The 56732-nt window shown below is 40.2% G+C and overlaps 1 protein-coding gene across 1 annotated transcript; it reads right to left on the bottom strand.

Moving 5' to 3' along the window:
* Positions 1-234: 234 nt before the first annotated feature.
* On the bottom strand, positions 235-34958 carry LOC311582256 (cytochrome P450 2C70-like). Its single transcript, XM_084755217.1, has 9 exons — positions 34787-34958; positions 31834-31996; positions 28952-29101; positions 15206-15366; positions 13765-13938; positions 12802-12943; positions 8653-8840; positions 4035-4176; positions 235-1784 (listed from the first exon to the last, which is right to left on the bottom strand). The coding sequence occupies exons 1-9, from the start codon at positions 34952-34954 to the stop codon at positions 1603-1605; spliced, it is 1470 nt and encodes a 489-aa protein (XP_084611343.1). The 5' UTR covers positions 34955-34958; the 3' UTR covers positions 235-1602.
* Between the last annotated feature and the right edge of the window lie 21774 nt (positions 34959-56732).

Below are 56732 nucleotides of genomic sequence, written 5' to 3'. Positions count from 1 at the left end.
TGATCCTGGAGATGGGGGTACATTTCAACATATGAAAAATCTCTCAATGTAACCCTTATAAACAAACTGGAAAAAACACATTATCATCTCATTAGATGCTGAAAACACCTTTGACAAAAATCCAACAGCCCTTCATGATAAAAGTCTTGGAGAGATCATGGATAAAAGGCGCATACCTAAACATAATAAAAGGAAAACACAACAAACTGTATCCTACATGAAATTACATTGAAGAAAAGTTAAAGCAATCCCACTAGAATAAGGGAAAAGACAAGTCTGTCCACTCTCCATACCTATTCAATATAGTATTGACCATTTTATACAGAGTAATAAGACAATAAAAAAGATATCAAGTGGATACAAGTTGGAAAGGAAGAAGTCCAAGTGCTGTTACTCATAGACATGATACTATACATAAGCAATCCTCAAAACTCTACCAGAGAACTCCTACAGCTAATAAACAGCTTCAGCAAACTGGCTAGATACAAAATTAACTTCAAAAACACAGTAGCCCACTAATATACTAAAGATAAAAGGGCTGAGAAAAATGAGAGAAACAACACTCTTCCCAATAGCCACAAAGTATATAAAATATCTCGTTGTGACTCTAACCAAGCAAGTGAAAGAAACATATATCAAGAACTTCAATCTCTGAAGAAAGAAATTAAAGAAGATATTTATTAGAAGATGGAAAGATCTCTCATGCTCATAGATCAGTAGGATTAACATACTAAAAATGGCCATTTTACCAAAATCAATCCACAGATTCAAATCAGTTCTCATCAAAAGCCCAATACAGTTCTTTACAGACCTTGAGAGAACAATTCTCAATTTCACATGGAAAAGAAAAAGACAAGAATAGCTAAAACAAGTCTGTACAATAAAGGAACATTTTGGGGTATCTGCCATCCCTGATTTCAAACAGAGCAATTGTAACTAAAAAACAACAACAACAAACCACAAGGTATTGGCATTGAAAAAAAAGACAACTTGATAAATTTAATCTAACTGAAGACCCAGAAGTAAATCCACACACATACGGACATTTGGTTTTTTGTTGTTTATTTTCATTTCATGGATGTTAGTGTTTTGCCTGCATGTATGTCTGTGTGATGGTGTCCACTTGGCAAGCATGATATTCCTTTGTTATCTCCCTATGTATACACACATAAATCTGCTTGTGTGTTTACAAACATAACCATGCACACATGCACACATCATAAAAAGAAGTGTACATAAAATCACACTTGAACAAGTTATGAAGAAAAGAGAAAATGTATGCATGCCACACTGTCAAAAGATTATTGTCCTAGACAGTAAAACAGAAGAGATGATTCAGTTCCATGGTTAATTAGTTCTCTTGAAAATCACAGAATTACACACACACTGTAGCAAAAATGTCATTGGTGCTGAAACCGTGAGGCTTTTCATATATGAAAAGTGGGACTGGTTCATAAAGAACAGAGAAGAAATTAGGACAGTTCAGAGGTAGTGTGCCTGCCATTAAGTATGACTGCAGGATGCAAGTGCATAGGACAGGAAAGGCCTGTTTGTTCCCAAGTGGAAGCAGCGACTGTCATCCATGTGGAAGACTACTCAGCTTCAGACAGGAATGAAACAGAGCTCATAGGATGGAGGAACAGACACTAGACCAGTTTGAACTGGGGTAGTATCAATATCCTCTGGATTTACCAGAGGTTTTAAAGTAAAATTCTGCAAAATGTTGGTCAGGATTAAAAACATCTCCATGCGGGCCAGACCTTCTCCAATACAAGCTCTTCTTCCTAAAATGGACACGGCAAGTGATAAGTCATTTAATTCTGATTGTGAGATAATGCACATAGAATATGTGTTAATAAATGACTAATTAACCTAGGCTAATAACCTTACAACTGACTGTATTTTTGCACTATCCTGATTCCTTTCCTCAGGAAATTTTTCTTTTCTTTTTTAACCACTATTTTTGTTTTTTATTTTACATTTTTAAATTTATAAAATAGTAATATAGTTACATCATTTTAACCTTCCCTTTCCCTACTGCAAGCTTTTCTGTGCCATATTGCACACACTCTCAATTTATGACTATTTTCATTATTCTTTTTTTTTTTCTGAGACATGGTTTCTTTACATAATGGCCTGGCAGTCCTGGAACTCTCTTTGGATACCAGGTTGGCCTTGAACTCACAGAGATCCACATGCCTTTGCAACTCAAACAAGTCACAAATCTACTAAAAGAAAAAAATCTAAAATTGGAAACAGTCAGGCACAAAAACAAATGTTATAATATCGCTGCAAGTGCTTATTAGAATGTTAATTTCATCCTGATCTTTCTGCTTTTTTAATACCTGAGGCATCACTATTTTCCCACCCCAAAACAGATTGGCAACATCAGCCTTAATGTCAAACTCCTTAAGTAGACTGGACTGCCTTTGCTCTCTTCCTTTTGTCTATCTGTATCCCTTAGATCCAGCTCAGATGTCATGTGGTCTACGGGAACTTTTTAAACATGATCAGATACAAAACTGACACAGTTTTTGATTGCCACAATCATCATTAATGGTTCTCATGCTAAACAGTGTCCATGAAATTAAATTGTTAGTCTGAAAAACTCATGAGTTCTGAGAACAAAGTCTTAGTTCTTTTAATAATGTCCACAGAGTTCAGACACAGCAGGACTCCAGCACCTGAGACATCAACAGAAACCTCACCTGAGAGAGAATCCAAACTACAGCAGGGAAGACAGAGAGATCTGACAGCACGTTTCCACCCTTTGAGATCTTCTCTGAGCATTGCGCCCCGTGTGGAGTTACAAGAAGAAACATTGCCAGATGCACATTTCTTACAAAGCTTCTAACAAATCTACTCTTTCTGCCCCAGTTTTTGTTAACATTTCAGAAAAGGACCTTCAGCCTCCACTCTTCCTGTAGTTTCTCCTCCAGACTATGCCAGCATTGGCTTCTTTCTCTTTCTGCCTTTGATTTATATGCATCCTAGAGCCGAACTGCACTACCTCTATGGACTGCATTAACCTAAGAACTCCCCTCAGGCTTCTGAAGAAATCCAGAGAGGTAGATGTTGGAAGTTTGTTTCTCCCTTGGTTCAACACTGCCAGGCACCGGCTATGACTGCTGGCTATCATCCTCTACAGTACATCAATTCCTAGTGGAGAAAACTCTGCCTCCACCAGAGAGGTTCCAGGCCCTGTTCTTGGTCCATTAGAACCTTTTTCTTGTGTCCATCTTGAGGACTTTTCCACACTCTGTCACCATTTCTGTCCCTATGGGAACAGCCTCTTCCTTCAACTTTTAATCATCCCTTGGAGTAGAACTATTTTTTTCTTCTTTTCTGAGACCCTTTCAAGGCTTAAATGACACTTCCTGCCAGCAACTGGATCTTACAGTTTGACCATTAGGCCTGGTGTCCTTCAAAAACACCAGAGTACAATGAAAAAAAGCAGTCACAAATTTGAAAGCAAGCAAAGAGGGGCATATAGAAGGGTTTGTAGGGTGGAAGGGAAAGGAGAAATGTTGTCTTTATGCTATAATCTCAAAAATTAAAAATGTAAAATGAATCAAGTAAAAGCAAAAAAAATGTTTATCAAAGAAAGAAAAAGACAAAGACAAAACACTAAAGTAGCAAACTATTGTCTCTGGGCTCCTTGATCATAGGATTTGATCATAGCACATTTTCACAGAAAATATCTCATCCTATTCATTTATCTTGTTTGTGTCTTTCAAACACTATACCCCTGTATCCGAGGGCAGAGTTGCTACATATAAGATGTCCCTTGGATTTACAGTGAACTGGTTTCTCTGGGTGGAGAGAAAGGCCTCAGTGGAATAGGATGTCTTTCATGGGGAGCTCTTGAGAAGTTCAGCCCTAAGTCAGAAAGCAGAATTGGGGCATGGAACCTCTAACTGAATGAGAAGCAGCCCTCACCTTGGCAGTGCTGCCTCTGGCCACAAGGAGCCTCCATGCATAGCTCCTCTCACCTCACCTGGGCCCTAACACACATGAAAGCAAAGCTTGCTTGCCTGATGAGAAAGCCATGAAGTAGTCGCTCTTCTTGAAGTTGCCTCTCTCATCCAGAAAGTGGCCAGGGTCAAACTTCTCTGGGTGGGGAAACTCTTTGTCATCATGAAGAACGGAAGACAGACATATCATTACACTGGTGCCCTGAAAGAAAGAAAAGAAAAGTAATTTAGGAAGGAGGTCATGGAACCTGAAAATAGTTTAGACATCTCTCACTTGAAAAGAGGAAATAGTACAAAGTGGATTTTCCATTATCTGGTATTATCTAGAGAGCAGATTCCAGGGGGAAGGATTGAGTAACTCTGTCTTGGCTAGACAGCTCTAGTTTCTGTTTAAAGAACCAGGGTCAAGCTTCCCATGTAAGGACCACACAGAAAGCAAAAAGGAAAGTGTTACTCCCAGAAGCAGAGTAGCCAGAACAGAAGAGCCCTAATCTTTCTGGGTAAGATCATTCACATTTCTAGAGACCTTGTGAACTAAACGTGGTTGGGCCAAACATTAAAAGCTGTATCCAGGACAACTTCAAAGAGGCTGGCTCAAACAGGCCAGCCTCACAGACTGTTTCAGACAGGACTTCAATTGAGCCCTACACATTCCTATCACACAGAGAGTGGACAGTAAGTGAAAAAGCTAGCTCTTCCAGGACTTGGACAATATGCCAGTTTTTTCTTAGTGCCCCCAGAAGATTCCTCTGTCCCCCCACACAGCAGGAAAGCAATTTATGTTTGTCATCATTTCAGGGGGTTGGTTACAAGTTGTTAGTGGTCATGGTCAGGGAGGAAACCATGTAAAAGAGGTTAGATTCAGGCATTTCTTTCTCCCCTTTATCCTTCTTTCTCTCCAGTCTGGTGTTAGGGTGTAACAAGAAAGGAAAAGAGGGCATATAGGGATATAAGGATAAGAAGGATAGATTACTGTATCTCCTTGAAAAAGAAAAAAGTGTGGACTATTGTATCTTCTTTTAGACCAAGAAGGTAACTACAACTCTCAAATATTGACATTGGGATGAGTTATTGTATATTGATGGAAATTTAAGGTTATATTTGCTACAACATACTGATTATATGTTTCAACTCTTGCTTAAGGTATTGTACATATACAACTCATTTTAAAATGTAATATAAAATTGCAGTCCTTGAAAACTACTATTGCAAACTGGGATAATTAAAAAATACAAAGTAGTAATTAGTCACCTCTAAATAACCAAACTTGTAGTCTTAACTATATAAATAATCTCTATTTAGCCTCTCTCTATATTTTTGAAGGTAATAAGAAAATATATAGCTAGAAACAAGCAGTGTTTGTCTATTTAGATATACTGAGATAGACAGGTGATCCTCAAACACTTCGGAGATCTGAAGAATATGGCATTTAAGATATTTTAATAATAAAAAGCTTATCTGAAAGAGAGACATATCAGTTCCTGGAAGCACCTGCATTCTCCTCTGAAGATGATGGACACTGAAGAAACTCCACTAGGAGTTTACTTCACTTGTGGCAAAGCAAGCTGCTGGACAAAAACTACCTGTTACCTTGACCCCTAACAGCATGATGTCCAAACTATGCACAAGCAGAACACTGGAAAGTCAATTGGCCCACTTTACAGAGACAAGATGGAACAATCTTTCAAAATTCCTCCTTCACAGATAAGTCTGTCAAATCTCTGGGCCTGACAGTCAAAGATAAAGGTCCCACAAATACAGAGGAACCTAGGTACCTGTCCAGGTATCCAGTAGTCTCTGTCATTTCCACAGTTTTGGAAGCGGCTTGTTCTGCACTTCCTGTTTACTCAGGTGATATTTATCCTCTTGGGTCTCTGATGGAGTTAAAGACTAGACAGCTTTTGGTTGTATTAGCCTAGCCTTTAATGGCTGAGTGAGGGGTTAAGATGTTTTTAAATCAAGATAGATGCTAAGGTAATAGAGATGAGATATGATATTAATCTCCATTCAGAAATTTAGACCCAACAAGATAGGAAAAATGTTTACTTCAAGTTTGTCAAATATAAATAGCCAATCACTATGAGTGTAACATTATTATAATTCCTGATTGTCTTGCTGTATGTAGTTTATTTCCACTCATGTGAAATACTTTAAATGTATATGGTAAAAAAGGAAACATAATAAATTTTTTAAAGTGCTTTAAAGTTGAAAAAAACTAGATAGTTATGGTCTTATAGTTTTCCTTGTTAAAAGTTAAGAGACATAAAAGCTTAAGATGTTTAGGATCAAACAGATGTTTTAGGGTCTAAAAATATTTTTTAGGTTGATAAATGCAAGTTATGATAAGAAAGTGATTTAGGTACATAACTTCTGATTCACCAAAATAAAACAGATGGTGAAGTACTTTTCCAAGGTTGTCAAATACAAATTGATTGGACATTCTAAATGTAATTCTTACCCAATAGATCTCATAATTGTTCTTATTGTATATAGGCTATTGATGTTATAGAAAAAAGCCATTTATTAGACTAAAAGAGGGAAAAGTTCAGGTGCAGTGTGAAGATGTTTCTCTGTATATTCAATGGTTAATCCATACTGGCAAAGAGCTAAATATGAGACATATCTTGGTATTATTATTTCTATGACCAAAATATGGTCTCATTTTTGTAAATATTTGTTCCTTTCTCACCTACCTATGGCAAACTAGAATTGTATCTGACTGGCTTTAATAAATATCTGACAGCCAATGTCAAAGCAGAAAGAGAGACTTTGGGAGAAGAAATTCAGAGGTGGGAGATTCACCAGCTGACACGGGGGTGAACAGTTAGACCAGAGCAGAACAGAGAAGTAAGCTGGGACACTTGGAGGAACCTAGTGCCAGGATAGTCAGGTTAGAGTAGTCAGGAGACTGCCCAGCAAAAGGTCTATGCTTTAAAATACTAATAAGCTTTTATGTCATTTTTATATCATTGATGGATCCAGTGGTCCCAGTAGAATATTTTTAATTTGTGAGCTAATTGGAATAAAGTAATTTTATTTATTGATAAACAAAATACTAAATGTTGGTTAAAAGTAATCAGAAAATGGTGGCACATGGCTATAAACTCCAGTACTAGGGAGGGTGGAGCTGAGATATTATTTTAAGTCCAAAATAAAACCAAGTATCCAAATAAATTGTGTGTGTGTGTGTGTGTGTGTGTGTGTGTGTGTGTGTGTGTGTGTGTAAATACTGTGTCAATGTGTTTGGAATATTATCCTTACCAAGCTGCATAGATGAATTCCGCCAAGGCAAGGAAGATAAAAGATATTGTTAGACTGTACTTCTCCTAAGTAAGTGTGGTTAATTGACAACAGTAGTATTGTTTTTAAATTACATGTATTATCTATAGGCCTGGATAGCAATCAATCAAGACACAGACACTTGTTATATTTTAAAATAGCTTTAGTTAAACCTGGGGCAGGGCAGATACCGATCCTCTAAACTACTTTCTTTTTTATTTTATTTTTATTTAATTTATTTATTCAGATTACAACTCAATTGTTATCCCATCACTTGTATCCACCCATTCCTCCCTCCCTCCTGCTTTCACCCTATTCCCCTCCCCTCGGTTATGACCAAGGGGGACCACTTTCCCTACTTTATGGTCATAGGCTATCAAGTCTCATCTTGGTAGTCTGCTTATTCTTTCTTTGAGTGCCACCAGACCTCCCCACCAAGGGGAGGTCGTCAAATATGGGCACCAGAGTTCATGTCACAGTTAGTCCCTGCTCTCCACATAACTGTGAAGAATGTCCTGTTCATTGGCTAGATCAAAGTAGGGGTTCGATGTTTACTACTTGTATTGTCCTTGGTTAGTGAAATAGTTTGAGCAGACTCCCCTGGGCCCTGATCCAGCCGCGACAATGTTCTTCTTGTAGGTTTCTAAGACCCTCTGGGTCTTTCTATTTCCCCATCTCCTATATTGCTCTTGCCTAGTGTCCCAGTAGGAAGTCCTCACACCTATCCCAATATCCTGGTAAGTGAAGAGTATCATGGGACATGCCCCTTGGGTTAGTGCCCAATTATAAGTGAGTATATACCATGTGAGTCTTTCTGCTTCTGGAGTAGGGCCTCAGGCATGGGACCCCTGTCTCAATCTCATGCCATCTGCATCTAATAACTTCTATCAAGCTACCTCCCATCTACAATCTCATATATTTGCTCATATTCTTCATCTGGGCCAGATTCTCCATCCATGCCGGCCATGTGCTTCTCCTCCATCTAATCCATGGTGGCCTTTCTCTCTTCCTTTTAGGTCTCTCTTCTTTCTCCTTGTGGTGGTCTTTCTTCTTCTCAGATTTCCACTCTCTCCTAGCCCCTACCTATCTCCTCTGCCCTGCCCAGGTGAGATGGCTTTTTATTAATCAAAATGTAAGTCACCGAGACAGCAAACAGTAAGTAGCATCAAAATACATCAGACCATCCTCCCAACACAGTAGTAAAACCCACTAGAAAGCAAGGATGTGGACAGTAGATTGCATTAACAGATAAGTTATGGACATATCAATTACATGAAATTTTTCTAAGAACCCAATCATGTTACAAAACCATATCAACAAATGACAGGCAAAGGAATACAGGATGACAGGCTGAGATGATCACATGACTAGTGAGGAGCACAGATGAAACACATCTCACCTTGGGAATGTGGTATCCTCTGAACTGCACATCCTGTGTTGTTGTACGAGGTAAGGGAATGGGAACAAAATCAAAGTATCTCTGGATCTCATGTAGCACAGCGTCTGTGTAGGGCATGTGGTTCCTGTCCTGCATGCAGGGCCTCCGATGGCTGCCAATCACACGTGCAATTTCTTCCTGAATCTTAGCTGTCAGGGCAGAAATCATGGGTTTTATAAAATGGAAAACAATTATCTTTCATATGATTCCTGATCATTTTCAAGTTGTGATAGGAAGTAAAGAGCTGGGAAAACTAAATTCCTCCATTTTCACAAGAGGAGAAAAATTAATACATGGATGGCAAGATTATATACATGAGACATTCATGGATCCACCAGAAAACATCTAGAGGATATAAACACTTTCAGTAAAGCAGCAGGATAGAATATTAACATACACAGTCAATACCTTCCCCCTATAACAAAAACAAACACACTGAGGAAAAAGGGCAAAATAAACGCATTGAGGGTAGTCTTCTCTTCTCTCTCTCTCTCTCTCTCTCTCTCTCTCTCTCTCTCTCTCTCTCTCTCTCTCTCTACACACACACACACACACACACACACACACACACACACACACACACACAAATATACACACACACATGCAAAAAATCAGTTCAAAGTAGATCAAAGACTTTTGTTGAAGCCTGAAATTCTTATGCTTTTAGGAAAACAGCAAGGATGCAAGTCTAGAAGTAGACTTCAAGGCAAGAGCTTGCTAAACAAAATTCTGAAAGTGGGCACTGGCCTCAAGAATCAACAGATGGGAGTAAACACAACCAAAAGTTTCTGCACAAAAACAAACAAACAAACAAACACCTAACTGCAGCATTAACAGAGAACCCCAAACAGGGAAATAATACTCAGAAATTACACAGAGCTGTAAATTTTAAACACAGAAAAAAATTCTTCCATTCTGGACAGATGAAATGAACATAAGAAGAAACAAAACTTGCTAAATAGTATTTGTGGAGGTTTTCAACATCCCTAGTCATCAGGAAAATGCTGTATACATACACAGTGGAATTTTATTCAGCTCTGGATAAAAATGAAATTATACAATTGCAGGTAAGTAGACAGAACCAGACTATATTATATTGAATGACACAATCCAGGCCCAGAAAATACAAATGCCATATATTCTGTCATAAATTTAATTTGATTAGATTTCAATCACTTTTGGTAGGGGAGGATTCATGCCTGGTACTGCAATGCTGGACAAATGATTGAGAATGCTACAGGCCCTCAAGGGGAAACTATTGCTTTTGATTTGCAAAATCCATATTCTGTGTCCAGCTAACTGCCTTCTAAAGATTAATGGTTATGCCCACAGTTTGGTGCTACTCCAATTTTTGGTTAAAGCTTCATGTTGCTTTGGGTGCTGGTTGTTACAGAGACTGGACAGACAGGCTAAAAATAAGTGACTTTTAATTGATTTTAAATGGTCATCCATAAATGGGACATCTACATCAGCCCCTCCAAAATTATTAGTATACGGAAAAAAGTAAGAAAAAAGATGACGTAAAAGTAAAAAAGAGACCAGTTGGGAAGAGGAAGGGGTTACTGGAAAGGAGAGGAAGAGAGAGCAATGGATGTATAATCAAAACAATTATACATGTAAGAAAACATTGTAGATGGGATAACAATTTAGTTGTAATCTGAATAAATTAATAAAATTTAAATTAAACTTAAAAAAGAAAAAGAAAATGTTGTAATGAAACAAATCATTAATCCCCTTGGATTTGCGTTTTGTGCAAGGTGACAAATATGGGTCCAGTTGCATTTCTTTTACACATAGACATCCAGTTAGACCAGCACCATTTGTTGAAGATGCTATCCTTTTTCCATTGAATGGATTTGGCTTCTTTGTCGAAAATCAAGTGACTGTATGTGTGTGGATTCATATCTGGGTCTTCGATTCGATTCCACTGATCAACCAGCCTGTTGCTGTGCCAGTACCATGCTGTTTTAATTACTATTGCTTTATAGTACAGTTTGAGATCAGGTATGGGGACTCCTCCGGAGCACCTTTTATTGTACAAGATTGTTTTAGCTATTCTGGGTTTTTTGTTTTTCCATATGAAGTTCAAAATTGAACTTTCAATGTCTTTAAAAACTTGTGTAGGTATTTTGACAGGGATTGCATTGAATCTGTAAATTGCTTTTGGTAGGATGGCCATTTTTACTATGCTAATTCTCCCGATCCATGAGCAAGGAAAATATAAAACCAGAGACACTAAGACACTTAGAAGAAAAAGTGGGGAAGAGCCTGGAACATATTGGCACAGGAGACAACTTCCTGAACAGAACACCAGCAGCCCAGGCTCTAAGGTCAACAATTAATAAATGGGACCTCATGAGGCTGAGAAGCTTCTGTAAGGCAGGAGACACTCTCAACAGAACAAAGCAACAGCCTACAGACTGGGAAAAGATCTTCACCAACCCTACATCTGACAAAGGTCTAATATCCAAAATATATAAACAACTCAAGAAATTAAACACCACCAAACCAAATAACCCAATTGAGAAATGGGGCTTGGGACTAAACAGAGAATTCTCAACAGAGGAATATCAAATGGCTGAGAAACACTTAAAGAAATGCTCAACCTCCTTAATCATCAGGGAAATGCAAATCAAAACAACTCTGAGATTCCACCCATCAGAATGGCTAAAATCAAAAACTCAAGCAATACCACATGCTGGCAAGGATGTGGGGAGAGAGGAATACTCCTTCATTGCTGGTGGGAATGCAAACTAGTACAGCCACTTTGGAAATCTATCTGGTGCTATCTCAGAAAAATGGGAATAGGGCTTCCTCAAGACCCAGCTACTCCACTCCTTGGAATATACCCAGAAGATGCTCCAGCACACAACAAGAAAATTTGCTCAACCATGTTCATAGCAGCCTTATTCATAATAGCCAGAACATGGAAACAGCCTAAGTGTCCATCAATAGAAGAATGGATAAAGAAACTGTGGTACATATACACTATGGAATACTATTCAGCTATTAAAAAAAGGAATTCTCGAAATTTGTGGATAAATGGATTGAGCAAGAAATGATCATAATGAGTGAGTTCACCCAGAAGCAGAAAGACTCAAATGGTATATACTCACTTATATCTGCATATTAGCCCAAGGGGCATGTCCCACGAAAGCCTTCACTTACCAGGAAACTGAGACAGAGGGGGACTCTAGATGAGAGAAGCATGGGAGAATGGCAAAGTAGAAGGGTCCAGAGGGTCCTAGAGACCTACAAGTAGAAAATTATGATAGGCAGATTTGGGCCCAGGGGTCCCGCTCAAACTAAGGCACCAGCCAAGGGCAATACAGGCGATAAACCTTAAACCCCTACCCAGATCTAGCCAATGGTCAGAACATTCTCCACAGTAGAGTGGAGAGTGGGATACGAGTTTCTCATGTACTCTGGTGCCTCATATTTGACCATATCCCCTGGAGGGGGAGACCTGGTGGCACTCAGAGGAAAGACAGCAGGTTACCAAGAAGAGACTTGATACCCTATGAACATATACAGGGGGAGGTAATCCCCCTCAGGAACAGTCATAGGGGAGGGGAATAAAGGGAAAATGGGAGGGAGGGAAGAATGGAAGGATACAAGGGATGGGATAACCATTGAGATGTAACAAGAATAAATTAATAAAAAAAAGGAAAAAAATTTAAAAAAGAAACAAATCATTGCCTATAATTAATATATGGTAACAAATGCTTTCTGGAAATTTCCAGAATACTAATAAATACTTTCTGGAAAATGAATATATTTATTAAGATGTATTTAAAAATGTGAGAGGATGGCTACTTCTTTTTGGACCCTAAGAAAATTGTTATGTGTTTGTCCCAACATAAATCAAGAATTCCACCTCATAGCAGAGAAAATAATGGCCACTGCCCTTTCATTCTATTCTGTGCATTAAATAGTCCATATTTTTCTTTACTGTGATCTATTTGGATTGAATTCATCCAATGGGGAGAGGTAATGTATTAATCATACGAATGTTTCTAGTTCAGTGTCCATTCTAGGAAAGGTGAGGCAGTTTCTAGTGCAATCTGCCCATTTGTACCTGGACATTCATCTGCCCACCTATGATCATACCTGTGACTTCTGGGTACTTGAGCAGGAGCAAAAGACCATATTTTATTGTAGAGCTCGTTGACTCTGTTCCTGCACCAAAAAGATCAGCTATGGTGGCACTCAGGTTGTCCAAGGTAAATTCAGACTTTTCATTGTGTTTTTCCTAGTAGTTACAGATGACAGGAATTAGTTTTGCTTGTTTGTGTGCTTGTTTGACTTAAAGCTTTGCTTACAGGTAATGATATAATGTGATATGATACGAGAGTGTTGTAGATAAGCTAGACATTAGAGTGGTCCAGCTGGAGATAAAGGCAGATGTTCAGTGGCCCTTCACACAGTTAAAACATATTCTAAGGTACAAAATTCCAATTTTTTTCTTGTTCCTACCTTCTCACTCTGTGATCCTTTTCAAATATAATATATATCAAGGCACTTAGAAATCACATCAGTTCTAGTATCTTTTGAGTCTTTACTATATTTAAAGCCTCCAGGGCTACACGCATCAAAAGTCCATTGCTGTTTTTTAACTCTTCAGTCCTCACATCCACCATTATTCATGTCAATATCATCTTCACAATGTTAGCTTACTTGACGACTACAACTACCATCCTCTAGGTTATCCTCCTGTTAATCTAAACTGGAGCTTCGTCAAAGCCTAGCTAAATTGCATAGATGTCCTAGAGTCTCCTTTTTTAAAAGTCCTGTGTGCCTTAAGTCATACGCCTACCATTCGTGGAGGCTCTTTTACATATAACGACGTGTTCTCATCACTCTTGAATGGTTGTGCATGTGTTTTTATTTGCCTCAAAATACAGAATTAACCCAGGGCATGGTAAACATAGACTTTCTAATTCTAAATGAACAGAATATCTTAAAAATCCCTAAATAGTCCATATGATTTGGTTCCACAAGCAATTAATATGTCCAGAAGAAATGAGTCAGAACACCCACAGATGTGAAGTAGCAAGTCAGGATCACTTGTACCTTCTCCATTTTAATCAGGAAATGGTCAATAAAGTCCTGAGGACTACTGAGGTCCAGAGACTCTTGATGCCTTTTTATTTCTGTCAATACAAAACTTTTATGTTCATTGAAATATTTAAAGAATGTGTTGTGGCTTCCTGGGAGATGGTATAAAACAGGGTAGGCACTGCACAGCTAGAAAAGAAACAAACTTTCATTTAGTGCAATGAGAAAACCTTCCAGGCCATAGTTAACTATCCAGCACTTCATAAAGGTAAGTTGCACATGGCTCCTATGTTCCTATATGCCTGGCATTTGGAGAAGCAGGTACAGTGTGGGTCAAATGATCATATCAGCCATGTGCACAGTCTGTACAGCAGCTCCACATGACATTTAGTTTCTGACAACAAATCTCCAAAGGGATGTGTGGGCTAATCCCACTGTCCTACATGTGGTTCATGACCCAGTATTACTAAGCAGTCCAGGCTGGCCCCAACCTTACTATGTAGCTCAGGGTACATCACTATGCCAAGCAATTTAGTGGCCTCTAAAAAACAGTAAACTACTGTTGGACCTAGAGAGATTGTTCAGAAGTTAAGAACATGCCCTGCTGATAAGAGGCCTCGAGCTCAGTTCACAGCACTCATGGGATGCAGCTCATTACCACCTCCAACTCCAGTTCCAGGAGATCCAGCACATGTTTCTGGATTTGAAGAGCACATGACACACATGTCCACAGACTCACAGACACACACAGGTAACATAACTTGAAATAAAATAAAGCCCTTTTTAAAAAAGCACTAATATTAAACAGATGCATACCAGTAATTTCAGAAGCTCATAGGCTAAATAAGATCACAACTTCAAGGCTAGCCTGGGCTATACACTGAAACTTACAGAAATAAGAATACAAAGAAATACTGCAGGTTACCAAGTATACTAAAATATTAATCTCACTGGCTGTGTTAAAAAATATGAGCCGAAGAATTGATCATATTGGTCTTTAAATGGAGAACTAACAGGTGGGAATGTGTTTGGCTAACTACTTAGAAAAATCACCTAGCAGATGGAAATAAGTTTCACCCATGTATGTTCTGGTAGGAAAGAAAAGAAAGACAGAGAGATAGAAAGAATGGAGAGAGGGAAAGAGAGTGAAGGAGATAAACAGGGGGAAAGAATCAAAGAGGGAACTGGGGACAGTTACAGGACAGAGTTCACAAGTCAGCACGCAGCCTTCTGATGGCCCGTGCCACCCTGTAAAAGTCCTTTCATGTTCCCGAGTTCACTCAAATGGGCTCACTTTGAAGCTGAAAACTACCCACATCTTCTCAGAAAGGCATTCCTTCAATAAACCTGCTATCAATCCATAAAGATCATAGCCTAAGTAGTTACTTTTGCATGGTGGCTGTACTGACTAGTGTCACAGAACATTTGCACATATATATGTAGAACTGGACCTCACCTGGATCCAAGGAGATGCTAAAAGTTTAAGGCTTATATTAAAACTCTCCATGAAGCTTAGGAATTTTTCATCACTGTAGTCAAAACGATGCTGGAAAATGACAGCAGAGATCACATTGCAGGGAACACAGGCGAGAAGATAGCTAGGGTCACAGGGAGCACCTAGAGCAAAGGAAGTTAAAAGTTGATATGCAAGCCTCATACAGACTTCAGTTTTCAAATTACAACATTTAGGAGTGGGAGCTACCTAGGAAGAATCATCACTGTGACTTCCACGGGACTGAGAGACACTTTATTCTGTGCCCCACAAATAAACTGTCTAATGTGCTCCATCTCATTTGTAGTCCACAAATATTCTCTTATTTTCACAAGGCTCTTAAAGTCCTCATTCAAAAGAGGAAAAAATAAAAAGAGATCCTTTAAATGCTTTCTTAGACCCTCAAAACTTACATTAATTTTGAACTTTTTTTTATCCAGTCATTTACCATGAGACACAGATGGTTAATTACTCAGAGCAGTTATTGTGAAAACCAGCTCTTTTAAATAAAGGAATAGTAAAAAGTTACTTCAAAACTTGTTTTGTGAGTTTATCTCTTTAAAGTCAGGTAGCAAGGTAAAGTGTTTGTCTTTCCCATCTGGTGACTCAGTAGCTCCAAGAAGATGAGACCTGATTTTTACATGTGAAGAGGAAGGAGCTATAGTTAGTCAGTGAATATCATCATAGATCTGAGAAGGATAAACCATAACAAGACAGATAATCCAAATGCCTATGGATCTACTAAAATGATACAGATCTACCCACCACCCAGATATCTGCCCCAGGCCCCTATGGTCCTGATTACCTCATTGGAGACAGAGGTTGTAGCTGCCATACAGAGCAGCATCAGCCCTAGGCTGCCAAACCCACATCAGAGAGATTTTCCTGTGGAGAAGGATCCTGAGGGACTGACCCACCTTGACCAGAAGAGTAGGGCAGTCAACCAAAAAATGTCCACAGCTTTGGCAGAGTCCAGGAAGCAAGCAAGTCATGAGGCAGCTTTGCCCAGTGGCCAGCATCATCACAGTACAAGTTGATTTGTTGTGCCTCATCTATCTTCCCTGGAGACCCCAGGATTCCTGGTAGGAGCCTGTGTGTCCGTCTACCATGGTAAGCTTATTTACTAATTATTTTCAATGCCATATTCAATAGATCTTAGAAGAGCTCAAGGACCATCTTATTCATTATACCTGATTTAGCTACTTGTTTTAAGCTAAAGTTCAAAACACATTAACTTGTGTGTCAATTATTTTTAACAGTTTATAATAAATATATAGTATATATAAGATTAGGATTACAGATTTATCCCTGTTAAGTTTAAGCCTTAAAGTTTAGAGTTTAAGATTTAACTGAAGATGCTTTATCATCAAAATCAAACTTTAAACCATAAATACAGTAAACTTGAAGGCATAAATGCAGTCCATGGAGACTGGGAACTTTCCTGATCGTTTTTATGGTGTACTATTATAGACTATCACAATGTTTGTATGACTTAGTTCATACAAAAAGCTAAACAAGTAAGCAAGACAAAGAAACTATACAAATATTACTGTGAACATGAGTAGCCCTTAGGAATTTATAAATTTTATTTATCAAATGTATCTAGATTCCTGGTATTGAACAGATAGCAAAGATAGGAGTCAAACCTTACTGAATCCTGGAGTTGTACACAGTCCTTGGCCCATAGTGCCCAGCACCTTCTGCCTGCTCCAGCATAGATCCCCAGTTTCAGGGGTACACCACCCCAGTATCCAGACCTCAGTTTCTTCCCGCCTCCCAAAGAGGAACACCTGGACACCAGAAACAGTGCCCCAACTTCTAGTCCACAGTTCTACTGATCTCCCTGTGGATAGTGGCTAAACAATAGGAGCATACAGGAACCCTGTTCCAAGATGGCAGAGCCCAGCCAGCTCTGAGTGCCAAGAACACAGCGTGGGCTCCAGAAGGAAGAAACTGAAAAGCTGACTCCTAAATGCCAGTGCCCTTGTGTTCCATGTTCCTCCAGAGAGAAGACATGCAAGCTACCACCTTGGACTTCCCAACTACCTGCACTATCCTGAAAATGACTGCAGACTCTGCAGATACACAAATGCAGCCTTCGGTTCACAGCTGTATTAGCTGTCTTAAGGAGACTTGCAGGACCTCACTGATTCACAAAGGCCCAAGAAACCCATCCAAGACCACAGACAATCAGATGGCTAAAGGCCAGCATAAGAACACAATCAACAAATACCAGGGCAATATGGTTCCACCAGAACTCCCAATAAACACTGGATATTCTAATACAACTAAAACACAGGAAAATGACCTTGAATCTATGCTTATGAAGTTGTTAGAAGCATTTAAAAAGGAATCAAATGAATCCCTCAAATAAAAACAGGAAAATACAATCAAGCAAATAGTGGCCTTCAAGACATACAGGAAAATACAAACAGGTAAAGAAAATGAATAAAATGGTTCAAGGCCTGAAATGGAAATAGAATCAATAAAGAAAACATAAACTGAGGAAATCCTGAAGATGGAAAACTTAGAGAATAGGAACTGCAGAGGTAAGCATCACTAAGAGAATACAAGAGATGGAGGAGAGAATCTCGAGCATAGAAGATATAATTGAAGAAATCAATACATCTGTCAAAATATTAAATAAAAAAAATTCTGAGGCAAAACATCCAAGAAATTAAGAGCACCATGAAAAGACTAAGAATAATAGGAATAAAAGAAAGAGAAGATTCCAGGCTGCAAGGACCAGAAAATATTTTCAAGAAAATCACAAAAGAAAATTTCCCCAACCTAAAGAAAGAGATGCTTTTAAACATGCTTACAGAACATCAAATAGACAATACCAGAAAAGAAATTCATCCCACCACATAATAAACAAAACACTAAATCTATAGAACCAAGAAAAAATATTAAAAGCAACAAGGAGAAAAGGCCAAGTAACATATAAAGGCAGACCTGTCAGGACCACACCTGGCTTCTCAAGACTATGAAAGCCAAAAGGGTCTAGGCAGACTGGGAGCAGTATGCTAACAAGTACCATGCAGTTTTTATTGCTATTGCTCTGTAGTAGAGCTTGAATTTAGGGATGGAGGTACATCTCCAGAAGGTCTATTTTTGTATAGAACTGTTTTGGCTATTCTGTTTTTGTTTGTTTGTTTGTTTGTTTTACCATGTTAAGTTTAGAATTGTTCTTTTAAAGTCTATAAAAACTTGTGGTGATATTTTGTTGGGTATTGCATTGACTCTGTAGATTGCTTTTTATAAGATGGCCATTTTTACTTTGTTAATCCTACTAATCCATAAGATTTCTGTATCTTCTGATATCTTTTTCAGTTTCTTTCTTCAGAAACTTGAAGTTCTTGTCATACAGATCATTGACTTGCCTAGTTAGAGTTACACTAAGATAGCTTATAATCTCTGTGGCTATTCTGAAGGGTGTGGCTTCAACATAAAACCAGAAACACTAAATCTATTAGAAGAGAAAGGAAACCAACCTTGAACTCATTGACACAGGAGACAACTTCCTGAACAGAACACCAACAGCTCAGGCCTTAAGATCAATAATTGATAAATGAAATCTCTTGAAATTTAAATGCTTCTATAAGGCAAAGGGTACTGTCAACAGCATGAAATGGCAGTCTACAGATTGGGAAAATATCTTCACCAATCCTACATTGCACAAGGGCTAATATCTAAAATATATAAAAACACAAGAAATAAAACACCAATAAACAAAATAACCCAATTTTAAAATGGCGCACAGAGCTAAAAAGGGAATTCTTAACGGAGGAATCTCAAATGGCCAAGCAGCACTTAAATAAATGTTCAACTTTTTTAATCATCAGGGAAATGCAAATCAAAAAACTCCAAGAATCCCTCTTAAACTTGTCTGAATGGCTAAGATCAAACACTGAAGTGACAGCACATGCTAGTGAGGATGTAGAAAAGGGGGAACACTCCTTCATTGCTGGTAGGAGTGCAAACTTGTATAAATACTTTGGAAATAAATCTGGCACTTAATCAGAAAACTAAGACTCTACCTCAAAACCCAGCTATACCACTCCTGAGCATATACCCAAAAGTTGCTCCACCATATAACAAAGACACTTGCTCACCTATGTTCACAGCAGCTTTATTTGTAATAGTCAGAATCTGGAAACAACTTAGGTGTCCCTCAACCAAAAAATGGATGAAGAAACTGTGGTATATTTACACAAAGGAATACTACTCAGCTATTGAAAACAAGGAAATCATGAAATCTGCCAGAAAATGGATGGAACTAGAAAAGATCATCCTGAGTAAGTTAACCCAGACTGAGAAAGATACACCTGGTGTGTATTCACTCAGTTATAAGCAGATTTTAGCCATATAATATAGGATAAACATACAACAAAGCACAGACCCACACAGACCTGAAAAAGACAAGTAACAAGGAGGACCCAAAGGAGGATGCTTGAATCTCACTCAGAAGGGGAAATAAAATAGACAGTTGCAGTGGTCATAGAGAGGAAACAGGTAGGAGAGTGAGCTCAGAAAGAAATAAGGGTGGAGATCCGACCTTGGGAGAGCTGGGGACAGAAGGCCTGCAGAGAAAACTAAGTCAGTATATAACTCTGGAAGAATATGAGGGGGACCATGGCTGAGACTCCTAGTAGCAGAGGCCATGGAGACTGAAGAAGATAAGACTCCTAGTAGAGGGAGGAGAACACCAATCCATCCACAAAAAATTTCAACCCAAAACGTACCCTGCCTATAAGACAGGCAGTGATAAAGATAGAACAGATAGAGCAGAGATTGAGGGAATGTCCAAGCAATGCCTGGCCCAACCCAAGACCCACCCCAGGGAAGAAAGCCAACTATTGACACTGTAAACAAACTCACCAATGCTTGAAGAAAGGAGCCTAGCAGAGTTGTCCTCTGAAAAGCTCCACCCAACAGCAGTTCAGGACAGATACTGAGATTCACAGCCAAACATTGGGCAAAGCATGGGAAGTCTAGTAGAAAAGTTGATGGAATGATAAAAGATCCTACAGGTGACAAGAACTCTATAAGAAGACCAACTTAGCCAACTAAGCAGGGCCCAGAGGGGTTTATGGAGTCTGAAGTACCAACCAAAGACCATGCATAGACTGGACCTACGCTCCCTACACAACGTAGCTGTTGAGCAGCTCAGGCTTCATGTGGGTCCTCTAGAAAGGGGAGCAGAGGCTGTCTCTAGCATGTATTCTGTTGCCTGCTTTTTGATCACTTCTCCCTGGTAGGACTGCCTTGCCAGGCCACAAGGAAAGAGGACCTAGTCCTTACATGACTCGATGAGCTGGGGTGGATAATTCGGGGGATCCATTTTTCTGAGGAATAGGGGAGGGGGGAACAGAGGAGGGAGGGTGGGAAGAGAGGAGAGAGGGGGCCATGACTGGGATGTAAAGTGAATACATAAATTAAATTTTAAAAATACATGAGTGATAAGCCTCTAAGTTGGGTTCTGTTAATAGCATTATAACATTAAGAATTTTTTTGTACAAAAACTTGATGCAAGATATTCTTGGAGACTTGTTCCCTCCTTAGTCTAAAAAGAGCTACAGTGATAAACTAAGTTATAAAACTAAGAGGTTGTATGAGTGTTGCCTTAATTGTTTTATACAATGTTTGGATCTTAACTATGTGACAGCTAGTTAAAATATCCATTTTTCTATTTATTTTTAAACAAGACTTTAATCCAAATTACATGTTCAATATTTTTAAACAAGAATTGAATCATGTATATAGTAAGTTATAATAAATATTACCTATGTACAGGTTTTTAATATTTTTCTTATAAGTTTCAGACAAAATTTTTACCATTTTTATCCATTTTTTAACCATACTCAGTGAACTTACAAGTCCTAGGTTGTGGTGGTACACACCTTTAGTGCAAGCACTGAAGAGATAAAGGAGGGTAAATCTCTGTGTGTTCAAGGCCATTCTGGTCTACAAAGCAAGTTCCAGAACAAACAGGGCTACACAGAAAAATGTTGTCTCAAAACAACAACAAAATTAAATCCTTAGATAGAGATTGTATTATAGTCTTAACAGATTTTTTTGGAGTTCCAAGATGGTGGCGCCTATCACGCACTGTATCTGATCTACTACACAGAGACCAGGGACCTGACTGGAGTCATAGAGTGATAGAACTAGAGTACACTAGGTGAGGGGGCCCCTGCACAGTGCAGACCACAGGCAGGCCTGGCCCCGGGTCAAGCAACAGCCCACGGAGGTCCTGAACCCACTTTCCAGATGCTGGCACGGAGCCCACCTGCAGACTGCAGCCAGCCTATAAAGCCCAAACACAGTGTGTGGGCTAGTGGAACCCGGAGCTCCTGGTCTGGGGAAGTCTCAGGAAAACAAGTGAATCTGCCCTTGGACCCCACCCACCCACCCCAAGCCAGTTTGTGAAGGGCCCTGGGGCCACATGGAAGCCCAGGCAGTTGTATCCACCTAGCCCAGCTAGAGCAGCTCATAGTTAAAATGGGTCCAAATCAGAGCCAGACACAGTGGACTGAGCCTGAAGACTTGAGCAGATAGAACCCAGCTTGGACAGTTCCCATGGTCCGGCAAGATCTTCCACCTTCTCAGGAGAGGCTGGACAGCCCTGAGGTGTCTATACTCTGGTCTGAAAGGCAGCCACAACTCAGTGGGTCATATACAGGCTGGGACATGGTGGCAGAGCTGCAGGGAAGCATGTACAGTTGGGAGCAATTTGCTCAGCCAGAGAATGCACCACCAGCAGTCTTGGCCCCAATACAGCTGGTCTGAATCATAGCAGTAGAGTGAAAGGGACCAGGCAGAAGCTTACCTCTGCTGACCCAGTCTGGAGCCTAAGGTGTAGAGCAGAGTCTCCAGGAGCTAAACCTAGGTCACCTGCCTGTTCCAGGAAAGAACTCCCTGATCCCCACAGGCAAGAGCCCGTGACCTGTAATCACTCACCAACTATCCACTCTCAATGACCAGTGAAGGACACCAGAAGTTACCTCCCAACATCAGAGACAACAAAATGACTAAAGGACAGCATAAGAATGCAAACAACAAAAACCAAAACAATTTCACATCTCCAGATCCCAGATATCCCAAAAAAAGTAACCCTGAGAACTCAAACACAATCAAAATACAAGAAAACAACCTTAAATAATTAGTAATGAAGATGATAATGGAAGAAACAAATAAAATCTGTAAACAAATGAAGGAAGATGCAACCAAACAGGTTGAAGACATAAAAGAGACCTACAGAGAGGCACTGGAAGAATTTCAGGAAAATATAAACAATCAGATGAAGGAAATCAATAAAACAGTTCAAGATCTGAAAAAGAAAATGGAAACTATGATAAAGGCACAGGCAGAAGAAAAACGGGATCGAGAGGCCTTAGAGAAGAAAGCAAGCAACACAGAGGGAACCTTCTCTAACAGAATTCAAGAGATGGAGGAATGAATCTTGGGACTCAAAGATACAATCTTAGAACTCGAAACAACCATCAAAGAAAATGCTAAGCCTGAAAAATTTCCTGACACAAAACACTCAATGAATCAAGGGCATCATGAAAAGATGAAACCTGAGAATAATAGACATTGAGGAAAAAGAAGACTCCTGACTCCAAGGCCCAGAAAATATCTTCAACAAAATCATAGAAGAAAATTTCCACAATTTGAAGATGTAGATGTGTATAAACATACAAGAGGCCTACAGAATACCAAATATAATAGACTAGAAAAGAAAATATTCCTGCCACATACTAAAAAACCAGAAAATATACAGAGAAGAGAAAAATATTAAAAGGAACAAGAGAAAAGGGCCAAGTAGCATACAATGGCGAACCTATCAAATTCAAACAGTACCTATCCACAAATACAGCTTTACAGAAGTTATTGAAGGAAAACTCCACCCCAAAGGGACAAGTTGCAATGAAAACTACACAGGAAATAAATAACTACACCATCGCAAAAAAAAAATCACACAAACTCTCTGCTGTAACCAACATCAAAAATAAAGGGACTTAAGAGTCACTTGTTATTAATATCTCTCAACATCAATGGTCTCAGTTCTCCAATAAAAAGACACAGACTAACAGAGTAGATACATAAACAAGATCCAACATTCTTCCGCATTCAAGAAACACATCTCACCCACAAGAACAGACATTACCTCAGGGTAAAAGGCTGGAAAAAATATTCCAAGCAAACGGTCACAAGAAGAAAGCTGGTGTAGCCATTTTAATATCTGATAAAATAGACTTTTAACCAAAATTAATCAAAAGGGATGAGGAAGGACACTTCATACTCATCAAGTGTAAAATCAAGCAAGATGACATCACAATTCTGAACATCTATGCTCCAAATACAAGGGCACCCACATTTGTAAAAAAAAAAAAAAAAAACTATTAACAAAGCTTAAACCACACATTGATGCCCACACATTAATAGTGGGAGACTTCAACACTCCACTTTCACTGAAGGATAGGTCGTTGAAACAAAAACTAAGCCAAAAAATAACATCATTAACCAATGTTATAAATCAAATGGACCTAATAGATATTTATGGAACTTTTCACCCAAACAAAAAGGATCATACCTTCTTCTCATGACTGCATGGAACCTTCTCCAAAATTGATCACATAATAGATCACAAAGCAAGCCACAAGAGATACAGGAAGATTGAAATAATACCTTGCATCCTATCAGATCACCATGATCTAAGGCTGGACTTCAACAACAACAGAAATAACAAAAGCCTACAAACACATGGAAACTAAACAACTCTCTACTAAATGACACCTGGGTCGGGGAAGAATAAAGAAAGAAATTAAGGACTTCCTGAAATTCAATGAAAATGAAGGTACAATATACCCAAATTTGTGGGACACATTGAAAGCGGTACTAAGAGGAAAATTCATAGTAGTAAGTGCCTTTATAAAAAAATTGGAAATATCTCACATAAGCAACTTAATGACACAACTGGAAGCCCTAGCAAAAAAAGAAGCAGAAGCACCCAAGAGGAGTAGATATCTGGAAATACTCCAACTCAGTGCTGAAATCTATAAATTAGAAACAAAGAGAACAATCCAAAGAATCAACAAAACCAGGACCTGGTTCTTTGAGAAAATCAACAAGATAGACAAACTGTTAGCCAAACTAACTAAAAGGCAGAGAGACACTATCCACATAAAAAAAAATCAGAAATGAAAAGTAAGACATAACAACAGACACTGAAGAAATACAAAGAATCATAAGATCCTACTTCAAAGGCATATATGCCACAAAATTTGAAAATCTAAGGGAAATGGACAATTTTCTTCAACAATTCCACTTGCCAAAATTGAATCAAGATCAGATAAATAAATTAAATAGTCCTATCTCTCCTATAGAAATAGAATCAATCCTTCATAATCTCCCAACCAAAATAAGCCCAGGGCCAGATGGTTTTAGCACAGAATTCTACCAGACCTTCAAAGAAGACCTAATACTGATACTCTCAAGCTACTCCAAAAGATAGAAATGGACGGAACATTACCAAATTCATTCTTTGAGGCCACAGTCACGTTGATACTTAAACCACAAAAGACCCAACAAAAAAAGAGATTTCCAGACCAATTTATCTTATGAATATAGATGCAAAAATACTCAATAAAATACTCGCAAAATGAATACAAGAACATATCAAAGGTATCATTCATCATGACCAGGTACGCTTCACTCCTGGCATGCAGGGATGGCTTAATATATGGAAATGCATCAATGTAATCCACCATATAAACAAACTGAAAGAAAAAACACATAATCATCTCCTTAGATGCAGAAAAAGCATTTGACAAAATCCAACACCCATTCTTGTTAAAGTTCTGAGGAGATCAGAGATACAAAACACATACCTAAACATAATAAAGGCTATATACAGCAAACTCAATAGCCAACATTAAATTAAATGGAGAGATACTCAAGGAAATTCCTCTAAAATCGGGGAACAGACAAGGCTGCTCGCTTTCTCCATATCCCCTCAATATAGTTCTTGAAGTTCTAGCCAGAGCAATAAAACAACAAAAGGAGATCAAAGGAATCCAAATGGGAAAGGAGGAAGTCAAACTGTCCTTATTTGCAGATGATATGATAGTGTATATAAGTGGTCCCCAAAATTCCACCAGAGAACTACTACAGCTAATAAATACCTTCAGCAAATTGGTTGGATACCAAATTAACTCCAAAAAGTAAGTAGCCTTCCTATATACAAATGACAACCATGCAGAGGAAGAAATCAGGAAAAACCACATTCTTCACATTAGCCACACGCAATATAAAATATTTAGGAGTAACTCTAACCAAGCAAGTGAAGGACATATTTGAAAAAAACTTTAAATCTCTGAAGAAAGAGATTGAACATGACATCAGATGATGGAGGGATCTCCCTTATTTGTAGATCAGGCAAATTAACATAGTAAAAATGGCCATCTTACCAAAAACAATTTACAGATTCAATACAATCCCTATAAAAATACCTACACAATTTTTAAAGACATTGAAAGGTCAATTCTCAACTTCATATGGAAAAACAAAACACTCAGAGTAGCTAAAAACAATCCTATACAAGGATCCTAGAAAAGATCCTCCAGAGGAATCTCCATTCCTGATCTCAAGCTGTACTATAGAGCAACAGTAATCAAAATAGCATGGTACTGACACAGCAATAGGCTGGTTGATCAATGGAGTCGAATCAAAGACCCAGAAATGAATCCACACACATATGGTCACTTGATTTTTGACAAAGAAGCCAAATCTATTCAATGGAAAAAGGATAGCATCTTCAACAGATGGTGCTGGCCTAACTGGATGTCTACATGTAGAAAAATGTGATTAGACCATGCACAAAACTCAAGTCCAAGTGGATTAAAGACCTCAATATATGGCGCACACCTTTAATCCCAGCACTAGGGAGGCAGAGGCAGGCACTGTGAGTTTGAGGCCAGCCTGGTCTACAAAGCAAGTCCAGGACAGCCATGGCTAACACAGAGAGACCTTGTCTCAAAAAGACAAAAAAAAGAGACCTCAACATAAAACCAGAGACACTAAATCAGTTAGAAGAAAAAGTGGGGAAGAGCCTGGAACACATTGGCACAGGAGACAACTTCCTGAACAGAACACCAACAGCCCAGACCTTAAGGCCAACAATTAATAAATGGTACTTCATGAGGCTGAGAAGCTTCTGTATGTCAGAAGACACTCTCAACAGAACAAAACAAAAGCCTTTAGACTGGGAAAAGATCTTCACCAATCCTACATCTAACAAAGGGCTAATATCCAAAATATATAAAGAACTCAAGAAATTAAACACTATCAAACCAAATAACCCAATTGAGAAATGAGGCTCAGAACTAAACAGAGAATTCTCAATACAGGAATACTGAATGGCTAAGAAACACTTAAAGAAATGCTCAATGCCCTTAGTCATTAGAGAAATGAAAATCAAAACAACTCTGAGATTCCATCTTACACCCATCAGAATGGCTAAGATCAAAAATTCAAGTGACATCATATGTTAGCAATGATGTGGAGAAAGAGGAACACTCTTTCATTGCTGGTGGGAATGCAAACGTGTACAACCACTTTGGGAATCTATCTGGTGCTTTCTCAGAAAACTTGGAATAGGGCTTCCTCAAGACCCAGCTATTCCACTCCTTGGAATATACCCAGAAAATGTTCCACCACACAACAAGGACATATGTGCATGTTCATTGCAGCCTTATTCATAATAGCCTGAAACTGGAAACAGCCTAAATGCCCCTCAGTTCAAGAATGGATCAAGAAACTGTGGTACATTTACACTATGGAACACGACTCAGCTATTAAAAACAAAGAAATTCCAAAATGTGTGGACAAATGGATAGAACTAGAAATGGTCATACTGAGTGAGTTAACCCAGAAGCAGAAAAGACTCACATGATATATGCTCACTTAAATTGGGACTAGCCCAAAAGGCATGTCCCACAAAAGTCTTCACTTAGCAGGAGATTGGGATAGATGTGAGGACATCCTACTGGGACTACTGGTAAGAGAAATATAGGAGATAAGGAAATAGAAGGATCCAGAGGGTCTTAGAAACCTACAAGAACATCGTGACGACTGGATCAGGGCCCAGGGGCATCTGCTCAAACTATTGCACTAACAAAGGACAATACAAGTAGTAAACATTAACCCCTACTTTGATCTAGCCAATGGACAGGACATTCTCCACAGTTATGTGGAGAGTGAGGACTAACCGACATGAACTCTGGTGCCTCATATTTGACGACCTCCCCTTGTTGGGGAGGCCTGGTGGCACTCAAAGAAAGAATAAGCAGGCTACCAAGATGAGACTTAAAGGTCCCCCTCGGTCATAGACCTAGGGGAGGGGAATAGGGTGAAAGTGGGAGAGAGGGAGGGAAGGAGGGAGGGAGGGAGGGAGAGAGGGAGGAACAGGAGGCTACAGGTGATGGAATAACAATTGAGCTGTAATCTGAATAAATTAATTAAATTTAAAAAAAATTTAAAAGAGATTTTTTGAGAACAAAGTGCAAAGAAATTGTAGAGATAAAAGAATCTTAAGAGTGGGAAGCAGAAATATGTTAGAGATAAGAGACTTGGAAGTATGGCAGTATAAGAGATTTGGGGATCATTTGTATAATGGCAGAAGCTGTTACCATATGGGAGAATTTGAAAACGGAGCCTGTTAATCTTGGGCCATTGGTCTGTGTGGAGGCCAAGCTGTTTGTGGTCCCAAAACGGGAGACAGAAGGTTGAAAAACGAAAATCTGCTGGAGGGAATTTGTAAAGGGCTCTGAGAGAGAGCGAGCAGTTGGTGGCCTGAACAGGCTTGGGCATATAGAAGTTGCAAAAGGAGGCTGCCCCCCTTCTTCCTTGGGGGCGGGAGAGAGACCTAGGAGGGCTTAAGAAAGAGACAGAGCAGGCAGCTCCAAGGGAGGAGAGGAAATTTTGGAGGGACATGAGAAAAGACTCTGAGGACTGCATGTGGGATCTGAGAGATAGCCGGCGGGACTACAGACTCCTGGAGAAGGATGAGAAAGTAGCTGAGGTGGATAAAGTATCCTTGTGATGAGAATTTCCATCCATGGCATCCCCAAGCAGAATGGGAAAGAGAGAGAAAAAATATGTTCTAAATCACAGAGGAGAGCATCCTTGCTCGTGTGACCGAGTTCAAGTAGGGCAAGAGGAGCTTCCTTGCGCAGTGGTGTGGCTTGTGTAGTAATAGTAGACAAAGCCAGCAGCTCAGGGTGACACTTATCCAGAAGAAAGAGATGAGAGGGCAGAGGAAATGAGAGGCAAGCTTTAGTAGAGATGCCCAGAAAAAAAAGGTATTAGGCCAGAGACAAGAGATGTGAAACAAGGGCCCAAGTTTTCTGTGCTACTTCCATTTCTAACTTTTTTTTTTAAATCCTGTTTTCTGTAGCTTTATCGTGTTCCATAATCACATTTTTAAAAATAATCGTGGATAATACTCAAAGTTAGTTAGGCAAAAGCTAGTCAGCTTGTGTCTCAGAAAGGCTGGCGTTAGAGTTACTTCAATGTTTGCTGTTGTCTTGAGGGCAAAGTAAACTTCCATTACATTTCTGGTTTCACGATTGTTTATAAAAAAAAAGCCTATTCGTAATAACAACTTATCTTCCCAATCTGTTAATTATAGAAAAAGATATACACCATTGGTTTTTCTCAATGCTTCAACCAGGCAAAGGGCTTCCTCCTGAATTCGGTCTTCAATAGTTTTCTTTCCCATCCCCATATCCCTTAAGGCCATGAGGGAGAAACGCCGTGTTTGCCTCCATATTTCCCCATTGCTGAAGATAATGCCTGTTGGGACAAAAATAAATCCATTATCATGAATTGTAGTTCAGTAACTCATCTCAAGAAACAATGCTGACTCCTATGCTGGCATCGCCGACATGTCTGTGTCAGCCACACCTTACCTGACACCTCCCTTAAGGCAACCTAGGATTGCACCACCAGGACTCTAGGTTCCCCATACTGAAGAGCTTGTTTCCTCCACCGGCTTCCCAAAACCTCAGTGTAACTCTGTGAATCTTTAGTCTCCTCCATTTTTCTGACAAGGAAGTTGTCAGCAAAATATTTCGTCTCTGATCACACAGATATTAAATTGTGGTGAGGCAAAGTCAGGGCTAGGTTTTTCTACTTGTGAATTTTACAAACATCTTCAGAACAACGGATCCTGGAACATGACTGAGTGGTTAAATGGTTGCTTAGCATGTCCAAGGCCTGGAGAGGAAACTGAGGGTGGGGGCAGAAACTTCAGCTTTGGAAGGGATCTCACAACTCTATGTTCCTCATATAAGGGATATGTATAGCAATTGACAAGTTGCTCTTTGTGGATTAAAATTCACTCTGCTTGCTTAAACTCTTGCATGTGTAATGTGTGATCTTTCCATCTAGAAAGTTCAATATAAATTGTCTAAATTCAAAACATGGTCAAAGTTAAAGATAACCCCATAAAAAAATAAACGTGTCAAGGAAGTCTGAGAGAACAATACAGATGAGCAGAGGCTCCCTCATGATTTGTACCAACACTCAGTTCTCCATCAGAAGACTGGGCAGCCTAATGCCAGCTCCAAAAATCAATAAATGATGTAGAGCTGATTTTCAGCTATTATTGTTTCAGCTTATGGATTTTGCTCTATGAACAAGTAGGAAATAGCTACATGATCAGTATAAATCATAATATGAATATTCACTGGTCCTCTTTCTTAGGTTGTTGACATGTGTTATAATATGCCCTCCGAGTCTTGGGCAGCATGCCAGACCCCCTGATTAGCCATAAAACAATACTCTGCAACATGCCATGTAAGGCCACAGTGCTTGGTAGGTTAACTATCATAACCATGTTTTCAACTTAGACTAGTTTTACCTAAGATATTTGCAAGAATATACTCTCGTTGTGACTTGAAAAACATCTTCACCTAAGTTTTTAAGACATTTCTAATTAGTTGAAATAGTTTCCTGGGGCAAACTACTTCTTGCACTCTCCGTTGGCTGTAGTTCTCTGTGTAGTGTTGAGGCTAAAAGGGCTTTTCTCCATCCACTTTGGCATGTCTGTTGGCGCCAACATTTTTCATCTCATATCTAGGATGTCATGTTGGTGAGACTTATGGATATAGCTTCTGACATTATTGGGAGACACACTCTCACAGCAAAATGCCCAATCCTGTGCCTCTTCCAGTCTTTCCCTCCGTTCTCCACAACATTCCCTCAGCCTTAGGTGCAGGAAAACTTTGTAGATGTTTCCATTAGGGCTGTGCCCCATAACTCTGCATATTGACTGCTTATGCAACACAAATGCTCAGCCCTGAAAAATGCATACAGGTAACAATTACATACATACATACATACATACATACATACATACATACATACTTACTTACTTACTTACATACATCTAACAGCAATCACTGTGAAGGGGAGCCATAAATTTGAAAAGCAACAATCTCAAAAATAATTTAAAGGAAAAAGTATTTCTAATATCAATGCCATACATAAACACTGAGAGCATGGTTGTGCTTTTTCTCCCATTCCACAATATTCACATATTCCTTACAAGTCTAAAGATAAAAGAGTGGATCAAAGTCTACAAATATTCCTATATATGATGGTTCCTACAATACACACATTTTTAAAATCATATAGTTCCATACTCAGACCATGAAGCAGACTATTTAAGAACTAAGGTATCTTGTCACTTTCTTTTCCTGTCTTTTGTCTTAGTATCTTCACCATTATGCTTACTGGCTGTGGTATAAAATGGGCATGCCCTAGTTACAAGTTCAAACTTAATGCTTCATGGAACAGTGTATGTAAAAATTTTTAAATGGGGAAATGATTCCTTATTAACAACACATTTCACTAATGATCACAGAGGTCAGCATGGGGTGGGAAAATGTGAGGAAAGGGAGGCAAATTCATCAGTGGATGCTGTACCTGTGTTTGGAAATATCACACCAAATGCCACTAAAATCTACTAATGCATGTTAATCAAAATTTAGACAAGCATAAAGAAAATGAAATCACATTTATAGGAAAATGAAAGTATAAATTACTATCCCAAAAAAAAGAAACCAGACTCTTCAAAAGAAATACCAGAATTTTTTGTTTATAGAAAACCTAGATGAGTGTGTGCATGTTTGCGTGTTTATGTGTGTGTGTGTGGTGGGGGGGCTGTGTGTGTGTGTGTGTGTGTGTGTGTGTGTGTGTGTGTGTGTGTGTGTGTACATGACTACATATGTGTACAGTGAAAGAAGAAAGCCCATGAGGAAGGAAGAAGGGATGTGTGAGGAGGGGATATGTGAAAGCTGAGATTGGGGCTACTGGGGAGAAGGGAATCAGTATGAGGGACAGAGTCAGGAACGAAGATGGCCACATGACAAAAGCAAAATGTTTTTCATATGCTATCTTGTTTTGCATTTTTACAAAATTATTCATGGGTTTATAAGTGCTTGAAGTTTCTCAGTTTCCTTCCCTATTTAGCTTCATTGCCACCTGTCCAGTCCTGAATGTGTCCCAACACAGCGCCGTACCTAATCCTTGGCGGACTTTACTGAGTAACGACGATTGCATTTTGCCAGAAAACTCATCTCCACGGTCAACCAGAGCTTCCTTCAGTGCTTCGTAGCCATGCAGCACCACAGTGGGCTTCATGCCCAGATACACAGTGAACACAGGGCCATACTCTTTCGCCAGCTAGAAACGAAGCAGGGGTGATCAGTGAGGGAAATAGTCTCCTTCATACCAAAGAGGTATTTTAATAGTGACCCACTCGTTGACTTTAAATCCCATAGTTTAATAAGAAACAGCATTTAAATAGCCATTGTTTTTATGCTCTTGCCTACCTGGTTCTTACTACCTGACAGAGACTGTGATACACATTTGCTCAAATTTTACTTTTACCTTTTCCAGTCAAACCTACATTTGCATCAGATTTCTCTTCCTGCCTACTCTTACAATAAACAATGTAATTATCTTCCTGGGAAAGGGACAGTTCTCTCAGTCAACCTACCTGTACACTAATACTCATCTCCCATCATGCATTCTGTATGTCATCTTTACACTGAGGTCTCTGAGGTTTAAGAGTACTAAGAACACAGCGGGATAGGCATGCCTGCTCTCCAGACTGTACCTTCTATATGGCTTTACAAATTTCAGTCACCCTTAAAACTTGCTGCACACACAGAGTGTGGCATCTGATGCCAAGATGTCATTCATCACTGTTTAAAGCAAACACAGTTAAGTAACCTGTGAGGACTCATTGCTTATTCAAGAAATAGACCGCAAAGCTCAGAGAGACTTTAAAACTTTCCCTAAGCTAATTCAGAGCTCCCAATGCAGGAAGAAGGAGCTGTTGGGGCAGCAGTGCTCTGGTGGCTCACTGTCTCATGAGAAAGCTAGACTTCTGGTCCTTCCTTCAGGTTTCAGGGAGTGACTGTCATGTGAGTCAATGGTAGAGAAATCATTGACTCATTATCCAGAATATTTTATATAAGAACTCTCAGAATTACTTGGTTATGTCCTTGATGTCAAGTAATTATATCCTCTAGAAAAGTTTAGACTTGAGAACTTATGCATTAGTAGTTTTGTAACTGTGCACAGTTCCATCTGCACTTCAGTTCATCAGAGAATAATTGCTGTACTGAGAAGGGACCTGGGACAGGATATGGACACCAACTATTCTCCCCCTGACAGTGTTACAAATCACTTCCTGGATTCAGTTTCCTTCTATCTCTACATAGAGCACAGTTAGGGGCTGGCTTGGGTTTGCATTAAAATTTGCTTTTCATTCTTGTGCTAGGGAGATGGTTCTGTGTATAAAGCATTCGCTGTGCTCATGTAAAACCAGGCACAGTCATGCACACGTGCAATGCTAGTACTCCCACTACAAGAAGGGAGAGACACACAGAAGCTCACAACCAAGGAGCCTGAGATGCAGAGCAGTGACTGACAAATGACACTCACTATCTCAAAAAGGCATGCAGGTAAAATACCCACGACTGTCCTCTGACTGTCCTGTACTTACTGTAGTACATGTGGGCCCACACTCAAACACACAAATGCACACACATGTAAGTGCATGCACATATATGTATATTCTACACACTCACATTCACTCTTGACTTGGGCCTGAAGATTTCTGATAAGTAACTAAAATCAGGGTAAATCTTAATATCTCTGCTTTCAGTTCATAGCCATCTCCTTGACTAAATTGAAAGTGGTTCAATTACTGTTTTACTCTGAGTGTCGGCTAAGTAAGCACTCAAGTGTTTATCCTAAGAGGCTAATACTACTGCATAAAGGTTGAAACCATTGATGTAACTGAGGTCCTCTCAAGCTCACAGATTCTGTTTTAAGCCTCTACAGTGGCACTGGAAGCCTTTAATGATTATCCCAAACCAGGACAAACAGCAGAGCTCTACAGGCATCTCATTCTACAAAGAAGATTCCCCCTAACTGAGGGCAGTCATCTCATCAGAACCAAAGTGACTCATCCAGAATCCTAGGAGATTGTCTTTGAGCAGTTTAACAACTTCCAGAACACAAATTGGATCCATTTCCTCAGCAACAAATGGGCATTGTACTCTGTCCTTAAGAATTTTCTCAACATTGATAAAACTGTGCTGTGCAAATCCAAACAACAAAGCCTTGCCTTTGTTTTTCCACCTATTAAAAAAACATCAAGTTCCTGTCTCACAAATATGTCTGTCAGATGTGTTGGGCCAGAAGGCTGAAGAAGATGCTCCAGCATTATAGAGACTTTTGGGTGACTGCTCACATAGAAAATTGTCTCTGTCATCTTTTCATGTGGAAAGCTACTAACCTGCACTCAAGGCATACTCAGATAATCAAGTTTACTCCTTCTCAAGTCTCTAAGGGAGCTGAAGACCAGGTAGCTTAGTTTTACAATGAAGCTTAATTGTTTAGGGGTTAAGATGTTTTTAGGTCTAGATAGGTGTTTTAAGTTGATAATGACAAGATATGATGTATATTTATTTACATTCAGAAATTTGGATGCACCAAGATAGGAAAGATGTCTTCTTCAAGGCTGTCAAATACAAATAGCCAAAACACTAAGAATGTAACATTTATATAATTCTTGATTGTGTCATGGTTCTTCTTGCCATAGATAATCTATTATATATGTGTGTAATAATATAAATATATATGTACAAAAATAAAATAATTAAACAAAAAAATAATTTGCCAATTAACAGAAAAAAGACATCAAGACTGTCAACACAAAGAAAACCTCTGAATCTCTTTCTATCAAAGTAAGCCACAGTGATATTAAGCATCTTTCCTTGCTGTACTGTTAACCTGCATACCTACACTTATTTTAAGACAAGGAAACAAAATTAGTCAGTTGAGACCCCAAGTATCAGACTGCAACATCTGCTTGCAGTCTAGGACCACATATTATTTGTACTGAGGATGTATAATTCACTCACTGAAAACCACTAAGAAAAAGTTGGTCACACTTACCATACCCAGAGACTTGCTGATATTTTTAACATCCACTTGGAAAACATTTCCAACAAATGGTAGAGGAATGGGTCCAGGTGGGAGCTTCCCTTCACCATGATGCTGATTCCATAGGAAAAGAAAAATCAAACAAGAAAGGCAAATACCCAGGAAGATGAAAAGAGCCATTGCCTCGCTTACAGTAAATGCACTGGAGAGCTTACTCCAAGGGTCTATAAATGCTGCTCCAAAAAGTACACCGTGTTTGGACTTTGAGTGTGACCTTTTTATCTTTAGTATACTTTGGCCTGTTTAAACAAAACTGCCAATTTCCAAACATTACATTTCAATGTGTTTGCTATTTCAACATAACTCTCCCTTCTTTAGAGTGTAATATGGATGGCTATGTTTTTTCCTTTTTCTTTTTATTCACTTGTCTCTCTTGCAATACATCCTGACCACAGCCCCCAGTTGTTTTTCACACCTCCCAGTCCTACCACACTACCTCTCCTCCAGATCTACTGCTCTTCCAATTCCCTTCAGAAAAGAGCAGGCCTCCCAGGGATATCAACCGAATACGGCATAACAATATGTAATAAGACTAGACACAAACCTTCATATCAAGGCTGGATGGGTCAACCCACTAGAAAGGAAAGAGTCCCAAGAACAAGCAAAAGAATCACCATTCAGTCTCTGTGAGCCCCTGTGAGCCCTGCTTAGCTGATTCTGTGGGCTGTGTTCTCCTGGTGCCCTTGACCCCTCTGGCTGCTACAATCTTTCCTCTCTGTCTTCCTCCGAGTGCTTGAGCTCTCCCTAATGTTTGTCTATAGGTTTTTGCATCTACTCATAACAGCAGCCAGAGGAAGCCTCTCTGACACCAGTGATCCATGAGTATAGCAGAATGTCAATAAGAATCATTTCATTGGTTTTTTGTTTTTTGTGTGTTTGTTTGTTTGTTTGTTTGTGTTTGCTAGTTGTGTTTGGTTCTACCCTAGGTCACTGAGCCATCCAGCTTCCAGTTTCCAACCATGCATGCTGTGTCAGGCAAGGATTGCCATTCCTGGTGATGCTGGCAAGGGTTGTCATGGTGTTCATGGACTTTATTTACAGCACCAAATGTCAGGTTGATGTCCGTGGTCTTTACTGCCACAAGAGACCATGCTGAGATCAGTGGCACATGCTGACGCCAGGAACCATGTGGATGTTCATGATTCATGCTGTTGCCAGAAATCATGTGTAAGTCCATGATCCATGCCCCTGCTGACTCTAATGGGAAAGGGGGCTACTTTTGCCATGGTATTAATGACTACAGACAGAAAGGCACTGAGGAGAACTCTTAAAAATGTAGTAAGTAGCCAGACATGATGGCACACACCTTTAATCCCAGCACTTGGGAAGCAAAGGCAAGCAGATTGCTGTGAGTTCAAGACCAGCCTGGTCTATAAAGTGAGTCCAGGACAGCCAAGGCTACACAGAGAAACCCTGTATTGAAACACACACACACACACACACACACACACACACACACACACACACACACACACACAAATGTGGTAAGTATGTTAAAGTGCAGCTTTACAGTATTGATAGCTTTTGGCAGGGGTGCAGGTAAGGAAGGATTTTGTTTTCCTTAAGGGCCTGGCCACTGGAGTTTGACCATGATTCAGTCGTATATAGGCAATACAAATTGAACATAACTTTCTTCTTCTTCTTCTTCTTCTTCTTCTTCTTCTCCTCCTCCTCCTCCTCCTCCTCCTCCTCCTCCTCCTCCTTCTCCTCCTCTTCCTCCTCCTCTTCCTCCTCCTCCTCCTTCTCCTCCTCTTCCTCCTCTTCCTCCTCCTCCTCTTCCTCCTCCTCTTCCTCCTCCTCTTCCTCCTCCTCTTCCTCCTCCTCTTCCTCCTCCTCTTCCTCCTCCTCCTCTTCCTACTCCTCCCTCTTCATCATCATCATCTTCTACTTTTTAGGGGTGGAGGTCCCAAAAGTATGAGGATAGACCTGGGAGGAATGGAAAGTGAGGATGCTCAGGGTTCATGACATTAAATTTCCAATAATCACTAAAATTTTTTAAAAGACCACAATCAATAACAGCCAGGACAACATGTCTGCCCCAGAGCCCAGCTAACCTAACACACCAGGCCCTAACTATTTCAACATAGCTGAAACACAAGGAAAAGACCTTAAAACCAACTAAAGATGAAATTCATAAATCCCTTTTAAAAATCCAGGAAAACACTAATAATTGGAAAAAATGAGTAAATCCCCTTTTAAAAAACCAGTAAAATAAAAACTAGGATTTGGAGGAAATGAGTAAATCCATTAAAGAAATCCAGGAAAGATGTGTGCAGGGCAGAAGACACCCAGAGGCCCAGGCACAACTAAGATGAGCAAGTAAGTGGTGGAGCAATATTAGAGAAGTAGAAGCTGAATGGTGTGTGCACAATAAAAGGAAACAGAACTAGAGATAAAAGAATAGTGAGGAGCAGTCTGATATGAATATCCTGTACTGCCCCCTGAGGCCATGATGAAGTCCAGGCTCCTGCTGCTGCCAAGACCATGTCTGGGTTCTTGGCCCTACAACAGCAGAGGTCTCTGTAGATGTCCATGTTTCAAGTTATTATAAAAGGCCTTATGGATGACCCTGTTCTAGGCTGCCCTCTGGCAGGATATTGATATCCAAGAGCTGCTCAGAGCTGGCCCCACCCCTCCCCAGCTATGGCACTACAAAGGGCTGGCCCTGTCCTTATCAGGGCAACATAGGAGAGCTGTGCCCAGGGCATGAGTGCAGGAGAGCTGGCCTTGCCCATCACTCACTTTAACACTTGGAGAGCAGTCCCACAGCTGGCCTGGGCAGCACAGTAGTGCTGGCCTGGACACAGGAGAGCTGGTGGAATGACCAACTCACCTACCACCTGAGCCTATATCCAGGGCTTTGTGTTGGCCCACCCTAGCATCTAACCCATCTATGAACTGCTGGAGCATGTGAAGGGAACAGTTCTACAGAACCAAAGTTGCAGGATTTCCATGACACAGGGCAACAACAGGATATCCAAGAATAATCCTGGTTAAGGATGTAGTACTGATAGTGTAACAGAATCCAAAGGCCATGAATCAGACCAATGACATTACAATGAACATTTGCAAGTAAAGATGTATGGGCAAAAGGATGTACTGTGTGACACACACCACAGCTTCCACCCCAAGATTTGTTGTTGTTGTTGTTGTTGTTGTTGTTGTTGTTGTTGTTGTTGTTTTCTTCTTTGGTGGAGGAGGTTGCAAGGATAACATGGAGTGATGACGAAATGAGTGAGATTGGAGAGCATGATGTGTAATTCACAAAGATTAAAAAAAACTTTAAAAAAGAAATCCACAAAAACACTAACAACTTAATAGACTAATTAATAAATCCATCAAAGGAAGAAGGCAATATAATCTCCTCAAAATTTGTGTACACTTGATCACTACAAGTAACATTCCCTGTTGACCAAAGCCAGAAATTTCCTTAAATCTTACCTCAACTTCAGAGCTACATAGCACCTCTCCAATGGCCACCCTTTTCACATTGCTGCCCTGTGCTACGTCATCTGCTATGTCTTCCATTCATAGTGGCATTTTATGTACAAGGAGATGTTATCATCAGCCTTTGGTGGGTTTTTATTTGTTTCAATCTGTCTCCAAATTAAGTACTCATTGCTAACATGCATTAGCTTGTTATTTATACAAATCTGTCTAATTCTCAGTCCTCTAAGAATTTAAATATCCCAGGACATCCATTGTGCTTTATCTCTTGATCAATAATCATTAATCAAATAAATGACCTAGAGCTTCATCCATATGACAATCTGATGGAGTCATCTATACAATGGAAACCTCCTCCTTCACTAGAGGCCAAGCCATCAAGCAGAACCCCAGGTAAGACCTCCCCACCCTCAGACCACAGACACACCCTGAGCGCCTGCCAGCCTATCCCCAACCATGCATCCTCCCCTTGTCATCATATCCAGGCCCACAACCCTTGTGGAAGCCGCCCCACCAGAGGTCACATCTGGTACCAAACCCCAGGTAGACTCCATTTCCTGATTTCCAGACCCAGGATGGCTCCACTCAGTCTATCCCAATGTCAATCTCAGTGGGGTACCCCATGGTGTTTCCAAGCACCTTCACCTGGGATAATGCCTACAATTCTTCCCAGATCCCTCTTTTTTTAAAAAAATAATTAAGAGGGCAGGTGGTGATGGGGCAAGCCTTTAATCCCAGCACTTGGGAGACAGAGGCAGGTGGATCTCTGTGAGTTCGAGGCCAGTCTGGTCTACAAAGTGAGTCCAGGACAGTCAAGGATACACAGAGAAACCCTGTCTTGAAAAACCAAAAAAAGAATAATGATAATAAAGAGCTATACACACAAATATACATATATACAGAAGTATCAGGTATCAAATACATAACCCAGTCCTTTTGTATCTGATAACCTTGGAGAAAGTATTCCACTGTCCTATCAAAGAGAGTATTTTCCTATTGTCTAACATTTTCTAAAGTCTCTTCATTAGAAATTACAATTATCAATCTATGAATGTGTTTTTAATTATTTTTAATATATTTTATTAATTTACTCATATTACATCTCAATTGTTATCCTATCCCTTGTATCCTCCCATTCCTCCCTCCCTCCCATTTTCCCCTTACTCCCCTCCCCTATGACTGTTCCTGAGGGGGACCTCCTCCCCCTGTATATGTTCATAGGGTATCAAGTCTCTTCTTGGTAGCCTGCTATCCTTCCTCTGAGTATCACCAGGCCTCCCCATCCAGGAGACGTGGTCAAATATGGGGCACCAGAGTTCATGTGAAAGTCAGTCCCCACTCTCCACTCAACTGTGGAGAATTTCCTGTCCATTGGCTAGATCTGAGTAGGGGTTTGAAGATTACTGTATGTATTATCTTTGGCTGGTGCCATAGTTTGAGTAGGACCTGTGGGCTCAGATCTGTCCATCATAATGTTCTTCTTGTAGGTTTCTAGGACCATCTGGATCCTTCTATTTCCCCATTCTCCCTTGCTTCTCTCACCTAGAGTCCCAATAGGATGTTCTCCCCTCTGTCCCACTTTCCTGGTAAGTGAAGTCTTTTATGGGACATATCCCTTGGGCTAGTGTCCAGATATAAGTGAGTATATACCATTTGAGTCTTTCTGCTTCTGGATTAACTCATTCATTATGATCATTTCTAGTTCAATCCATTTGTCCACAAATTTTGAGAATTCTTTGTTTTTAATAGCTGAGTAGTATTCCATAGTGTATATGTACCACAGTTTCTTTATCCATTCTTCTACTGAGGAACACTTCGGCTGTTTCCATGTTCTGGCTATTATGAATAAAGCTGCTATGAACATGGTTGAGCAAATGTTCTTGTTGTGTGCTGGAATATCTTCTGGGTATGTTCCAAGGAGTGGAATAGCTGGGTCTTGAGGAAGCCCTATTCCCATTTTTCTGATATAGTGCCATAGATTTCCAAAGTGGCTGTACTAGTTTGCATTCCCACCAGCAATGAAGGAGTGTTCCTCTCTCTCTACATCCTCACCAGCATGTGGTGTCACTGGAATATTTGATCTTAGCCATTCTGATGGGTGTAAGATGGAATCTCAGAGTTGTTTTGATTTGTATTTCCCAGATGACTAAGGAGGTTGAGTGTTTCTTTAAGTGTTTCTCAGCCATTCAACATTCCTCTGTTGAGAATTCTCTGTTTAGTTCTGAGCCCCGTTTCTCAATTGGGTTATTTGGCTTGGTGGTGTTTAATTTCTTGAGTTCTTTATATATTTTGGATATTAGACCTTTGTCAGATGTAGGGTTGGTGAAAATCTTTTCCTAGTCTGTAGGCTATCACTTTGTTGTATTGACAATGTCTCTTGCCTTACAGAAACTTCTCCGCCTCATGAGGTCCCATTTATTAATTGTTGACCTTAAGGTCTGGGCTGTTGGTGTACTGTTCAGGAAGTTGTTTCCTGTGCCTATGTGTCCCAGGCTCTTCCCCCACTTTTTCCTCTAACTGAGTTAACATCTCTGGCTTTAAGTTGAGGCCTTTAATCCACTTGGACTTGAGTTTTGTTCATGGTGACAAATAAGGGTCTAATTGCATTTTTCTACATGTAGACATCCAGTTAGACCAGCACCATTTGTTGAAGATTCTATCCTTTTTCCATTGAATAGATTTGGCTTCTTTGTCAAAAATCAAGTGGCCATATGTGTGTGGATTCATATCTGGGTCTTCAATTTGATTCCACTGATCAACCAGCCTATTGCTGTGCCAGTGCCATGCAGTTTTATTTACTGTTGCTTTATAGTATAGCTTGAAATCAGGTATGGAGATTCCTCTGGAGGATCTTTTATTGTACAGGATTGTTTTAGCTATTCTGGGTTTTTTGTTTTTCCATATGAAGTTCAGAATTGAACTTTCAATGTCTTTAAAAATTGTGTAGGTATTTTGATAGTGATTGCATTGAATCTGTAAATTGCTTTTGGTAAGACGGCCATTTTTACTATGTTAATTCTCCCAATCCTCGAACAAGGAAGATCATTCCATCTTCTCATGTCATCTTCAATCGCTTTCTTTAGAGTTTTGAAATTTTTTTCAAACAAGTCCTTCACTTGCTTGGTTAGAGTAACTCCTAAATATTTTATACTGCTTGTGACTAATATGAAGGGTGTAGTTTTCCTTATTTCTTCTTCTGCATGCTTGTTGTTTGTATATAGGAAGGCTACTGACTTTTTTGAGTTAATTTTGTATCCAGCCAATTTGCTGAAGGTGTTTATCAGTTGTAGGAGTTCTCTGGTGGAATTTTAGGGGTCACTTATGTACACTATCATATCGTCTGCAAATAGGGATAATTTTACTTCCTCCTTTCCCATTTGGATCCCTTTGATCTCCTTTTGTTGTCTTATTGCTCTGGCTAGAACTACCAGTACTATATTGAAGAGATATGGAGAGAGTAGGCACCCTTGTTTGTTCCCGATTTTAGAGGCATTTCCTTAAGTATCTCACCATTTACTTTGATTTTGGCTATTGGCTTCCTATATATAGCCTTTATTATGTTTAGGTATGTGCCCTGTATCCCTGTTCTCTCCAGAACTTTAAACATGAATAGGTGTTGGATTTTCTCAAATGCTTTCTATGCATCTAAGGAGATGATCATGTGGTTTTTTATTTTCAGTTTGTTTATATGGTGGATTACATTGATGGATTTCTGTATATTAAACCATCCCTGCATGCCTGGAATGAAGCCTACCTGGTCATGGTGAATGATATCTTTGATGTGTTCTTGTATTCATTTTGCAAGTATTTTATTGAGTATTTTCACATCAATGTTCATAAGAGATATTAGTCTGAAATTCTCTTTCTTTGTTGGGTCTTTGTGAGGTTTAGGTATCAATGTGACTATGGCCTCATTGAATGAATTTGGTAATGTTCCATCCATTTTTATCTTTTGTAGTAGCTTGAAGAATATCGATATTAGCACATCCTTGAAGGTCTGGTAGAATTCTGCACTGAAACCATCTGGCCCTGGGCTTATTTTCTTTGGGACACTGCCAATGATTGCTTGGTGTTCCTGGTTCAGAATTCCGTGCATTTCCCTGAATCATTTACTGGAGCTTCTAAACACGGTCCACTCTGCTCACCGTCATCTTGGATCTCCCGTGTTTTTAATTCTTAAACTAAAGCATCTAGTGACACTGTGGCTATCTAGTCTTCAATCCCATCAGAGACTCAAGAAGGAAATTCTATCTAATGTAAAGGAAGTACCGGTGAGCAACTTCCATGTGTGGATAAAACAGAGAGAGCTGACCACTTGGACAATCACCAGATTCTCTCCATCATTGGGGCAATCAGTATTCAGCCTTATTGGCCCAAAAAATCCAAAAAATTGTTTTGTGAAGCAGGAATTTTGATGGTCTGGTCCACCTAGTCTCTGCAAAGCTGGACAGTCAACTTCTTAGCATCACTGTTGATCATAGCGGGCAATCAGTCTGTCATCAGCAGAAAAGAGAAGAGCAGTTCTTCAGTCCAATGACTATTCTGTCACCCTCATCTGTTGATGCCCTCATCTTCAATGATGTATATGGAGATGCAGCCAGGAACAAATGTCTCTCTCTGTCAGGAAAGCCCTCCATCATTAAATGCCGTATTCTGTGGATCTCTGAAGAGTTTGAAGACCAACTCTTTATCTATTCTTATAGTTATCAATCTATTCCTTATAATAAGATTTTATCAACATATAACATACAATACATAAGGCAAAACTTGAATAACAATATACAATTTAAGTTTTTATCAATGTGAAGCAAAAGTTGAATAAAATAGTCTCAAATTTCCATCAATCAAAATAGTCTTAAATTTTCATCAATCTACAATACCAATGTAAGTTATTTGAAGCTAGTAGATTCAATAATCTACCTTTTATTCTATAAACATATATCCTCCCTCTCCTTTCCCCTTTTCCTTAGTATTAGATGGGATAGAAAGATAAGAGAGAAAGAAAGGGGGGAGCTGGAGAGATGGCTCAGAGGTTAAGAGAGCTAATTGTTCTGCTGTTCTTCCAAAGGTCCTGAGTTCAATTCCCAGCAACCACATGGTGGCTAACAACCATCAATAATGTGATCTAATACCTCTTCCTCCCTTCAAGTACTGTATACATAATAAGTAAATAAATTTTTTAAAAGATAGAAAGATAGAAGAAAGAAATCCCTAAATGAAACTTTTATTAATTTATAGCTAACCCACTTAGGCAAAAATGAGCATTGATAACCCACCAAAAACACCCACCATACCTACCGGGAAGGGAGGTATCATGTTCTCAAAATTGCTTTATGCTGTTTAAGAGAAAAACATCTTTTGAGTACCCTTGAAAAATAATATATTGGCCAAGCACTGGAAAAGCTAGTTGTATCTGTTTTTGTCCAGTCTTTTTGGGATCCGTCCTTTTGGCTAGCCCTTTTATTGTCAATATGCATGCAATTTCCTGAGGAACCAGTAGCACTAGAGGAGGAGGTTTGGTCTTTATCATTGTCCTGTTTTTTGCTCTGAATATAAGCAAACTTTTGAAATCATTAATATAGGTATAATAGTACATATATAATTTTTAAAGGAAACAACAGTGAAGGCATTTTGCTTGTGGTTTCAGAGGCATTCTTTTGGGGTTAAATCACCCAGGCTGCCAGCTTTGTCTTCAGCATTGTCCTGTTTTTTGCAAATAATACAAGGCTCTGCATGTACACTAACAGGCCAGCAGAGGGCATTAGTTCTCCAAGCTGTATGAAACAATGTCAAGTTGTAAGAACCAGGTAGCTCTTAAGATTCATTTGCTAAATGGTCAGATCTAATCTTTATAAGTTAGGGTGGTGACCATATTTTTTCACTCTCTGTGGAAAGATATGCATACCCATAACCCCATCTCAAAACTAGTGCAGGTTTCTGTTTCATACTTGACAAATATTTGTAAAATATTGGTTGTCCCAGCTCCTCAGTGTTTTCTATCACCCAGTGTCTCTCCACAGCTGATGTTCCTTCATCATTAACATTAAGAAAATTTAGAGTCAAAAAAAAGCATTATTTAATCAGTCCCTGGGAGTCTTTACCCTTCCCTTTTGTTTACTAAGCAATTCTTTTAAGGTACAATTAGCTCTTTCCACAACTGCTTGTCCTGTGGGGTTGTGAGGTATACCAGTAACATGTTTTATATTGTAATAAGGGACACATATGCAAGAGCATTGTCAATCTTGATTTGTGCAGGTATTCCCCTAATTGCCATTATTTCCAGCAAATGAGTAATTACACAGTCAGCCATTTCAGAACTTAAGAAAGTTGCCCATCAAAAATCTGAATATGTATCAATGGTATGATGCACATACCTCATCTCTCCAAATTCTGCAAAATGAAACACATCCATCTGCCAATTTCATTCCTTTTGGTACCTCTAGGGTTAATTCCAGCAGGTAATGGGATTTGATTATACAAGGAACATGTAGGACACTTATTAATTATTTCTCTGGCTTGTTGCCAAGTAATAGCGAATCTTTTCTTCAACCCCTTACCATTGACATGATGTTTTTCATGAAATTTTGAGGCTTCAAATATATTACCTATTAATAATTTGTAGATCTCTTCATTTCCTTGAGCCAATGGACCTGCAAACCTGTATGGTATCAAATATGAGTAATATACAAGGGATAGTTTTTGCTTCTGATGACCTGTTGCAATTCTATAAATAATGTAGTTAATTCTGAGTTATCATGAGTAAATTCAGCAGTTTCTATATGCAAAAAAACTCTTTCAGCATATTGAGAGTCAGTAATTATATTAAGAGATTCAGGAAAACCTAACAATATCATAAGGATTGCATACAGTTCTGATTTTTGAACTGATATAATGGGCTCTTAATCACCTTAGTCATTTTATCAGACATAACCAGCCATACATGATTTATTTTCATCAGTGAAGAAGGTGGGTGCCCCTGGGATCTTTACAATACTTGGAAGGACCCAATTAGTTCTTTTTATAAACTGTATACATTTGCTTTTTGGGTAGCTATTGTTAATGTATCCCAAATAGTTACTACAAGCTCTTTGTCAGTCTTCATTAATTACCCATAATGGCATAATCTCAGAATCAGTAAGAGGCACTACAATTTCTGCTGGGTCCATCCCTGACAGTTGGCACAACCTTATTCTTCCCTTTGTAATCAATTCAGAAATTTTCTCTATGTATGTTTTCAATTTTTTGCTTTGTTTATTTGCCAGGAATATCCATTCTATGATTCTGTCTTCCCTTTGCATAAGAAGCCCAGTTGCAGAATGTTTTGAAGGCAAAAAACCAGAATGCAACCAAGTTCAGGATCAATGCTATCCACGTATGCCTTTTGAAGTTTTTGGTCCACCAGAATTAACTCCTTTTCTGCCTCAGCGGTTAAACACCTTGGACTGTTTAAATCTGAATCCCCTTGTAATGTTTGAAACAAGTTACTTAACTCATAGGTAGTTAACCCGATTGTAGCCTTAACCAGTTAATATCTCCCAACAATTTTTGAAAGTCAGTAAGAGTTTGCAATTGATCTCTGCAGATCTGTATCTTTTGTGGTCGAATTTTTTTTGTTCAGTTATTTTATAGCCTAAATAGGTAATTGAATATCCTCTTTGTATTTTTTCCCACAGCAATCTGTAATCCCCAGCATGGCAGAATTCTTTGTGCTTCCTGAAACATTTTTTCTAAAACACTAGGATCAGAATCAGCTAGCAGAATATCATCCATGTAACAGTATATGATAAATTGAGGAAACTGGCTACAAATTATTTCTAAAGGTTGTTGCACAAAATACTGGTATAAAGTTGGGTTATTCAACATTCCCTGTGGAAGTACCTTCCAATGATATCTCTTCATTGGAGAATTGCTGCTCAGAGTAGGTACTGAGAAAGCAAACCTTTCCTTGTCCTTCTCATGCAGAGGTATGGTGAAAAAACAACCTTTTAAATCAATTGTAATTATATGCCAAGACCTAGGTAACAAGGAAGGCAAAAGAATTCCAGGTTGAAGTGAAGCCATGGGTTGAATCACCTTGTTTATGGCCCTCAAATCCGTTATCATTCTCCATCCACTTGATTTCTTTCTTACCACAAACACAGGGGAAATCCAGGGACTGGAAGATTCTTCAATGTGTTGAGCCTCGAGCTGCTCTTTCACTAAACAGTGAAGCACCTGCAACTTTTCTTTTGTTAAGGGCCACTGCTCCTGCCATACAAGTCTGTTTGAAATCCATTTTAGGGGCAGGGCTGTTGGTATCTCAACAGTGGCCCCTCTTGTAAATTTTGACACTCTAAACCTGAAGAGTTCTGAGGTTGGACAGTGGGCATAGCTTGTGGTCACCCCTGATCACTTACATTACTCTCTCCCCCAGAAGCGTGTACTAATTCACCCCTAGTTCCAACATTGTTTATCTCTGTAATTGCAGGAATATTAATCTGAGTGCCCCATTGTTGTAATGATGATCTCTTCTCCATAGATGTATGAGAATGTCAGCCACATAGGGTTTCAACCTCCCTGTCTGCCCTTCTGGTCCCACACACTCAAGCCACCACATACTTTGTTTTATTTGAGATAACTTACTGATTCCTACAATTTCTGTATAAACCTTCTTAAGTGGCCAATTTGGGTTCCAAGACTTCTGACCCATGATTGAGACATCAGCTCCAATGTCCACCAAGCCTTCTATTTTAACACCATTCATTTGTATAATTAACTTAGATCTCTGACCATTAATTAGTGTGTGTCAGAACACAGGTGTCCCTGTGCTTCCGAATGCACCAGTCCTTTCCACTGGAGTGGCTTTGCCCTTAATGTAAGGAAACAGAGTTGAGCAATTCTATCCCCATCATTGATTTTCATCTCCTTCTTTACACATGCCATGATTTTTATTTCCTCCTTAGAATCTCCATCTATATTACCGGATGCACTATAAAACCATGAGATGTCAGCCCACTTCTTCCCAGAACTATTCCTACTGTGCCTGAAGGCAAAAGACTGAAAACACCAGTATTTCATTTGTAACATTCAACCTGAGGAGATAGGGTAAGAGACATATTTGAAGCCAGATCCAAGGCTGCACTGCCTTCAGTAGCATGCATTAGATCACTAATACTCAGTTCCCATTTTCATGCGGGTTTGTCACTTCTGGACTGGCCAAAGGAATTTGGCTGGCATTGTTTACGGGGGCCTGAGCCAATGGCCCCCTCCTGCCATTTCCCATCGGCAAGATATTGCCTTGCACATCTCTCTTAGACTGACAATCCCGAGACCTTTTCCCACAGCGACTACAGTACCCTGGAAGTCTTGACATCTCATTACCATCATGGCCAGAACCTCCTTGTTCTCTCCTACAAGTTATGTTTTCTTCTGGTTTATTATGCTTTTTATCTTTATAGTTTCTTTGCACATGGCCAATTTTACCACAATTAAAGCACTAAGTAGTATGATATCTGGGCTTAATGGCTAAAGCTTGTCCCACAATATTATTTTGATATTCCTGAAAGTTAATATTAACTGTCTCCTTTACCTAGTCATCTAATGGAGCACCTCTTTCCTTTAATGGCCTAAGTACCCTCTTACATTCAGTATTTGCATTCTCATAAGCCATGATAAGTTTTAATGCCTGTTTGGTGTCAGAATCCATAGCAGATCCTAATCTCTGCAAAAATTCTGTGAAGGGTTCCAGAGGTCCTTGGAATACTTTAGTAAATGGAATAGTTGTTTTCCCAGGTTCCTCTACCAGCTCCCAAGCTCTCAAGGCTGCCATATAACATTTGTTCAATCACTCTATCTTCAGATTGAATTTGTTCTCTTATGTTAGTATATTGTCCTTCACCAAGCAATTGATCTTTATTAATATTTACTTCCCTTGTAGTATTTTCTTGCTGTATTCTTACAGCCTCTGTTCACCACCATGATAACCACTGTAACTGTTGTGCTGCTTCCAATACCGCTGAAACTAAATTTTTCCAATCTTGGGGAACAAGTCTATTCTGTGTGGCCCAGCTGTTTAACATTAGTTTAACGAAGGCAGAGTGCATACCATATTTGACGACGGATTGCTTAAAATGTTTTAAATCCATCATGTCTACAGGGTACCAGGCCATTTTGTCAGCACCATTTTGTGTGGGCATATGTCTTACAGTGACTGGAAAAGCTGAAGGTGTCTGGGTGACTCTGGAGGTGTCCTCCACTGGGACACTTTCCTCCAAAGACCTTTTGGTCTGTCTGCCTTCCTTTTCCTCTGGTTTCTGACCTTTTCCACCATTTTTAACCAAAGATGCCTTCTGCTTTTCCAGCTCTTGCAGTTTTTTCTACATTTTGCCCATTTGTTCAGTCAAGTCGGTAATTCTTTCCAAAAGGATAAAGATTATTGACTCTTCTGGGTTTTTTCTGGCTTTTGGTCTCTCTATTTCTGTCCTTCATCACTCCCATTTACCAAAAATGCTATTTGCTTTCCCATCCCTTCATTTTCTTTCCTCGATCTTTCCATCTGTCCAGTCAAATCTGCAATCTTTTCCAAAAGGATAGAATTTACTGACCCTTCCAGCTTTTCTATCTCATTAGCCTTTCTTCTAATCCTTCTAAGAATGAAATACAATAAAAGAACAATGAAAAAAAACAGAGAATCCCCTCTAAGTATAAGGCAGGAAAGAGTTTTGCAACGGTAGTTGTGACTTTGCTGATACCCTGAAACAGCATTTCTGTACCTTCAAATTTTGAATCTTCCCTCATACCTTAGAAATTATGGAACCCATCAGGTCCCATGTCATGTGCCACTTGTTGGCTCTATTTCTTAACAATTAAACTGTATTATACCACCCAACTAGCTTACACAAGAGAGAAAAAAGGTTAAAGGGAAACAAGAGTGAACTTTCCAGTATCTGTTCCACGGGATGGGTCCCTAGTTGTTTCTGGCCTGCGCACTGGTCCAGCCTGTTCTCTCTCTGATCCTTTTCCAGATCCACATGTGCTCAAGCTCGGTCTGAACCTGCCGCACCTCTGGTCCTCTCTGCCTGTCTCTCTTTCACGTGCATGGGCCAGTCTCCTCCTTCACCCCCACCCCCACCCCTGCGTCCATCGCTTCCTGAATTCCAGGCCCAGGATGGTTCCACCCAGTCTATCTCAAGGTTAATCTCAGCGAGTATCCATGGTGTGTCCAAGGGCAAAGCCCACCAAGACTACTTTCACCTGTGACAAAGCTTACAGTCCTCCCCACACTTGGGAGAGCAGGCCTTGCACCTCACCTGGCACCACAGGACAGCTGACCTTGGTGGTGGGGGTGCAGGTGAGTTGGCTCTGAGAGTGAGAATGAGGAAGAGGTGGTTTAAGTGTGAGGATGATGCCCTCCCACCTTGCTCCTCACCACCTGCAGTAGTTGGTCGAACTGGCCCTGAAAGCAACAGAGCAGGAGAGCTGGTCGTGCCCCCTCACTAACTGTAGCATGTGGGAGAGCAGGCCTTGTACCCCACCTGGACAGAACAGTAGAGCTGGCCCTGATGGTGAAGGCTCAAGTGACTCCCCTGCCCCCTCCCAGGGCATGAGAGCAATGCTTTCTACAGATGGCATTGGGTGGCCTAACCAAAGCAGTGTTGGAGCGCTCCCCCTGGTGGTGCAGATAAGGGAGCACTGGCACACTGACCAGCTTGGCTGCCACTAAGGCCCAGATCCAACATTCTGAGTTGGCCCACTCCAAAATTTATATCATATGCAAATGGTTGGGATGTGTGAAAGGGCCAGTCTTGCTGATCTAAAGCTGCAGGATCCCCATAGTATAGGACAGCAACAGGATGAGTAGAAGAAGTGCCAGTGAGGATGCAATATTGACAGCATCACAGAACCATATCAAGGACTCACTGCAGTAAATATTTGCAAGTGAAGACATGGGGGCAGAGGGGCGTACTATGGAACATTGTAACATACTACAGCTTCCTCAATGACATGTTTTCTATGCTTTGGGTTTGTTTTTGGGGGGTGGGGGTGAAAAGATCATTTGGAAAGCAAGGTAACAATCAGAACAATATATGACTTTTTGCTGTTGCCCAGGCAAATGCCAGCTGGATCGTCAGTGCTACAACTCCGGCAAAAGAGTTTATGAAGATTAAATACACACTGTAAAAAAGTTTGCAAAAATATGCTGTAAAATGCAAAAGAAAACAAATAGAGATTTGGGACACATGGTAACTCATTCTGCATGTATTCATTCTAAACGTGCAGTAGGCAGGACAGACATAAGACTGACATTTTCGCGGCAACGCCATCACTTGTTTGTTCATCATACTGTGTCTATCCCATACTTAGTTTTAAAGCAGTCAGCGACCTTGTGACCTCGTCTCACAAACACACACTTAATTATTAGAAGCCTCCTGAAATTTCATCAGCTGGAATAAACGTTAAGTCAAATGACACATTTTGAAAGTGAAGTGAGGGGTTTTTCTTTTCCTTCTTTTTTAAGACTTTTCAAGAATGTGTTTGGATTTTGCCTGCATGTACGTCTCTGTAGCACATTCATGCAGTGCCCTTGACCAGCTGGGGGCACCAGATCCTCTGCAGCTGCAGTTACAGGTGGTTATTGGCTTTCAAATGGCTGCCAGGAACTAAAGTCAGGTTATTTAGAAGAGCACCAACTGTTCTTAACCACTGAGCCATCTCTCTGGCCCCCTGAAGCTGAAGCTTCTACTGGAGTGTGGCCAAGCTATTCTTCAAAACTCAGCTCCCTGTACCTTTCCAACGGCCTTTGATCCAATTCCACCTTGAGAGATTTGGACTTTCAGAATTTCAACACTTGGGATTTAAACTTTCCAACATTGTGATTTCTGAGATTTGGTGGAGTAGACCACGTGATGAGCACTGCTGCTTGACAAACTTCTAGCATGTGGGTATCGTGGACCACAATTCTCCAGCATCCTTCTACTTTCTTCTTTGGTAATTTTTCACTCTGTGTTAAGGGAGTTTACTTATGTTTTGGGAAATTTTGTATTGGCTTTGGTAAGTATGAGAATGCACACAGTGGCTATCTCTCCATAATATGAATAATTATTATTTGAAAAAGATTGCTGCCACCGTGGAACCATGTAGGGTGATGACTCTGCCTACTCAAACACAAGAGTCTCCCTAGTGTCCCCATGTTTGTACCAAAAATAGAGAAGTTAAATATTTGACTGAAAGATGTTTCCAGGAACTCTTGGGCACTTACAGCTTGTTCCAAGGATGGAAAACACAGTCTAGAAAAACAATGGGCCCAGACTCAGAATCTGAGGCCTTAGCAGGTGAGGGCAAGAGTTGAGTTAATAAGTATAGGATAGGGCCAATGATTGGTTTCTTTCTGGTGTGTCCCACAAGGAACAGATTCTGTTAAGAAGTTAGACTGGCTTCATCCTCTTCTGCCACATGCAGGAGAGACATTGTAAGAGAGTGGCATGGCACACTGGGAAAAAGTTAAGTTATCAGGACCTTCCTTCTGAGGAGTGTATGAGGAGAACAGCCCTGCATTTTCAGCCTGAGGCACACAGGAGCACACAAAGGAACAACTCAGTGCTTATTATGCTGCACAGTGCAAACACTGCATCGTGCCCCGTGAGGAAGGCAAACCGCTCTTATGAGTTTGTTGCTCAGGACTCAAGGTCTGGGACCTTGCACAGAGAATGTGCAAGAGGAAGTACAGAGGGCCCTTGGGGTGGAGGGTGGGGTCGCTGAACCTTAGGAAACAACCAGGACTTAGATGCTTGCTGAGCTTACTGCTATTGCTTCAAAAACAATGTAATAAATTTGATTACCTCTTTCATTCTGGATGTTGAAAATAGGGCTAAAGTATGTTAAAAAACAATCTGTGAAGAGATCATATAGTTCTTGGAATCATTAAGCTTGCTTTCAATATTACCTGTGAGTAAGCTACTATGCAAATATAGAGTATAAAAGGTGTAGTAAAAACACACAAGCTACCCGATTCACCCTCGGATCGTGTCAGTCTCCTTCCCTCACTAACCCCACACCTCCTTTTTGGGACCTGAGCCTCACTAGAGCTGAACACCAGCAATTTTAGAGCCAGGATCTTTTATCTACCAGGATTTCAACATTACAGAGTATTTGTCCTTATAAATAAGGCTGATCCTGGGTTCACTTGGTCAACCTGGTCATTGGCCTTCCAGGCCCATTGACTCTCTCACAAATGAGTGGGTACCATATGTCTTTTCACTTCCCCTACTCCACACTTCTTTTAATACTAGGAATGTTTTAGACCTTTACTAGACAACATATTCGCCAGTGTCTACAAGTCCAGGCATGCTTAAACTTGGGCTGCTCCTCATTTCAAACAGGCTAGAGCATTCCTATCAGGTGTCCCACTAGAAACTCTGTACAATGGAAGGATTTGCCCTTACAGGGCCAACCCAACTGTGCTGCAAGCAGCCACCATTACAACATCCTCCCAAACACCAAACAGACTCATCCATAAGTCAACTTTGGGCTGCTTCCTCTTCCCCCAGCAAGGTCACAAGGGGCGATCATCGGACACAAGGAAGAATGGAGGAAGAAGGAGAGATCCAGCAGGAATAGGTGACAGAAGGGCTCAGGCTAAAGCGCCTCGCATGTTACCCTCAGCCGTTCCACCTCGTGAATGATGGATGTAGCAGATGCCTGATCTCACTGATGAGATAACAGAATCCAGGTCGTAACTGACCATTCTGCTACTTGTATCTCGGTCAGGGTCTGTGTCTTCAGCCACTGTACAGAAGCAGGCCAGAAGTTATCTTATGAAGAGTATAAATTTTTTTAAATTGCTCTGGTCAGGAACTCAAGGAAGCTAGCTGCCTTTTGATTCTCCCACTGGTACCCTACCCTGAAAACTCTGAGGTCAAAAGGTATACGGAAATCATGTGGAACAAGCCGCCAGGCAGTTGCCCCACAGCCTGAACCTGCTTCAGCATACTTTTCCACACTGGGCCACTTCCAAGCTGGCAGTCCTTGTGTCACCCCAGTGTGTTGATTTTGACAGAGTGTCCAAAGTAGGAATATTCTGTGCCCTCAGCCCAGTGCAGCCGTCCGTTCTTGTGATAATTACAGGATAATTACCCTTTACTGATCCCCTTCATTTCTCGCAGCAAGTGCTCACATACTATGAACTTGAGACCGCCTTGATGGGCTGTCTGCAGAGACACAGGATCTGGTGCAGCCACTAGAGTTGTTGTCACTTCCTGGTGGAGTTCTCAGGAGTTCCCCATCACTTCCCAACACCTGTCTTGTTTTCACGTGGACCAGAATGGGGATTGAGATCAATAGAAGGGAACTTGCCTCCCAAGTACAAAGCCCTGGGCTTGACCCCAGGATTGCAAACTAAGTAAACATTCAAGACTCTTAACTCCAGACCCTGGAATATTCTAACAATGACAATAGTTATGCCATTTCAAACCTACTCCGTTCCCTGAGAAATAAATAAGGGCATATTTATTTATGCATTTATTTGCGGGCTGTGATCCTATAGACTTGGGAGAACATTTCTTTATTGGGGGGAACTGAGCTATTGGGGGGGCATTTTATTATGCAAAGGAAGATGAGAAGTTTCAGACTTTCTTCGTAACAATCCTAGTACTTGTGTCATTGGCCAGGGAACTCATCAGCTAGTGTGCCAATCACCAAGCAGGCTTACACCAGTCATATTCTGAGGTCAGGAAAATAATCACGGGCCCCTATATCCACTCACTCTAACAAGGAGGCCACATTCATGTTTTGGGTCTACGAGCATTCAACAGCTCTAAACCTGTATCTGCCCGCCAGGCTTCAGAAATATCTTTCTGCCTCCGCTATACTGTTCTCTGAGAAGTTGGCCAAGGAGCCTGGGCTAGCTGGCCTTATTCCTGTCAGCTTGACACAAACTAGAGTTATATGAGAAGGGGGAACCACAATTGAGAATATACCTCCATAAAATTGGCCTGTTTTAGTTTCTACTGCATCCCCTTAGTTTTATATTTTGGTCTTTAGTGAATTGCATTAAGTAATGACTGATTAATGTAGGAGGGTTCAGCCCATAGGAGTGGTGCCATCTCTGATTCAGGGTCTTGGGTACTATAAGAAAACAGGGGGGGCTGGAGAGATGGCTCAGTGAATAATTGCATAGTCTGCTCTTCCATAGGTCTTGAGTTCAATCCCCAGCAGCCACATGGTGGCTCATAACCATCTATACTGTAATCTAATGCCCTCTTCTGGCCTGCAGATGCACATGCAGATAGGGCATTCTTACATAAAATAAATAAAATATTAAAAAAGAAAGAAAGAAAGAAAGAAAGAAAGAAAGAAAGAAAGAAAGAAAATAGGCTGAGCAAGCCACAGCAAGCAAGCCTGTAAGCAGCTCCCCTCTATGATGTCTATATCACCTCCTTCCTCCAGGTTCCTGCCTTGTTCAAGTTCCTGGCCTGATTTCCTCCCATTATGAATTGTGTGGTGGTTTGAATAGAAATGGCCCCCATAAGACTCATGTGTGTGAGTGCTTGGCACATAGAGAGTAGCACTATTAGAAGGAGTGGTCTTGTTGGGGTGTCTGTAGCCTTGTTGGAGGAAGTGTGCCACTGTGGGGGTGGGGCTTTGAGGTCTCAGAAGCTCAACCCATTTGCAGTTAGCTTTGCTTTATCTTATTAGCCATCTCCGTCATCCCACCAGCATAGGTACCTCCAACTGTCACGCTAACTTTGCCATTCCTTCTGAAAACTGCATCAACCTTCTTCTGGTGCTTAAAGCATCCCCAGTTCATTATTATTCCGGACATCACCATCCCCCCACCATGCCATTAAAGAGACTGCTTCTGTATTTGCAGCTCAAACCATCAGCCCAGGCTGTGGAGAAAGGTCCACAGTTTATGCATCATGCATTATGTACAGTTTATGCATCCTTCTCACCAAGAAGTAGTCAGCCACATTCCTCATTGGCCAAGGAACTAACTAGATGCTGTGTCAATCACCAAGTACACTTATGCCAATTATATTCAGAAATCAGGAGATGAGCAAAACAAATTAAAAAAAAAAAACATGTGCCCTAATATTGCAGCATAGTGTGTGTGCCACATTGGTAAGTGGCACATCCTTCAGGCTCTCCCACAGAACAGTCATTGCTGAGTTTTCCAGCCTTTCCTAGCACATACATTTCAGCACATCTAATCTTCCAAACATGCAATATTGCTTCTACTTGAGCCATGTCAGATCTGAGATTCTGTCTCATGTGGTCTGGGACATTTCCCTTTCTTGATGGCAAGAGCCATTCTAACTCCATGTTTGTACCATGCCCAGGGGGCCCAGCCTTTTGCTTTTCTTCTCCTTAATTTAGCATCTTCAGATTCAGATCCATATTCCCCTGGTTACCAGTGTATGTTGTTTGACCCTATAAGGACTTTGGGGAATAAACTATTTCCCTGACCAAGTCTAATGCATCCCTGGATGGACTATATTAATTTATCCTTATATATGTTCCGAATTGTCAAGAGGGGAGGGCAAACCCAAGGGGACATGTGTTCTCTTTAATGAGAAGCCTTAGGGTTGTCCTAAAGCAAGGGGCAACAATAACCCTAAAAAGGACCAGGCCCCTTAAGCAGGGGCCTGACTCAGGGAGACAGTAATTCAAGATTTTTCTGGTGCCCAACCAACATTATCCCACACTGTGCCCTGGCAAAGGCATAGTAGAACTGCCAAGGTTGAAAGTTTAGTGACCCCCTTCTAATCATTAACTCAAATGGCGTGTTCCCATGTGTGTACATGAAGCAAATTTGCTCTGGCTTAATATTTCTTACATTAATTTCCTAAAACTGCAATGTTTAAACCACTTTATTATACAAACTTCAAAACAGTTTAAAGTCAGGACTAGTTAACTGGGAGGTGGGGACCTAAACACGTGTTAGAGAAATCATTCTAAATAATATTAGAGTAAGAACCAAGTTAGGGGTCCTAGAAGCCTACAAGTAGAACATTATGATAGGCAGATTTGGGCCCAGGGGTCCCGCTCAAACTAAGGCGCCAGCCAAGGACAATACAGGCGGTAAACCTTAAGCCCCTACCCAGATCTAGCCAATGGACAGAACACTCCCCACAGTAGAGTGGAGAGTGGGATATGACTTTCTCACATACTCTGGTGCCTCACCTTTGACCATGTCCCCTGGACAGGGAGACCTGGTGGCAATCAGAAGAAGGACAGCAAGTTACCAAGAAGAGACTTGATACCCTATGAGCATATAGAGGGGGAGGTAATCCCCCTCAGGAACAGTCATAGGGGAGGGGTATAAGGGGAAATTGGGAGGGAGGGAAGAATGGGAGGATACAAGGGATGGGATAACCATTGAGATGTAACAAGAATAAATTAATAAAGGAGGAAAAAAAAAGAATAGAATAATAAAAATGCAAACCAGAGGAAAAAAAAATACTGTGAGGTGTTT

This window comes from Acomys minous (assembly GCF_964271855.1).
Source record: "Acomys minous genome assembly, chromosome: 2".
Taxonomy (NCBI): Eukaryota; Metazoa; Chordata; class Mammalia; order Rodentia; family Muridae; genus Acomys; species Acomys minous.
The sequence above is the reverse complement of the archived record's forward strand: the minus strand, read 5'-3'. Positions and strand labels throughout refer to the sequence as shown.

Excerpts from the sequence above, each read along its gene's own strand:
- LOC311582256 (XM_084755217.1), bottom strand. The coding sequence starts at position 34,954 with ATGGCTCTTTTCATCTTCCTGGGTATTTGCCTTTCTTGTTTGATTTTT. Across the intron at positions 8,841-12,801 it reads CAAGTACCCAGAAGTCACAG|CTAAGATTCAGGAAGAAATT; the intron begins GTATGATCATAG and ends CTGCCCTGACAG. Across the intron at positions 4,177-8,652 it reads GAGGATACCACATTCCCAAG|GGCACCAGTGTAATGATATG; the intron begins GTGAGATGTGTT and ends TCTTTCTTTCAG.